This window comes from Triticum dicoccoides, chromosome 1A (assembly GCF_002162155.2).
Source record: "Triticum dicoccoides isolate Atlit2015 ecotype Zavitan chromosome 1A, WEW_v2.0, whole genome shotgun sequence".
In the NCBI taxonomy this organism is placed as follows: domain Eukaryota; kingdom Viridiplantae; phylum Streptophyta; class Magnoliopsida; order Poales; family Poaceae; genus Triticum; species Triticum dicoccoides.
Window position 1 is genome coordinate 587,261,701 of NC_041380.1, and position 60,954 is coordinate 587,322,654.

At 45.0% G+C, this 60,954-nt stretch overlaps 3 protein-coding genes, 1 non-coding gene and 1 pseudogene across 4 annotated transcripts; 2 read left to right on the forward strand and 3 right to left on the reverse strand.

Moving 5' to 3' along the window:
• Nucleotides 1–28,833: 28,833 nt before the first annotated feature.
• Nucleotides 28,834–31,048, forward strand: LOC119293014 (nuclear transcription factor Y subunit B-4-like). The gene is made up of 6 exons (XM_037571630.1): nt 28,834–29,011; nt 29,114–29,309; nt 29,404–29,533; nt 30,317–30,322; nt 30,417–30,494; nt 30,654–31,048. Exons 2-6 carry the CDS (start codon nt 29,128–29,130, stop codon nt 30,666–30,668), a joined length of 411 nt encoding a protein of 136 aa, XP_037427527.1. The 5' UTR covers nt 28,834–29,011; nt 29,114–29,127; the 3' UTR covers nt 30,669–31,048.
• A 3,243-nt stretch (nt 31,049–34,291) lies between these two features.
• Nucleotides 34,292–34,430, forward strand: LOC119296197 (annotated as a pseudogene).
• Nucleotides 34,431–39,966: 5,536 nt separating this feature from the next.
• On the reverse strand, nt 39,967–40,038 carry TRNAP-AGG. Its single transcript has one exon. It is a non-coding gene; the product is annotated as a tRNA-Pro (tRNA).
• A 4,613-nt stretch (nt 40,039–44,651) lies between these two features.
• Nucleotides 44,652–48,084, reverse strand: LOC119293025 (ketol-acid reductoisomerase, chloroplastic). Its single transcript, XM_037571637.1, has 10 exons — nt 47,742–48,084; nt 47,543–47,635; nt 47,248–47,313; nt 46,813–46,953; nt 46,331–46,558; nt 46,116–46,233; nt 45,901–46,040; nt 45,660–45,827; nt 45,373–45,528; nt 44,652–45,193 (listed from the first exon to the last, which is right to left on the reverse strand). The coding sequence occupies exons 1-10, from the start codon at nt 48,015–48,017 to the stop codon at nt 44,828–44,830; spliced, it is 1,752 nt and encodes a 583-aa protein (XP_037427534.1). The 5' UTR covers nt 48,018–48,084; the 3' UTR covers nt 44,652–44,827.
• Nucleotides 48,085–53,265: 5,181 nt separating this feature from the next.
• LOC119356328 (phospholipase A1-II 6-like) lies at nt 53,266–55,082 on the reverse strand. Its single transcript, XM_037623278.1, has 2 exons — nt 54,195–55,082; nt 53,266–54,105 (listed from the first exon to the last, which is right to left on the reverse strand). Exons 1-2 carry the CDS (start codon nt 55,080–55,082, stop codon nt 53,467–53,469), a joined length of 1,527 nt encoding a protein of 508 aa, XP_037479175.1. The 3' UTR covers nt 53,266–53,466.
• Nucleotides 55,083–60,954: the final 5,872 nt, after the last annotated feature.

Genomic DNA, 60,954 nt, shown 5'->3' on the forward strand with positions numbered 1-60,954 from the left:
GGAGGAGAACGAAGCGCCGGAATGCAAAACGGACAACGGGGAAAATGCTCAGATGCATGAGATGAACACGTATGCAAATGCAATGCACATGATGACATGATATGAGATGCATGACAACGATAACAACACACGGAGACAAAAACCCGAACCCGAGAAAATAAAATAACTTAACGCCGGAAACGGCAAGAGTTGGACTACATATTGGGAAAATCATATCCGGGGTGTTACACCAACTCTGGCTGGCACCGGGGCGAACAGTGATGCAACTATAATGAAATGCGTAGATAGTTCCCCGAGCATCGCTCGGGTTTATCCATGCTTGCGTAGTGCAAAAATATGTGGGTGAAGAGCTCACATTGATTTTTGTGTAGTCGCGGTCGTCGAAGACAGCCGGCGTGGCTCGGCACTTGCGGAGTGCGTCGGCGCACCCGCTGGGTGTATCCTTCGAGCCCCCGGGTGCTCGAAGGGGGGGGTCCCGGCCGGTCAGGCTCGACCCGCCAGGCGGTGAGGCGGCTTGCAGCGCCCTTTTTTTCTTTTTCTCTTCTATCTGCTGCTGGCAGCTGGAAAAAACTCTTCTCTTGTCTGCAATCTTCGCGGGGGCGCGCCAGCGCACCCGCTGGGTGTAGCCCCCGAGATTCAGGCCGACTGCTGAGCAGTCGGGCCGGATCTCCCGGTGACTACTTTATCTTCTTCTTCGCGGGGGCGCGTCAGCGCACCCGCTGGGTGTAGCCCCCGAGATTCAGGCCTACTGCTGAGCAGTCGGGCCGGATCTCCCGATGACTACTTTGTCTTCCTCTTTTTCTTCTTCAGCCGGCTGGGCACTTCTTTTTGTGTCCGACTCCACGCGAGCAGTCGGATGCACAGTTTTTTTCAGCCGGCCCTGGACTTTTCTCTACCAACCGGCAGTAATTTTGCCCCGCGGGCAACCAACCAATTTCTTTCTTTTTCAGTTCTCTAGCTAGCCATCCAGTTCTCTCTGCTCCTTTCGCGTGGGGAGGCGGCAGCGGCCAGCCGGCGTGGGGAAATCGGCCAATGCGGGGCGGCGACCCGACGGGCGCGCGGGGGCCGACAAGGGCTGGAGCAGAGCGGTCGGGCCAAGGGCGGAGGTGCCGGCGATCTGGTGGCCGGGTGCTGCAGGAGGCGGGGGCCGGGTCGCGGGGAAGCCGGACCAGGGTGCGGCAGAAGCCGGCTTGCCGGGTGCGGCAGAAGGCGGAGGCGGTGGCTGGGTTGCGGGGAAGCCGGCCACGGGCCAAGTCAGCGAGCAGCAGGCTAAAACCAGCAGGCGGACGGGCCGGGACGGGGAGCCGGTAGGCGGCTGGGTAGCGGGCGGAGCCGGCGGGGGTCGCTGGAGGAGCCGGACCGGCGTGGTAGGCGGAGCCGGACGGAGCCGCGGGCCGGCCGAGGACGGGGCGGAGCAGGCGCAGCCGGAGCCGGCTCGGTGCGAGGGGCCGGACAGAGGGAAAGAGCCGGCCGAGTCCGGGGCGGAGTGGGCGCAGCCGGAGCCGGCGTGGCCGGGATGCGGAGGCAGCCGAGGCCGAGGCAGAAGCCGGCCGCGGGCGGAGCAAGGACGAGGCATGGCTCGAAGGAAACCGGCATAGGCCGCGAGCCGGCAGGCGGGGCGGAGGAAACCAGCGTGCGCGGACGCGGGGCAGCCAGCACGGGGTGGATCCAGCCGCGGAGCAGCCGGCGACGAGCGGGCCAGGCGCGCGCTAAGAGGGACGGTCGGGCCGGCACCGCGGCTCTGTTAGAGGCCGAGCGAGGACCACGCGCGGAGGAGGGAGGCGACGCAGTGGTGCGGGCGTCATGCTGGCCAGGCACGAGAGGAGCGAGGCAGGCGCGGGGGCGCACGCGCGGCACCGGCGCTACTGGATTTTGCCACGGCTGCGGTGGCTTTAGGCGGAACACGCGGAGCAGAGCGAGCAGCGTGGAGATAGCAGCAGCAAACCAATGTCACTGTTTGGGTATGTACAGTGTTGCATGGGTAGTGTATAGGCAATATCTGGTTAATGGTTTGACCATTGTTTTGACTTGCTCTAGCTAGCTTGTATGGACAAAATATGGAGGAGCGAAAGCGCATTCCGGCCAGAGTAAGGCGCAGCGCAGAGAGGAGCAGACGCAAGCCGCGCGTGGATGGTCATGGCCGACCGAAACGAGGCCTCGCGCGCGGCACGCGCGCGGACAGATGGCTGGCGTTGCGATGGTGGTGACGAAGAGGCTGATGGCGAGGACGGCCACCCCTCGCGACCGCTCCGGGGGCCGGTCGATGTCGAGCCCCCGAGTGCTACCGGAGAGACGGCATGACACCGCGGCGGAGGCGATGAAGAAAAAAGGGTCCTGCCCGGACAATGAAACCAGCAGCAGCGCGGTAGCATAGTACCGCACCACGGTGGGCGCCAACTGTCATGGTATTCTCACGGGGGGCTTGCGAGTCGACAGATGCCACAAGGGCTTAGTGTGAGGGTAAGACTGCTGCTGATAGGACCGAGAGCGAGTATGCGAGTAGCACGCGCTAGTTTACCCAGGTTCGGGGCTCTTCGGAGAGATAACACCCCTACTCCTGCATGTCTGAGTATATATCTAGGGTGTACATCGGGCAGTACAAAGTGCTCCTGGAGCTGTATCTGGGATCAGTGTCATGGGCATCTGACTCTGTATATGTGTGCGTCCGGAGTGAGCATGCATGCTCTAGTGGCCAAGCATGGCCATGGGGAGTGTGTGGCCGTGGGAGTCCATCCCCTGGATGGATGGATGTGTGTCCCTTTATATAGGAGAGGGTAGCTTAGGATGTAATCTTGTTAGTGGGCATGGGTAAGGCATGGTGCATGTCATGCTTGTCCCCTGGGTCATTTCATAAATAGTGCCAGGGGACAAGTGACACTGTACATGATGGCGTCGCGGTACGGTTGTCTTGTCCGCGGTATGGCCGTCTCGTCGGGGTCTTGTCGGTGTCGGGTCGAACTGCGGTCGGCAGCCGGCTGGTCGGCGCAGTCGGCAGCCGGCCGGGCAGAGCAGTCGGACGGGGAGCCGGCAGGAGCAGCCGGTCAGTCGGACTGAGGGGCTTTGCTAGCCCCGATGTCTTGAAATATTGTCTTGCCGTCTTCGGGGTACCCGTGGTCAATTACTCCGTCAATAGGCATAAGTATTGTGACATAATGTGTAATAACAGCCCATAATGCAATAAATATCGATATAAAAGCATGATGCAAAATGGACGTATCAACTCCCCCAAGCTTAGACCTCGCTTGTCCTCAAGCGAAAGCCGAAATCGAAAAATATGTCCACATGTTTGGAGATAGAAGTGTCGATAAAAGTAAAATACAGACATGAGGGCATCATGATCATTCTTAGAACCGCAACTTACATAATTCTTCTCATATGATTTCTTATGCTAGAGTATTAATTCAATCACAATTTCAAGTATGAATCGTAAACTTCATTGAAAACTAACAAACTATAATCTCAGTCATTAGAGCAATTGCAATTTATCATAACATAGGAAAGAGTCAATATATAAGAGCTTTTCAGCAAGTCCACATACTCAACTATCATATAATCTTTCGTAATTGCTCACACTCACGCAATACTTAGTTCATGAAAACTCACATCCAATTAGCCATATATACCAGGATCTTTCCAACATATTGTGCTTGCCATGACTCTTATGCAAGGTAGGAGATAAAAGTAAAAGATAGGCCCTTCGCAGAGGGAAGCAGAGGTTGTCATGCGCTTTTATGGTTGGATGCACAAAATCTTAATGTGAAAGAACGTCACTTTATATTGCCACTTGTGATATGGACCTTTATTATGCAGTCTATCGCTTTTATTTCTTCCATATCACACGATTGTATAAAGCTTATTTTCTCCCACACTAATAAGTCATACATATTTAGAGGATCTTACTCAATACATAGGTAGGTATGGTGGACTCTCATGGCAAAACTGGTTTAAGGGTATTTGGAAGCACAAGTAGTATCTCTACTTGGTGCGATGAATTTGGCTAGCATGAGGGGGAAAGGCAGGCTCGACCATGTTGGATGATCCATGACAATATAATTTATCTCAGATGTAAGAAAACATAACCCATTACATTGTCTTCCTTGTCCAACGTCAACTCTTTAGCATGTCATATTTTAATGAGTGCTCACAATCATAAAAGATGTCCAAGATAGTATATTTATATGTGAAGACCTCTCTTTCTTTATTACTTCCTATTAATTGCAACGATGACCAAAACTATGCTTGTCAACTCTCAACAACTTTTATTCATCATACTTTTTCTATGTGAGCTCATTACTCTCCATAAGATCCATATGATCTCTTTGTTTCCTTTTTATTCTTTCTCTTTTCTTTTATTCACTTAGGATCATGGCAAAATAATCAAGCCCTTGACTCAACACTAATCTTTATTATATATAGCTCACGGACTCGATTACATAGAGGGATCACAAAGCAAAACTCAAAACTACATCATGCCATAAACTTTATTCTACTAGATCAAGATATTATCAAAAGGATCAAACTACGAAAAAGGTAAAGATAAAAGTGATGGTGATACGATATCGGGGCACTCCCCCAAGCTTGGCAGTTGCCAAGGGGAGTGCCCATACTAGATACTCAATTCTTCTTTGTTGGTGAAGAAGGTGATGGTTTTGTTGATGGCGTAGGCTTCTTCCTTAATTTGTGCTTGAGGACAAAATTTTGGTCCCTTAGGTCCTCGATCTCCTGTTCCAGGCTCAGTATCTTTTTGCATAGTTCCAGCTTGTTTTCTTGCAAAAGGTGAAAAGGGATAAACTCGATCTTAGGTTTCTTTACTCTATCCGGGAGGCTTGACTTTTTGAACTCAACATGCATGTCCCCAGGTTGAGGTAGTGGGACTTCATCTTCATCTGAGCTCGTATCCTCCTTTCCCTTGGGTTCATAGTCCTCTTCTTCTTCCGTAGTCCAACCACAATGCTCCACATCCACATAGACCTTAGGATCTGCAAGGTAATCAGCCACATAGCTTTCTCCTTCCGAATCCTGGAACGACATGTTGCTCTATCTGCAGCGGGACAGCTCAAAACAAAGACAAGAGATATTTGCGTGATATGGGAGTCAAAACCTCTGGGAGATTATATAATGAATTTTTACCGACTAGAATACGAGTCGTGTACAAAAACGGAGTCCGGAGGGCGCACGAGGTGCCCACGGGGTAGGGGGCGCGCCCAGGAGGGTAGGGCGCGCCTTCCACCCTCGTGGAGGCCTCGTGTCCTTCCCGGACTGCTTCTTATTTTTCTATTTTTCTAAATATTCCAAAACGGAGAGATATTGCCTTAAAAACTGTTTTGGAGTTGGTTTACTTACCGTACCACATACCTATTCCTTTTCGGAGTCTGAAACGTCCCTGAAGGTGACCCTTATGTATTCCTCCGGGGTTACGGTTTCAATAACATTGGTTTCAACATTTGTGGGATTACCTGAGATATAATGTTTGATTCTTTGACCGTTCACCACCTTCGGATTTGTGCCTTCAAAGTTGTTGACTTTTGTTGCACCGGAACGATAGACCTCCTTGATAACGTAAGGACCTTCCCATTTAGAGAGAAGTTTTCCTGCGAAAAATCTTAAACGAGAGTTGTATAGCAATACATAATCACCTACATTAAACTCACGCTTTTGTATCCTTTTATCATGCCATCTTTTAACTTTTTCTTTAAACAACTTGGCATTTTTGTAGGCTTGGGTTCTCCATTCATCGAGTGAGCTAATATCAAATAACCTCTTCTCACCGACAAGTTTAAAATCATAATTGAGCTCTTTAATAGCCCAATATGACTTGTGTTCTAGTTCGAGAGGTAAGTGACATGCTTTTCCATAAACCATTTTATACGGAGACATACCCATAGGATTTTTATATGCAGTTCTATAGGCCCATAATGCATCATCAAGTTTCTTGGACCAATTCTTTCTAGACCTATTGACAGTCTTTTGCAAAATTAATTTGAGCTCTCTATTGCTCAATTCTACTTGACCACTAGACTGAGGGTGATAAGGGGATGCAATTATATGATTAACATCATACTTAGCAAGCATTTTAAGGAAAGCACCATGAATAAAATGTGAACCACCATCAGTCATTAAATATCTAGGGACTCCAAATCTTGGAAAAATAACTTCTTTAAGCATTTTAATAGAAGTGTTATGATCAACACTACTAGTTGGAATAGCTTCTACCCACTTAGTAACATAATCAACAACAACTGAAATATGTGTATATCCATTAGAGGCAGGAAAAGGTCCCATATAGTCAAAGCCCCAAACATCAAATGGTTCAATAACGAGTGAATAGTTCATAGGCATTTCTTGACATCTACTAATATTACCTATTCTTTGGCATTCATCACAAGATAAGACAAACTTACGGGCATCCTTGAAGAGAGTAGGCCAATAAAAACCAGATTGCAATACCTTATGTGCAGTCCTATCTCCAGCATGGCGTCCTCCATAAGCTTTGGAGTGACACTTGCGTAGGATCTGTTCCTGTTCATGCTCAGGTACACAACGTCTAATAACACCATCTACTCCTTATTTCTAAAGATGTGGGTCATCCCAAAAGTAATGCCTCAAATCATAGAAGAACTTTTTCTTTTGCTGGTATGTGAAACTAGGTGGTATAAACTTAGCAACAATGTAATTAGCATAATCAGCATACCATGGAGCAGTATGAGAAGCATTTATGACATTTAATTGCTCATCAGGAAAGCTATCATCAATAGGTAGTGGGTCATCAAGCACATTTTCTAACCTAGACAAGTTGTCTGCAATGGGGTTCTCAGCTCCCTTTCTATCAACAATATGTAAGTCAAATTCTTGTAGCAAGAGAACCCATCTAATAAGTCTAGGTTTAGCATCTTTCTTTTCCATAAGATATTTAATAGCAGCATGATCAGTGTGAATAGTTACTTTAGAATCAACAATATAAGGTCTGAACTTATCACAAGCAAATACAACTGCTAAGAATTATTTTTCAGTAGTAGCATAATTTCTTTGAGCATTGTCTAGGGTTTTACTAGCATATTGAATAACGTTTAATTTCTTATCAACTCTTTGCCCTAGAACAACACCTACAGCATAATCACTAGCATCACACATAATTTCAAAGGGTAAATTCCAATTAGGTGGCTGAACAATAGGTGCAGAGATCAATGCTTTCTTAAGTATTTCAAATGCTTCTACACAATCATCATCAAAGACAAATGGTATATCTTTTTGTAATAAATTAGTCACAGGCCGAGAAATTTTTGAGAAGTCCTTAATGAACCTCCTATAAAATCCGACGTGACCAAGGAAACTTCTTATACCTTTGATGTCCTTGGGGCATGGCATCTTTTCAATAGCATCAACCTTGGCTTTATCAACTTCAATACCTCTTTCAGAAACTTTATGCCCCATGACAATACCTTCATTAACCATAAAGTGGCACTTTTCCCAATTCAAGACAAGATTAGTTTCTTCATATCTCTGCAAAACTCGATCAAGGTTGCTCAAGCAATCATCTAAAGAAGATCCATAGACGGAGAAATCATCCATGAAAACCTCACAAATCTTTTCACAAAAGTCAGAGAATATAGCCATCATGCATCTTTGAAAGGCAGCAGGTGCATTACATAAACCAAAAAGGCATACGTCTATAAGCAAAAGTACCAAAAGGGCAAGTAAAAGTAGTCTTTGATTGATTCTTGGCTGACATAGGTATTTGAGAGAAACCATAATAACCATCTAGAAAGCAAAACTGTGTATGTTTGGATAATCTTTCTAGCATTTGATCAATAAAAGGTAAGGGGTAATGATCCTTTTTAGTGGCCTTATTTAATTTGCGAAAATCAATTACCATCCTATAACCTGTAATAATTCTTTGAGGAATCAATTCATCTTTATCATTAGGAACGACATTAATACCTCCCTTCTTAGGGACACAATGGACAGAACTTACCCACTGACTATCAGCAACGAGATAAATTATACCTGCCTCAAGGAGCTTTAGTATTTCCTTTCTTACCACTTCTTTCATTTTAGGATTCACCCGTCATTGATGATCACGAACTGGTTTAGCATCTTCTTCCAAATTTATTTTATGTTGACATGGAGTGGGACTAATGCCCTTAAGATCATCAAGAGTATACCCAATAGTAGCACGGTGCTTCTTCAGAGTTTTCAATAATCTCTCTTCCTCATGCTTTGAAAGGTTAGCACTAATAATAACATGATATATCTTTTTCTCATCAATATAAGCATATTTAATAGTATCAAGCAACGGTTTAAGCTTAAACACGGGATCACCCTTGGGTGGAGGAGGATCCCCTAGGATTTCAACAGGCAAATTGTGTTTCAGAATAGGTTCCTGTTTAAAGAATACTTCATCTATTTCTCTTCTTTCATTCATAAACATATCATTTTCATGGTCTAGCAAATACTGTTCTAAAGGATCACTAGGAGGTACACAATAGAAGCAAGACCAATAATTTCATCCTTACTAGGTAATTCTTCTTCACGGTGTTGTCTACTAAATTTAGAGAAATTAAATTAATGAGACATATCATCTAAACCGATAGTAACAACATCCTTTTTGCAATCTATCTTAGCATTAACAGTGTTCAAGAAGGGTCTACCAAACATAATTGGACAAAAGCTATCTTGTAGGGAACCAAGAATAAGAAAATCAGCAGGATATTTAGTTTTCCCACACAAGACTTCAACATCTCTAACAATTCCCATTGGTGAAATAGTATCTCTATTGGCAAGATTAATTGTGACATCAATATCTTCTATCTCAGCAGGTGCAATATCATGCATAATTTCTTTGTATAAGTTGTAAGGTATTGCACTAGCACTAGCACCCATATCACATAAGCCATGATAACAACAATCTCCTATTTTAACAGAAATAACAAGCATGCCTACCATAGGTTTGTTTTATCTTTAGCACAGGGTTTAGCAATTCTAGCAGTCTCATCAAGGAAATGAATAACACGCCCATCAATATTATCAGACAAGAGATCTTTAACAACAGCAATATCAGGTTCCGCTTTAATTTGCTCAGGAGGTGTACAATTTTTAATATTGCTTTTACGAACCACAGTTGAAGCTTTAGCATGATCCTTTATCCTAACAGGGAAAGGTGGTTTCTCAACATAAGAAGTAGGAACAATAGGATCATTATAAGTGATAGTCTTTTCTTCAACTTTAATAGGTGCAGCTACTTTTACTTCTATGGGAGGAATATATTTAAACCACTTCTCCTTGGGGAGATCAACATAAGTAGCAAAAGATTCATAGAAAGAAGCTACTATCTCAGAGTCAAGTCCATATTTAGTGCTAAATTTACGGAAAACACCGGTATCCATAAAAGATTTAACACAATCAAACTTAGGTGTCATACCTGACTTCTTAACTTCGTCGAGGTCCCAATCTTCAGAGTTGCGTTTAATTATTTCCAATAAATCCCATTTGAATTCAATAGTCTTCGTCATAAAAGAGCTAGCACAAGAAGTATCGAGCATGGTGCGATTGTTATCAGAAAGCCGAGCATATAAATTTTGAATAATCATCTCTCTTGAGATCTCATGATTGGGGCATGAATATAACATTGATTCAAGCCTCCCCCAAGCTTGAGCGATGCTTTCTCCTTCGCGAGGCCAAAAATTATATATATAATTGCGATCACGATGAACAAGATGCATAGGATAAAACTTCTCATGGAATTCCAATTTCAATCGTTTGTAGTTCCATGACCCCGTATCATCACATAGCCTATACCATGTTAATGCATCTTCCTTCAAAGATAAAGGGAAGACCTTCTTCTTAACAACATCTCCGGGTACACCTGCAAGCTTAAATAATCCACAAACTTCATCCACATATATTAGGTGCTCATCAGGATGCTTTGTTCTATCTCCTGCAAAAGGATTATCTAGCAGTTTTTCTATCATACCCGAAGGAATTTCAAAGAAAACATTTTCATTTTCAGTAGGTTCAGTAGGTTGAGGAGCAACTCTTTGCTCTACTGGTCAGGGTGAAGATACCCCGAACAAGCCCCTCAGAGGATTACTTTCCATAGTAACAAGTGACAGTAAATTTCAGCACACTATATAATTTTTTCTTACCAAATTCCACCTACCAAAGGCGCTTCACTCCCCGGCAACGGCGCCAGAAAAGAGTCTTGATGACCCACAAGTATAGGGGATCTATCTAGTCCTTTCGATAAGTAAGAGTGTTGAACCCAACGAGGAGCATAAGGAAATGATAAGCGGTTTCCAGCAAGGTATTCTCTGCAAGTACTGAAATAAGTGGTAACAGATGGTTTTGTGATAGGATAATTTGTAACGATCAACAAGTAACAAAATTAAATAAAGTGCAGCAAGGTGGCCCAATCCTTTTTGTAGCAAAGGACAAGCCTGGACAAACTCTTATATAGAGAAAAGCGCTCCCGAGGACACATGGGAATATCGTCAAGCTAGTTTTCATCACGTTCATATGATTCGCGTTCGGTACTTTGATAATTTGGTATGTGGGTGGACCGGTGCTTGGGTACTGTCCTTACTTGGACAAGCACCCCACTTATGATTAACCTCTATTGCAAGCATCCGCAACTACAACAAAAGTATTAAGGTAAACCTAACCATAGCATGAAACATATGGATCCAAATCATCCCCTTACGAAGCAACACATAAACTAGGGTTTAAGCTTCTGTCACTCTAGCAACCCATCATCTGCTTATTACTTCCCAATGCCTTCCTCTAGGCCCAAATAATGGTGAAGTGTCATGTAGTCGACCTTCACATAACTCCACTAGAGAAGAGACAACATATGTCTCATCAAAATATCGAACGAATACCAAATTCACATGACTACTAATAGCAAGACTTCTCCCATGTCCTCAGGAACAAACGTAACTACTCACAAAGCATATTCATGTTCATAATAAGAGGGGTATTAATATGCATATAGGATCTGAACATATGATATTCCACCAAATAAACCAACTAGCATCAACTACAAGGAGTAATTAACACTACTAGCAACCTACTAGTACCAATCCCAGACTTGGAGACAAGAATTGGATACAAGATATGAACTAGGGTTTTGAGAGGAGATAGTGCTGATGAAGATGTTGATGGAGATTGCCCTCTCCTGATGAGAGGAGCATTGGTGATGACGATGGCGATGATTTCCCCCTCCCGGAGGGAAGTTTCCCCGGCAGAACAGCTCTGCCGGAGCCCTAGATTGGATCCGCCAAGGTTCCGCCTCGTGGCAGCGGAGTTTCATCCGAGGAGATGGCTTATCATTTTTTTCCTCATCGAAAGACTCCATATAGCAGAAGATGGCCATCAGAGGGCCACCAGGGGGCCCACGAGGTAGGGGGCACACCCAAGGGGGTAGGGCGCGCCCCCCACCCTCGTGGGCAGGGTGCAGCCCCTCCCTGGTGAACTTCTCGCGCCCAGTATTTTTTATATATTCCGAAAATGTCTTCCGTGAAGTTTCAAGACTTTTGGAGCTGTGCATAATAGGTCTCTAATATTTTCTCCTTTTCCAGCCCAGAATCCCGCCTGCCGGCATTCTCCCTCTTTATGTAAACCTTGTAAAATAAGAGAGAATAGGCATAAGTATTTTGACATAATGTGTAATAACAGCCCATAATGCAATAAATATCGATATAAAAGCATGATGCAAAATGGACGTATCAGGCATCCTCCTCCTCTCTACCCAGTGGCTGGAAATCAATTGTTGTCCAATCAATTCCGGTTAAAGCTTGGAACACGGCTTCTTCACTTATAAGGGGGGAAGGATCAATGTCAGGGGCATAGGTGTGCTTACGAATTGGTGGAACAAGATCCTCTACATCATGTACCGGCGCGGGATATCTCTTCTGATCAACATCATAAACCGACTGATAATGAGACATATCCGTTTCATCCGCCAATTTGTTCGCTATGGGTCGCATTTCCCTTGTGAGTCTTCGGAGATCATCATTGGTGAATTTTGAACCGTCTTCCTTTACGCTGGGGTAGCCTTGGCCAATTTCTGCTGGTTCAAGATCTGGAATCCATGCCTTGTCCCGGATTAGCGCAGTAGCAGCGCCTGACCTTGCAGCTGATTTCTTCAGTTTGTCCAACCGGGCAGGCAGCATTGACAACTTCTCGATAGTTTCTTTTATCAACGTTGGAGGAGGCATGTTGTAAGCAGCAGCGCAAATAGCCCGTTGGGATCCGGAATATAGCTGCTCTATCAGTGTATAGGCAGCCTTCAGCTTCATCCGCATATTAGAGCCCAGATGGGTAATGCGGGTCCCTGTGACATGCTACCTCTTGAGCACTTGCGTTGGTTTTCCCTTGAAGAGGAAAGGGTGGTGTAGCAAAGTAGCGTAAGTATTTCCCTCGGTTTTTGAGAACCAAGGTATCAATCCAGTAGGAGGCTACGTGCCAGTCCCTCGCACCTACACAAAACAAATAAATCCTCGCAACCAACGCGATAAGGGGTTGTCAATCCCTACACGGTCACTTACAAGAGTGAGATCTGATAGATATGATAAGATAATATTTTTGGTATTTTTATGATAAAGATGCAAAGTAAAATAAAAGCAAAGTAAAAAAGCAAAGGAAATAACTAAGTGTTGGAAGATTAATATGATGAAGATAGACCCGGGGGCCATAGGTTTCACTAGTGGCTTCTCTCAAGAGCATAAGTATTTTATGGTGGGTGAACAAATTACTGTTGAGCAATTGACAGAATTGAGCATAGTTATGAGAATATCTAGGTATGATCATGTATATAGGCATCACGTCCAAGACAAGTAGACCGACTCCTGCCTGCATCTACTACTATTACTCCACTCATCGACCGCTATCTAGCATGCATCTAGAGTATTAAGTTCAAGAGAACAGAGTAACGCTTTAAGCAAGATGACATGATGTAGAGGGATAAACTCATGCAATATGATGAAAACCCCATCTTGTTATCCTCGATGGCAACAATACAATACATGCCTTGCTTCCCCTACTGTCACTGGGAAAGGACACCGCAAGATCGAACCCAAAGCTAAGCACTTCTCCCATTGCAAAAAAGATCAATCTAGTAGGCCAAACCAAACTGATAATTCGAAGAGACTTGCAAAGATAACCAATCATACATAAAAGAATTCAAAGAAGATTCAAATATTGTTCATAGATAAACTTGATCATAAACCCACAATTCATCGATCTCAACAAACACACCGCAAAAGAAGATTACATCAAATAGATCTCCACAAGAGAGGGGGAGAACTTTGTATTGAGATCCAAAAAGAGAGAAGAAGCCATCTAGCTAATAACTACGAACCCGAAGGTCTGAGGTAAACTACTTACAATTCATCGGAAGGGCTATGGTGTTGATGTAGAAGCCCTCCATGATCGATGCCCCCTCCGGCGGAGCTCCGAAACAGGCCCCAAGATGGGATATCGTGGATACAGAAAGTTACAGTGGTGGAATTAGGGTTTTGGCTCCGTATCTGATCGTTTGGGGGTACGTAGGTATATATAGGAGGAAGAAGTACGTCGGTGGAGCAACAGGGGGCCCACGAGGGTGGAGGGCGCGCCTGGGGGGGTAGGCGCGCCCCCTACCTCGTGGCTTCCCTGTTGGTTGCTTGACATAGGGTCCAAGTCTCCTGGATCTTGTTCGTTCCAAAAATCACGTTCCTGAAGGTTTCATTCTGTTTGGACTCCATTTGATATTCCTTTTCTTCGAAACCCTAAAATAGGCAAAAAAAAAGTAATTCTGGGCTGGGCCTCCGGTTAGTAGGTTAGTCCCAAAAATAATATAAACGTGTATAATAAAGCCTAGTAATGTCCAAAACAGAAGATAATATAGCATGGAGCAATCAAAAATTATAGATACGTTGGAGACGTATCATGACATTGCAAGCATCAGTAAACCGGAAGCTGATAAGGAAAAGGTGACCTGGAAAAATGTCAGATGAGGACGCTTACCAAACATAGCAGAAGTCATAGCATTTATTTGCTGCTTTAAACCGGTGAGTTCCTCAACCACCGGTTTCAGGGCCGCTTCTGCGTCTTCGGCCTTCTTTGCTAAAGCAGCCTTCTCTGTGTCCCAATCTGCACGCTCCTTCTTAAAGCTTTCCTTCAGTTTCTCCATGGCTGCTAAAGCATTAGTCAATTCTTCCTTGGCTTTGGATGCCTCCGCTTGCTGAGATTTAATGTTCTCCTGAAGGTCGGCGGTTTGATCATCATTTTTACTCATCTCGGCCTACAAAGACAAGATATATCATCAATGGGTTATGTATATTTGAAGTACCAAGCACATAACAAGTTATGCACTTTGTACTTGGGGGCTAATGCCTATTTGCTCTGTTATCAGAAATTTTTGCAAGTCCTAAGTACGATGCAAGCATTATCCTTGACACTTGGGGGCTAATGTACATCTGTTTAAATTGAAGCACTGGTTAAAGACCCGGTTTACCTTGACAAGATAAACCGGCCCTTGGGGACAACACAGGCGAAAAGTACAGGAACACAATGATAAAGTACCGGTTTATCTTAAAGACTACTTGACATGTGAAAGATAAGCATGCAAGGGTTAAGATATTACAAAGTCCCGATTATGATTGCCATTATAAACCGGCCCTTGGGGGCTACTAGCATTGGTACTTACAAATTGGATTTAAGAAAGGAAAAGTGATGAAAATACCTCATAGCGCTCCATCAGATTCACTAAACTGGCTTCATAGTCACGGTTTGAGTGCAGACGGTTTAGAAAACCAGAGCGGAGTTCTTAAGCACTGAGGTGGGCATAGCATGATAAATCGGTGCTCCATTTGCCTTTTTCCATGGCAGCACGCTCTTCCTTGGCATTATGTTTTTCCAAAACAACATGATGGCTAGGAGAGGTGTGGCTAATACTAGTAATGATAACCTCATCTTCCTTGTCACCAGCAGCTTTTTTTGGAGTTGATGGAATATTAGCAGCCTTCACTGGACTAGAAGGTCCATCATCAGTCCGGACTGGACTTGCCGGTTTATCATCTTGCACAGCAGTATCAACTTATGCTTGTTCATCAATGTTATGATCTTGAGGGGGTGGTTCATCTAATGTGGCCTCAGTATTTGGACTTTCCAGTTCAGTAGTCAGCTCCGGTTCAGTCACCACATGGTCTTCAGACGGATTATTCACCCGAGCCTTCTTACTGGGTCTGGCTTTGGCTCTGAAAGGAACAGATGCAAAGGTTAGCATAGCATATAAAGTGTGAAACATCAAAAAGATTGAGTTGAAATACTTACCCAACAATGGTCTAAGAGGAGGGAATTGTGTGGCTGTTGATTTGCCGGATGATGAAGGAGGTGTCACCTGATAATTCAAATCGGACGGATTAAGAGGTTGTCGGAAATAGTCGGCCTTGGGATAAGAAGTGTCAAAAGTGGGGGAGACCTCAGGTCGGCATTTTCGAAGTGGGTGTTCGGTAAACCAGTCGAAGTGACCGTTTGGCCGTTGTGCTGGGTTGTGCGTCGAGCCTCGTGCTGCTGCTTCTTCAAAAGAAATTTTGGATCCAAGTGAGAAAGAGGGTGAGAAAATCTTACTTTCCGGACTGCTTGACGGATTTTTTGTGTCGGCAAAGGGTCTGAACTGGAGGAAAGGATAATTACCTCTGCATCGCCAGCTTGGCTGCCCTCAGTGTCCTCCTGATAAATATCATTGTCAGTGAGGTGCATGAAAAGTGAACCAAGTGAATCAAGTTCTACCTCTGCTTCCGGTTCATCAGGGTCATCATCAAGCTCTAAAACGATGGGTTCATGTGCCTTTCTCTTCGTGGTTTTCTTGACAACTTTTGTTTTAGGTCGAGAAGGCTTCACTGCTTTCTCATGAGGTTTCTTTTTCCAGAACGGATCATCACCCTGTTTAAAAATGGACAGAGGGTATTCAAAGTTGCACAGTTCAAGAATATCAGGTGTAAAGCGGAAGCAAAAAAACAATACTTACAGCAGGCGGTTTGTTCTGTTGTAAAGGGGGCTTAACCCGGTCTTGCTACAGATAGCTTCTGGTTCATTCAACATTTTCTTGACAGACTCAGTAACTTCCTCATCTGTTAGCTGAATGTCAATATGACATTGGGAGTCTTTTACGTCACTAGTGTACTCGCACATTAAACCGGCGCGGTGACTTAATGGCAGATACTCCAGGATATCCAGCAACGGACGAAGTCCACACCTGTTAAACCATTGGCCATAAAGGCTCTAAGCTTGGCGAGTTATGGTGCGTACGAGGCCCGTTCCTGGGCACTTAGTCATTGCGGAAGCGGATGAGTATTGGTGAGCAGGTGAGCACGGTAACCCGGCAGAGGGTTCTCATCTTTAGGAGAGGTGTCCTTACAGTAGAACCAAGTTTGATTCCACTCTTTTGGGTGACTGTGAAGTTTGGCGTGAGGAAAACTAACATCCTTCCTTTTCTGAATGGAGACGCCACCAAGTTTAGTATTGGGCCCATCTACGAATTCAGTGCGACGGTTTAAATGGAAGAAACCCCGGAACAGCTCGACAGTTGGTTCTTCTTGTAGATACGCTTCACAAAAAACCTGAAAGTTGCAAATATTGGATACCAAGTTGGGTCCAATATCTTGAGGGTGGATCTGAAAGATGGCAAGTACATCTCAGAAAAACTTAGATTCGGGCGGTTTAAAGCCACGACCTATATGATCAACAAACACCACTACTTCACCCTGTCTGGGGGTAGGAGGATTTTCCGACCTAGGAACTCGCCACCGGATTTCATTTTTCTTTGATAAGGTACCAATATTGACCATTCCGTTCAGTTGCTCCTCTGTAACCTGGGAAGGGACCCAATTACAGGAATAGAACTGTTTGGCATTGCAATTGAAGAGCTGGAAAGAAAATAATGCCGGTTTATGATTCATTAATGACAAAGCGTATGGCACAATAGGTTGAGGAGAAAGGAATTTAAGCAGATAATATGGTTAAATTAGAGGCTGATGCATTTATAAATGGTAAAGCAATAAGCAGAAGCAGAGGTATATGCACATTGTTAACCAGAGTTTAGCGATGGAAGAAGTGACAGAATAAATGAATCGGCGGTTTAGGAGGGGACTAATGGTATATGCCAGATTATCATGCTTCCAAAGAGTTAAACCGCCTATATTGGTATGACGAGTACAAATCTACAAATGCCTAAGTGAAGGAAAACAAGTTTCACAAGAGTTATATGATGATTTCAGATCTGTGATCTGACAGAAAACAAGAATATATTCAAGACCTAAATTACAGATACCAGTTCATCAGGTTCAGATGAGTTTTTCCCTATATGAAGGGGATGATCAGATAAATAAAGGTGAGATTATGGCTACAGTCGCACAAAGAGCTAGCAGATCTAACTAGTTTTTGATGCTACTAGGAAGGAAAGAGAAGAACAGCACCGGAGCTTCGACGAACTCCGATGAACACTGAAACCCTAAGTGGACCTACGAAGGAAAGGGGGAAGACTTACCGAAGCTGTGGAAGTAGCGGAGGTGTGCCGCATCTCTCTGGAGCATTCAGGTCGATGCAGCGGCCAGGGATGAGGCAGAGACGAAGCTCGACGGCGGCGGCAGCGCTCAGGTGCAGAGGTGTCGCGAGGAGGAAGAAGAGAGGAAAGGGCAACAGAAGGAAAAGGAAGGGGTCCTCCTCCCTATTTATAAGGACAAAGAGATAAGTGACAGACGCAGGAATCGAGGAGCCCAAAAAATGGATAGATAATGAGATTGTTGCCTCGATTGTCGGATGCTTATTAATAGAAGGGGTATCTTCAGCTTTAAATAAGAAGGTGATGTCATGGCGGTTTACTGCAAATCTGGAGGATGACGTCAGGGCGGTTTACAAGATTTATGCGAAGATGCAAGGGCAGGGATTTTTCTAAGTATTGAGGATTGACATGGACAAGTTCAAATCAATCTGGGGCCTAATGTTGGGGATATTACTACTGGACGTAAACCGGCCAGGAGTGGCCGGATTAACTCTATGAAGATCAGAAGCCCAGGAAGACAAAGGATGTTGGCGCTTTATGAAGACCCAAGGCCCAAAGGCGAGTTAAGGCATGTAGACATAAACCGACATTATCATGTAAACTTGTATTGTAAGATAGGAGGAATAGAGACCGAGTTGGACACGTTGATAATCCGGCCTCGGGACTCTGTAAACCGACAGGCGTCGACCTATGTATATAAAGGGACGACCCGGTGGCAGTTTAGGGACAACACACAACAACTCGAGAGCTAGGCAAAGCGGATTCGCTCCCTGGTCATCGAAACCCTAGCAATTCCATCACAACTGGAGTAGGCTTTTACCTTCATCGTAAGGGGCTGAACCAGTATAAACTCTCGCGTCCCTTGTCCGTTTTAACCCCTTTAAGCTAACCCGTAGCGATGGCTCCACGACTAAGTCCTTTCACAAGGACATGTGATGTGACAAAACCACGACAGGTATGACTATGGTTGGATCTCTTTTACCATGAATTACAATGTCTAGTCAGTCCTTGATCTTTAAAGGTGCTCTGCATTTATGTTTTGCGGTCTCAGAAAGGGCTAGCGAGATACCATCTTGTTATATCATATTATGATTGTTTTGAGAAAGTGTTGTCATCCGAGATTTATTACTATTGCTCGCTAGTTGATTATGCCATTGATATGAGTAAACATGAGACCTAAGAGTTATTGTGAATATGGTTAGTTCATAATCTTTGCTGAAAACTTGAATGTTGGCTTTACATATTTACAACAACAAGAGCAAACAGAGTTTGTAAAAGTTTTTCTTTATCACTTTCAGTTTATCAACTGAATTTCTTGAGGACAAGCAAAGGTTTAAGCTTGGGGGAGTTGATACGTCTCCGTCGTATATATTTTTCCAAACACTTTTGCCCTTGTTTTGGACTCTAACTTGCATGATTTGAATGGAACTAACCCGGACTGACGCTGTTTCAAGCAGAATTGCCATGGTGTTATTTATGTGCAGAAACAAAAGTTCTCTGAATGACCTGAAACTCCAGGGAGATTATTTTTGGAAATAATAAAAATATTGGCGAAAGAATCAAGGCCAGGGGGGCCACACCCTAGCCATGAGGGTGGGGGCGCGCCCCCTGCCTCGTGGGCCCCCTGGTGCTCCACCGACCTCAACTCCAACTCCATATATTCGTGTCCGGGGAGAAAAAAATCAGGGAGAAGGATTCATCGCATTTTACGATACGGAGCCGCCACCAAGCCCTAAACTCTCTCGGGAGGGTTGATCTGGAGTCTGTTCGAGGCTCCGGAGAGGGGAATCCGTCGCCGTCGTCATCATCAACCATCCTCCATCACCAATTTCATGATGCTCACCGCCGTGCGTGAGTAATTCCATTGCAGGCTTGCTGGATGGTGATGGGTTCGATGATATTTATCATGTAATCGAGTTAGTTTTGTTAGGGTTTGATCCCTAGTATCCACTATGTTCTGAGATTGATGTTGCTATCACTTTGCTATGCTTAATGCTTGTCATTGGGGCCCGAGTGCCATGATTTCAGATCTGAACCTATTATGTTTTCATGAATATATGTGAGTTCTTGATCCTATCTTGCAAGTCTATAGTCACCTACTATGTGTTATGATCCGGCAACTCCGAAGTGACAATAATCGGGACCACTCCCGGTGATGACCATAGTTTGAGGAGTTCATGTATTCACCATGTGTTAATGCTTTGGTCTGTACTCTATTAAAAGGAGGCCTTCATATCCCTTAGTTTCCGCTAGGACCCCGCTGCCACGGGAGGGTAGGACAAAAGATGGCATGCAAGTTCTTTTCCATAAGCACGTATGACTATATTCGGAATACATGCCTACATTACATTGATGAATTGGAGCTAGTTCTGTGTCACCCTATGTTATGATTGTTACATGATGAACCGCATCCGGCATAATTCTCCATCACCGATCCAATGCCTACGAGCTTTTCACATATTGTTCTTCATTTATTTACTTTTTTGTTGCTATTGTTACAATCACTATAAAACACCAAAAATGTTACTTTTGCTACTGTTACCTTTTGCCACCGTTACCACTAGTATTATATTACTTTGCTACTAAATACCTTGATGCAGATATTAAGTTATCCAGGTGTGGTTGAATTGACAACTCAGCTGCTAATACTTGAGAATATTCTTTGGCTCCCCTTGTGTCGAATCAATAAATTTGGGTTGAATACTCTACCCTCGAAAACTGTTGTGATCCCTTATACTTGTGGGCTATCAGTATGTTCCCGAGGTCTCATGCGCCCAAGCAAGAAAATCCTCACCTCCTCCCTGTCGGACTGGAATGTTCAATATAGCTTCGGCATCTAGTGCAATGAAGGTGTCTCGCACAAGGTCCCGATTTCAAGTCCAACTTTCTGTGTCTATCAAGTCACTGACTCTCTGAACATGTGTATGAGCCGGTTTGTATATCGGTGCCATTGTTACTGTAGATGGTATCCATTTGTCCTCCCAAACTGAGATGGATGCTCCATCACCAACTCTTTTCACCAAGCCCACATTGAGTGCTTCGCGGCCTACAGTGATTGCTCTCCATGTGGCTGAAGCAGACTTTAGAATAGTAGCATGCATGAAGTCTGTATCATGAAAATATCTGCTTTTCAGAACTCTGGCGCACAAGGAGTTAGGATCTGTTAGCAATCTCCACCCATGCTTCCCCAGGAGCGCCAAGTTGAACTGTCTTAGGTCACGGAATCCCATCCCGCCCTTAATTTTTGGTGTAGCTAGCTTGTCCCAAGCAATCCAATGAAGAGACTTTCTATCCAGTGAGCTCCCCCACCAGAATTTGGACATGCTTGAGGTTAAGTTTTTGCACATTTTCTTTGTCAGGAGGAAGAAGCTCATACTAAAAGCCCGAATGGCTTGCACAATAGACTTTAGAAGAGTTTCTCGACCTGCACATGCAAATAGTCTCTCTGACCATCCACTCATATGACCTCTGGCTCTTTCCCCAGTGTGATCGAAGGTGCCGCTAGTAATCTGACCAACAGCTGTGGGGAGGCCAAGATAACGCTCTGAAAATGCTTCAACATGCACATCTATAAGCTGTTTCAGATGTTTCCTGAGTGTCGCAGGTGTGTTAGGCGAAAAATATATGGAACTTTTGCTTTTGTTCACACACTGGCCTGAGGCCTCGCCATAGATCCGAAGAATTTCATTCAATCTACTAGCACTATCTGTATTCGCACTGATGAAAATGAGGCTGTCATCGGCAAAAAGAAGATGATTCACCCATGGGGCTCTGAAGTTAGCACAAACTCCACGATTAACATTGCCATAATACTTCAAGAGAGAAGAAAAACATTCGGCACATAATAGAAAAAGGTAGGGTGACACTGGATCACCTTGCCAAAAGCCTCTAGAAGGGGTGAAATATGGAAGCAACTCTCCATTCACTCGAATAGAGTAGCGAACAGAAGTTACACACTTCATAATTAGTCTGACCAAGGTAGCACCGAAACCTAGTTTCAGCAACATAGCCTCCAAGAAATGCCATTCTACCCGATCATATGCTTTCATCATGTCCAACTTGATTGCACAAGAGAAATTATTTCCTTTCTTCCTTCTTTTCATCGTGTGAACACTTTCGAAAGCAACTAATACGTTATCTGTGATCAAACGACCCGAAACAAAGGCACTCTGTTCCTCACTGATTATAGCATCCATGCAAGGTCTCAAACGATTTGTAAAAGCCTTGACAGCAAGTTTATAAAGCACCTGACATAGTGCAATAGGATGATATCGTGTGATATTTTGTGGATGGCGTACCTTGGAAATAAGAGTTATCAAAGTGTCGTTTAGTCCCTCTAGTAGCTTGCCACCATTCAGAAATTCAAGCACCGCCAGAACGACCTCATGTTGAAGTAGCTTCCAGTGGCGCTGAAAAAATCCTGCTGTAAACCCGTCGACTCCCGGCGCTTTAGAAGGTGCCATTTGAAATAAGGCCTTGTGGATCTCAGCAGCCTCAAACGGCATCTCTAGGAGCTGACTCATCTCTGGAGTAACCCGGACTGTTACATGCCATAACAGCTCCTCCATGTTGTTGTGACCTTGGGAAGTATAAAGGGCTTGGTAAAACGCCTGTACCTCGTCTTTGTCCTCATAACCATTTGCACAAGTGGAACCATCAGATCTTTGTAGATTAGCAATTATGTTGATGCTTTTCCGTTGCTTTGCTTGTGCTTGGAAATAGGCCGTATTGCGATCCCCTTCCCTTAGCCAGGGAACGCGAGATTGTTGCTTCATCGATATCTCTTCCAGTAGGAGTGCCTCTCGAAGTTTATCCACAGTTCTTTTCTCTTCCTCAGACAGACCCCGACCAATGGACTGCTCCCTCAGCCTAGATAGACGTTTCCTCAACTGTCTAACTGTCCTAGAAAGGCAGCCAAATTCCCTTGCCCCCTAAGGCGTAAGTTGACGTTGTAACGCACTTACGGAGTCCAGTATACCATGCAAGCCTGGCGTCCGGGCTTGATTACACCAAGTATCCGTTACCAGCTGCTCGTAGTCGCTATGGGATTGCCATACATTCTCATAATGGAAGGGTTTTGGTACAGAAGAATTGTTCCCCAGTGCATGATGGCGAAATTCAGCAACCACAAAGCAATGATCAGACTCCGTCGCACAAACATGCCGCACTCTGGTGTACTCATACATTTGTCTGAATTCTTCATTGGCAAATGCTCGATCAATACGAGCTTTCACATTTGCATCTCCGGACTGTCGGTTATCCCAAGTGTAGGGGACGTCGGTCCAACCCAAGTCATGAAGAGCACAATCATCTGTGACTTCTCGAAATGCCCTCATCTGCCACTCCGGTCGTGCCGCCCGACTAAAGTGTTCCTCGGCATACAATGTTTCATTGAAGTCACCCATACAGAGCCAGGCTGAATGTGGTATATCATGTAGAGTCCAAAGAAAACGCCAATTGTGATGTCTTTCTTGTGCCCTGGATGCTCCATAAAAACCAGTAAATCTCCACTCCACCGAATTCGGGGAATCCTTCCGAACCACAACATCAATGTGGCCGGTATTGTAGTTTTTTAGTTCAACTACAACATCTTTGGACCAGAACAAGCCTATCCCACCGCTTAGGCCCACACTGTCTACCGCAAAGCTTCCAACAAAACCCAAGATTTCTTTCAACTTCTCAACACGTTTCCCTCCAATCTTCGTCTCGGTGACAAAGAGGAGAACAGGACCTTCTTGCTTCACAACACTGCGAAGCTCGCGAACTGCCTCGGGGTTCCCAAGCCCCCGGCAGTTCCAGCTTATGGCAATCATTGGGACGGGCAGGGCTGACCTGCAGCCGCTGCCGATGATTCAGAACTGGGTGGAGTTGGCTTCTTCTTCTTTGGTTCTCTTAGTGTACCATCATCCTCGTCCTCAATGGCCTTACCAGCAAGGGTAGTATCAGCCAACATGGCCCCATCCGAGCCATGAGCCTGGTTCGTTAGCATCGGTAGCTCAACCCTGCGGTACACTTGTACAGGAGGACCTCCCTTCCTTTTAGGTGCAGTGTTATGTTTCATTGGTGAGGTCACCTCTGCATCTCTTGCTGCCGCGCTAGAATTCTTCGTCTCTGTCTTGCTAGATTTGGTTTGTTGTGTCTTAGTGGAACTCTCGCTGGACGTCACCCGCTTCTTCTCTTCCGGTGGCCTCAGCCCCTTGCCAAAGGGTAGATCGCCATGCTCATCCCTGGTGTCGAGACACGGACAGTGAAGATCAGAGTGGCCCACATGGCCACAGGAAAGGCAAAAGTGGGGAATATTTTCACATTGGATGTCATACGGATCAGTGCTTCCCCTCCTTGCTGATTCAATAAGGATCCATCTCCTCAACGGCTTGGCCACATCCAGTGTGACTCTGGCGCGTAAATAGCCACCACCATGATCGAAGTGGATAGAAGTAACCTGTTTATCAATCTACTTGGCTATAGCCCTACTCCACTCCTTACCTCGTAGGTTGAATGGGAGATTTACTACCCGTGCCCAGACTTGCAGTTTATCAAATTTGAGCTCTGATGGGCACATACATTCGTCAAATTCAAACAGAATTACGGCGTGTTTATCCATTCCACACGCGATCTCGATCCCGCTGCGACGCAAACTCCGCAACGAAAGTGTTTTCTCCTACACTGTGGAAGCTCATCCCCTTAGGGTTTCCCCAAGCGGGCCGAAGGGCACTGGTGATGGTTTGGATGTGCAGAATATAGCGACTGAGAACATTCCCCACCACCATCCACTTCTTCGGCGCCCCTTCAACACGATCATCTAGAACCAGTGGCTGTCTGGTGCATGTAGTACCCACCTTGGGTCTATTGTATGCAACCTTTCCCTACATTTCCGCAAGAGGATATTTCCATGACTCATCCCGTGACCTCATGGGCACAAGGCAACAACTTTCCCAATGCGCCAAGGCTCCCCTTCAAAATAGAGGAAATAACAAAAATGAAAAGGGAAAATGAAAAGAAAAAAGGCCAAAAAGGAAAAGAGAAGGACCGAAACCCAACAAAACTGACAGGAAAAGAGAAAACCATAAAATACCATGGAGAACAACATCAAAAACAAAATCTATCGCCCGCTCAGATGTCTCCTCTCGATCCATATTGAGCCCGCCCACAACAGCGGTGCTGTAAGGGTGTGTTTAGTTTCCGGAACCAAGTGGAACGGCACAGGTCGGTTCCGTTCTGAAGGCCCATTCACATGTTTAGATCGACAGAGGAACCGGAATCAGTCAATTCCAGGGAACGACATATTCCCTGCATATGTCGTCCCGCGCGGTCTCTCGAAATCGAGCGGACCACACGGAACCAGCTGGCTCTTTCCTTTTTCCCCTTCTCTCGCGCTACCCCGCCTGCGCGCAAGCTCCGCCGCTGTCGCCTGCGTGAAACCTCCCGTTCTTTCCTTCCCTTCCCTCTTGACGGAGCGGCCCGGCCAACAGCTCGTCGGTGTGCGCCGCCGCTGCTCGTCTACGTGCGCCGCTGCCGGCCGCCTCGTCTCTGTGCGCCGTCGTGTCTGCGTGTGCCGCCGCCGCTCGTATGCGTGCAGCGCTCCCGCCTCGACTGCGCGTGTTGCCGTGTCTGCATGTGTCGCCGCTGCAGCTCGTCTGCGTGCACCGTTGTGGCCTAGACTGCATTCTTCGTCGCGTCTGCGTGCGCCGTCGCCGCCTCATCTACATCTCCTCCCCTCGTTCCTTCCTTCACTGTGTCACCATGCTTGGGAGTCGAAGGCACCACGCTGGCGGATGGGGAGGCGAGGTGGCATGCCGTTCCTCTCCTAAGAACCATTCCATCCTACGTCGTTTCGTTCTAGCCGAACACCAAGATGGAATCATTCCATTCCTTTGAAATTGAACGGTTCCATGACATTCCACTTGGTTCTAGTAGAACCAAACACACCCGAAGGCTAGCTCGATGTAGGACTTGCAGTAGGCTAGTTTTAGGGCTTCTTTGATTCAAAGGAATTTTATAGAATTTATGGAGGATTGAAATCTTTAGGATTTTTTCCTATGTTGATCCTTTAATTTATAGGATTGGATCCCATAGGAATTTTTCCTATGGAATCTTTTGTACTACATTTCATAGGAAATTTAACATCCACTCCAACCTCTTTTTACAATTCCTTTGTTTTTCCCGTGGCATCAAACAATCATTGCTAATTCTATAGGATTCAAATGGGCATGCCACTCCAACCCTACACTTTTCCTATTCCTACGTTTTCAAAATCCTACGAATCAAAGAGGCCCTTAGCATTTGTGGGGCTATAGTAAGCGTGTGATGGACTAGTTCCGATGCCTGCTTGTTCGCCAGTCAGCCCATTGACTAAACCCAAAGTTTTAGGCCTAGGCAGAAATGTGAGCTCTTTTGTTCAGATCATACAAAAATTTAAAAGACACGAATATTCCTTTTCCAAATTAGGCTTTCACCCTACTTTATAGATAAAACACCACCAAATACATACAAAAATTTATCTAAGTACAAAGAAGATGCAAAATAAACCTGCTAGGGCAACAACACAAACTTGCCCAACAACAATGACAACTGAAAAAGATAGAAGAGGGGTGTCATCTGCTAAGGTGCGCAAAAAGGTGACGATCGATCATCTAAAGACCATCCAACATGTCACGTAGTCGTAAAAAATAAATCCTAAAACCATCCCAAAAAATTCTGCAAAATAACATATCCATTGAAAAAACAATACTATACCAGAATAATAAATTAGAACGATCTAGATCAACAACTACTGGACCAATAAAACACTATAATACATCTTCCCCTCTGAACGGGCTCTAATCTCGGTCTAATTGGTCTACGTGAATTAGACTCCTAATTAGACAAGAAGAGCCGCTAGGCTTTCTTGATCTCTAATTTTCTCGCAATTCTTCTTCCTGGACGTCGAAGCTTTGTCGGAGTACTACCATGGAACGCGTGGATACTTCGGAGGGGTCGTCTACTTCGACTCTCGACTCGGTGAACTCTTCTCACGGCTGGGAGGTGTAACCTAGCTGCGGGAATCGATGGGATTGTTAAGCTGCACTGACTCGTCACTGCTTTCGCTACTCTGCACCGCCGGTGAGTTTGATTGTTACCGCCATCTTCATAGCGATCCTGGGTGTAATTGTGTAACATATTTTTTTTGCTGCGTAGCTCGCTTCCCAGTGGGGGTGGGGGCAGGTATGCGGAAATTTAATCCCTGGTCATGTAAATGGGGATGGGCATGGGGCAATGGGGAATGGACGGGATGGGTTTGATCCGTGGTCCCCATAGGCATTGTCGATATCCCAAGGAGTAGTTGATGAGAAGGAGCCGTTAGTGAATAGTTTGGTGATTTTAAGGTTATTAGTCAAATGGTTTAAGGGGAAAAGGATATAGGCACGGAGTAGAAGATAATTTTCCTTTAAAAAATGGATCCACCAGGTCAGAGAGCATTCACGACTTCCTAAAAAATGCAACTCTATGATCTAAATGATAGGGTATGTATTTCCCCATCTTACTTGCAATCCTCCATTGTTCTTTAAATTTCACATGTTGTTTCAAAGAAGCCCTTATTGTTTGTTTTAATTCAATCATATGGCTTTTAACTCTTACACTGCTTTTGTCGAGCTTCCTTGGTCTGTAGGTTGAAAACCATAGGAAATTTTGAGAGTGAACTACTTTGCATGTAATTCTCAAAGAAAAAATTCTACTGATTTCGCACTCATTGCTTTTCTTTTGTCTCTATGCCATGTTTGATAAATAGCCCACCTCTCAGATTTGTGTGTGTGTGTATTTATGTTTTTTTTCTTCTGTTTTTTGTGCTTTTAAAATGATGCGAACTAAGCATGCATCGAGACCAAGGAAATCTTCAAGTGTCATGACAACCCGGAGCTTCACTTTTTCTGTCAAGCACACTAATATACCCATGTTTGGCACATAAAGTCACCACTTCATCTCCATTCTTGTGGAGAGGGTTAATTTTAAGGGAAACAAATGAGAAGCACAAGGATGCAACCAAGGTCATTTCATGAGAGCCCCGTCGACTTTGATGTTCTTCTCGGTGTCGAGAGGGGGGAGGACAACATATCCTCACCTGCTCATTGGATAGTTTGGTCTCCATTCGTTGGTTTTGTTGTTGCTCATTGCTTCGTTTTTGACGATGTTGACGATGATGGTATGTAATGTCAGTAGCACGCATCAAAGGTGTGGTCTCGTGGATCTGAAGCTATAGATCTCACGAGACTGTTTGCAGATGTAGATCTTTTGCTGAACCCCCATCAAGCTAGCCATCTTACTGCAATCATTTGAACTATCGGTTGCTTGGTTTGTCGGCTATGTGATGACTACGACATTGAGTCGCTTCAAAACGGTCGAAGAAGAAGGCCTCACTCAAGCCTCCATTTCATTCCACTTGTTTATTTAATGTTCTTCTCAATTATTTACCAACAAGTTTTTTCTTGAGGGGTCATATTTACCAACAATGAAACAAGTTTGTTGCGAGTATAGGATGGAATTTCCTTTTAAGAAACAAAGCTAGGGTTTCTCTACCTCCTGTCGGGGTAGCCGTTGATCCGCCTCGCCTCCGGTGACTTTAGGGCCATGGGAGCGGAGTGGGTCCCGACCTTTGCTGGTGGGAGGGCTCCGTTTTTACACATCTTTTCGAGTTTTGTTAGGGTTTGTGCCCTGCTTAGGAAGGTGAGATGGCGGCGGCTCCTTGAAGATGGAATAAGATTCTCCCTGCCTAGCCCCCGTTTCGGTGGTGCATCTAGTATCGTTGGTGGGCGTGGGGAGATGTATCTTCGGCGGATCTGTCTTTGATGTATTTGCTCGGATTTGGTCGTCATTCATGTACGTTCAACTATCTTCAGATTGGATCCTTTTGATCTACGCTACTCGACAGCTGTTATTGTTTTGTTGTGTTGGTCCTATGAGGCCTTAGCACGATGACTTTCCGACTGTCTACTACAACAAGTTTTGCCCGGCTCCGGTAAGGGACAGGCAATGACAGTGGCGTACCTTCGGCTCGCTTAAGTCTTTGTAGTCGTCGCTAGGTGATCTACGGATTTAGATGTAATTTTTATTATTTGTAGTGTTCGTTGTGCTATCATGATCGAAGTTGAATAGATTGGAAGTTTTCTTGTAAAAAAACAAAGATATTGCTTTTCAATTCAAAGATACTATGGTTACCAACCTTGTTTAATCAAAGATTCTAGAAAGCCACAACAAACAAATGCGATTTGTTTAAAGCTAAGAAAGAAATCGGACGGTTAGCGACAGGCCCTTGTTGGTAGATCAGACGACAAGGCTCCGGAGCCTTCCCCTCCTCTGTTCCCGTCTCGCGCGGAGCACAACGCCCGCCCTCCACCAACTTCAGCTCCAGATCCGGCGGCCGGCCGCGCCCTCCTCCCGCACCAACCAACGGCGCTGATCCCCTCCGCCATCTCCGTCCATCTCCCTCCTAATTAGGTAAGCGCCGCTGCTTCTCTTCTCCCCCCGAAACACAAAAGCTTTCCCTTTTCGCCACCTCGCCGCCGGCCTCTCACTCCCTACCATGGCGCCGCCGTGCAGGCGCAGGCCTAGCGATGTCGGAGGCGGTGGGCACGCCGGAGAGCAGCGGGGCGAAGGAGCAGGAGCGGTTCCTGCCGATCGCCAACATCGGGCGCATCATGCGGCGCGGCGTGCCGGAGAACGGCAAGATCGCCAAGGACGCTAAGGAGTCCATCCAGGAGTGCGTCTCCGAGTTCATCAGCTTCATCACCAGCGAGTCAGTCTCCGCCCCTCGCCTCCCTCTCTCCCCCTCTGATCCGCTCCAGCTTTCTTAGTACGAGCTCACTCATCTGTGATCCCGGGCGCCGCAGGGCGAGCGACAAGTGCATGAAGGAGAAGCGCAAGACCATCAACGGCGACGACCTGATCTGGTCCATGGGCACGCTCGGCTTCGAGGACTACGTCGAGCCCCTCAAGCTCTATCTCAAGCTCTACCGGGAGGTGATATTCATTCATTCATTCCCCTCTTGTTGTGCTGCTTGTGCTACGAGGAATTCTGAATTGGTGTGATTGGAAGGTTGGGTGGGTACAGTATTGTTGTTGGGAATTCTGAATTTCTTCAAGGGGCCCTGTATTTGCCATGTTTAGCTGCAGTGATATGGTTCCTAGACTCATGATAGGCAGGCAAGAGGATGCCCCTGAATCGCGTCTGCTGTCGCTGTGCTCATCAAGGCATTGACTTTAGTTAGGATGTCACTCACATGGGTTTGCTCCTCGCCGTGTCGATGAATGCCTGAAGGAGTTGTCAACAGCAGGGTAGTTGAAGATTTTCTGCAAACTAAACGTCCTAAGAGTACGAAGTACGCATCATTTGGGTGGAATTTCCCCTTTACTTATTATTAATGATGAATAAGACGAACCAACTTCATAGAAATTTTCCTAATTTTGTGACTGAAAGGATGATGATTGTCCCTCAGTTTTGCCTTCATTAAGCTATCAGTCTCTGACGGTTAATGTCAAATCATTATTGTTAGATTTACCAACAAAATGTGTTACAAGCTTATTCAACTGAAAAGGAATGTGCAGCCAGAACTGCGTACGCACGATGTTACCTTTTTAGTTTTATATTTAGACCAAACTCAGGATTTTTTTCTCTAGTATACATGGTTCTGCAAACTCCTCCTTACCAATAGAATTACAGTATTATATTTTACACGAAATAACTTTTGTGCTGATGAGTTTTTTTTACTCTTTCATGAATGATGATGACCCTTGGCTCTGAAGATGGAGGTATATTCATTGCCTTACTGGTCTTCCATGTTTCGGCGATCTATTATCTTAGGTTCAAGTTTCCTGAATCTACTCTTCATTGATTGTCTTCTAGGGTGACACGTCAAAGGGTTCGAAATCTGAGCAGGCTGCAAAGAAAGTGGGTGCACTGAATGGGCAGCCTGGATCATCGGTAATATGCACTTCCTTCTCTCAAGTTGATATCAAAATGTATTCCATTACTGCATGCCTGACTCCAGCTATTAGGCTTTTTGCTTTGCGTAATCTGGCTATGCTTATGCTCATGGGCATAACGATGGAAATCTCACTGTAATATTTATGTTTTCGACAGTTCAACGGCATGTAGGGTGGAGGATGATACTGATCGGCGTATGACAAACATACACATACAATTCGTTGGCAGTGTGATCCTAGCAGTACTGCGCCTTTGTGGCCGGGGAAAGTCCCCAGCACTCTGCTTAGTTCTGTGCATGCGGGATACTTGAAATACCATGCTATGTCTTCTGTAGATGTTAGCTGTTCTTTCCCTCTCTCTAGTTCAGTCCGTGTGTTGTATGGGTCTGTCTAACCTTATGGTAAATTCAGAGATACGCCTTTTCCACGTCAACTTTTAGGGGTTAGTGACTGTAATAAGATGATGAACAGGTTTGAAAAACCGCAGTCTTTCGCTCGTGTAAGGTATTGACTGAAGAAGATAATGCAGCTGCTGATGTATGCTTTTGACCACGATAACTTGTCATCGTATTGTTTAGACTGTGGTAACTTGTCATATATTGCCTTGACTGAGACAACATGTTGTTTCTCCACCAAAGCACCACACGTGCGGGTGTAGCGGCTGTCTTGTTATGTGTTGTCGTGCAGAGGAAACTGAAGGAAATGCTATCACCGATGGGGTTGCGGGGCAGAGCTAGTAGCTTGAGTTTCCCAGCTGCTCCCTATGACTGATTCAGACTTGGTATTCATCACAGCACCGCAGGTCATTGCCATTACATGCACGATTTACTTCCCAACATTTGTGGTTCCAGTGAAATTTGACACGTTCTGTTGATTTACATTTTGACCGTCAGTTTTCTTCTGATAGAAACTTGCGTTTTTATAGACATATTACTTGACTATATAAAACAAGTAATAATACCATTTTGTGATGTACTCTCTCTTTCCCATAATGTATGTCACACTTAGCTTTGTACCCAATGTACGATACCTGTATTGTCATATTTGCCGTGCAAAATAATTTGATTTGCTTATATTTTGGGAAAGAGGGAGTAGCTGCTGGTAATAGTCTTTTCATATGATCAGTCAAACTGTAAAATGTTTGACTCACCCGATTATACTACTAATATTTTATACTGAGATAGTATATGGTTCTACTATCTAAGAGCATCTTCAATAGCTTGTCTATATTGGATGTCTATACTAGTTTTTCACGACGTGAGCCCAAAACAGGCGTCCAACAGCTTGTCTATATGGTCGTCCAAATATATAAATTCTCTAAATCGACCTCGACAATGTCCATGCTTGGACAATGTGAAGGCGTCGTCTAAACTCTGCTGCAGCCACGATTTTTTGCTCTCCTCAGCGACGGTCCACCTGTCATGGTCCCTGTATATAAACGTTCTGATGCAAAACTGAACGTGTATATGAGAAAGTCTTTTTAGACCATTGTCTATATGAATATCATCCAAATATACACATGCTATTAGAGATGCTCTAAGAGCCCAAAAGAAGGAAGGGGTCCATGATCGTGTTGCCTCTTCAAAGCCATTACCGCCTGCCGGGCCATTTGAAGATCACACGTCTCCCTCGTCTTCTTGACCGAGCACGGTCAAATTCCTGCCAGTGACGGCTCGTCGGCTACTTATCCCCCTCCCAGTTGTACTCTTCTTCTACCTCTGGACCTGTACGTCCATTCTCTTCAGCTAACCTTAGGTGACTTGGCCGATGTCGACGAGGGAGGAGCAGCAGGGCGCGAATAAGCCGCCGGCGACGGTGAGGATCATCGAGACGCTGTACGTCGAGGCCGGCACGGCCGCCGACTTCAAGTCCGTCGTGCAGCGGCTCACCGGCAGGGACTCCGGCGCCTCAGCCCTACCAGAGCAAGACCGGACGACTCCGCAGGGTGCTGACCGGAGGGCTGGGGCGGCGAGAGGGGGTGGCGCCTCCGACGCAAAGCGGGGCAGCTGAGATCGACGCTGCGTGGATAAAATGATCATTGGCTCAGCCTGCAGTAACTGTAAGCGATAGCTTTCGTTTTCATCTCTGCCCTGTTGCTTCGATCTTTCTCTGTTGGGTTCTTTTGTTGTAACAGGGAGTTGTTAATCAGACTCATACATGCATTCATCTTCTTCTTTTGTTTAATGTGTCTATCAGTTCCTTAATTAACTCCTTCGTTAATGTAAGAAATCTCTCTCAAAGAACCATGAAATCCACAAGCATCAAATTTTCCAATGTTTAGCACAATAATATACTTGCAAGAGAAGTTTATACGACACACAACAATAGATACCCCAACATAATCATCGTCATATCAAAGAACGATGTATGTCATATGTCTACAATGTCAACAAAATCAAACTATACCAAACTTGAGCAATGGGTACAAATATAAGGCAAAAACTTGAGCAGCAACAATTAGGACAAGAGGAACACCAAGTGGAAACCCCTTGCAGGGAAAAACCACGGACGACGGCGAACAATCTTCCACTATAAAGATGAATCAGGTACAAGGTGGAAGCCAACAAAGGAGACTTCAAATCCTGAATTTTATCACTCATATTTGGATAGATTTGTGGATCCAATAACCTCTCTTCTCTTCCTACTCTAAAACTCTCTCAAAGAAGAGAAAAGCTCAACTGTCTGTTTTATAGAAAGCCACCCTCGCCCAGCTTGCTAATTATCTCAAACAGTCACTATTCAAGCCTACAGCATGCCCATGGGTGGAGCTAGTTAAGTTCATGGGTGTATAGATGTACATCCATTTTTTTTGGAACAACAGCTTAAAACCAATACTAATCTTATAACAAGTTAGTAGAGAACACTAAATTTTAATCTATGTACACCCAACTAAGAAATCTTGGTTCCGCCAATGAACACTCCTAAGTGATGTTTGGTATGTTTAAATGGCAAAAATGGTTTCCAAATGGTGAAATAAGATAAGCACCTTATCTCATTTACAAAGTTCTATAGTGCATCCCCAAAGCTCTTCAAAGATTCAACAGATATATGTGTTAAGTTATAGGCTTAAGTTGTAACGTGACAATATGTGTGCGTGCTTGTACGTTGAGTTTGTTGTATCTAGGCAGGTTGTTAGGATAGATAGATCCTCTCTTGTATAGCCTTGGAGTATGGATCAAGTCTACAAACAACCTAGCCGTATCATGTAATCTATTGCCTATATAAACACGTACGCGTCCCTGCTGAGAGCACACGCTTCCAATCCTAGTTCTTTCATGGTAATCAGAGCCATCCTCGAACGCATCCATAGCAGCGTCGTCTTCAAACTCCTTCCCGTCCTCGCCATTCGTACACGCCGCCACCGAGAAGCTGACGAAGGGCAACCAAGCCCTATGGCGCGCGACGGTGCCCTCGGCCATCCGTGGAGCGCAGATGGCCAAGTACCTTGCCGTCGAGCAGTCGCCACCTCCCATGCAGATCGATGTGACCTCCTCCGATGGCAAGACGACGGCAAAAGCGCTGAACCCTGATTTCCAAACCTGGTATGCACAAGATCAACAAGTCTTCTCCTATCTCCTGACGACTCTTCCTCGCGAGATAGCTATCCAGGTCGCCTCATGTCACACCTCTGCTGAGCTCTGGAACACGATGGAAGGGATGCTTGCATCCCACACTCGTTCCCAGACCACCAATGTTCGGATCGCCCTCGCAAACTTGCAGAAGGGCAACTCCTCCATCACCGACTACGTCGGGAAGATCAAGTCCCTCTGCGATGAGCTGATCGCTACAGGGAAGAGGGTGGACGACGACGACATCGTCTCCCACATCCTGGCCGGGCTAGATGAAGATTTTGACCCGGTGGTGTCGGCCATGTGTTCCGGGGTGGAGCCAGTGACCGTGGCTGAGCTGTTCTCGCAGCTGCTGAGCTTCGAGACGAGGCTCAACCTTCGCGGCGGGGATTCTCAATCCTCTGCCAACGCCGCTACCCGAGGCCGTAGGAACGGTGGTGGCGGTGGTGATCGCGGCCGCAGACAAGGCGGCAATGGTGGTTACCCCGGCGGGTGCGGCAGCTACTCCAAGTCTGGAGGACGCGGTGGCGGACACGGCGGCAACAACGGCGGTGGGGGCAACTACAACAACAACCATGCCCCCGCCCCCAGGGTCCAGTGCCAGATCTGTGGCAAGATGGGCCACCCAGCCTGGAAGTGCTGGAAGCGCTACGACGAATCCTATCAAGGCGTGGAGGAGAAGTCGACCAACCTCGCTGCACCGCAGTACGGGGTGGACACGAACTGGTACCTGGACAGTGGTGCCACTGATCACATCACAGGAGACTTGGAGAAGCTGACAGTACGTGATCGCTACGGTGGAAACGAGCAGATTCATACTACCAGTGGTTCAGGTATGGTTATCAAGCACATTGGTCATTCAGCTATTCATACTCCTGATCGAGATCTCCTAAACAACATTCTTCATGTACCTCAAGCCAACAAAAGTCTAATCTCCGCTAGCCGCCTTGCTGTTGATAATGATATTTTTGTTGAAATTCATCCCTATTCTTTTCTTGTTAAGGAACGGGGAATGAAGAAGGTGCTCCTTCGCGGCAGGGGTAGAAGAGGACTCTACCCGGTTAGGCACACGGGATCCGACGCCAAGAAGCACATGCTCAGTGTCACCAAACTATCCTCGGATAGGTGGCACCGGCGTCTAGGCCATCCATCTCCTCTTATTGTTAGCAAGATCATTAGCAAGAATAATCTCCCGTGTGCAACCTTTTTCAATAAAGATTATGTTTGTGACGCATGTCAAAAAGGCAAAAGTCACCAGCTGCCTTATCCAAAGTCAATAAGTGAATCAAAATTTCCTTTAGAACTTGTGTTTTCTGATGTTTGGGGTCCTGCTGTTGAAACAGTAGGAAGAAAGAAATACTATGTGAGTTTCATTGATGATTTCAGTAAATTCACATGGATATACTTGATCAAACACAAGTCCGAAGTATTTCAGAAGTTTCATGACTTTCAAAACCTAGTAGAGCGTCAATTTGATAGTAAGATTCTCGCTCTACAAACAGATTGGGGAGGGGAGTATGAAAAGTTGAACTCCTTCTTCACCAAGATAGGCATATCTCACCACGTTTCGTGTCCTCACGCTCACCAACAGAACGGGTCAGCTGAGAGGAAACATCGACACATTGTCGAAGTTGGTTTATCCCTTCTTACTCAAGCCTCTATGCCCTTAAAATTCTGGGATGAGGCCTTCATTGCGGCAACCTACTTGATCAACCGAATTCCTAGCAAAATCATCAAGTTTGAGACACCCTTTGAAAAACTCTTCCATGAAAAACCCAATTATTCCATTCTTAGAATCTTTGGGTGTGCTTGCGGGCCGAACCTAAGACCCTACAATAATCATAAACTTCAATTCCTCTTTAAGCAATGTGCTTTTCTTGGGTACAGCAATCTTCACAAAGGGTTTAAATGTCTTGACATATCCACTGGACGAGTTTATATTTCCAGAGATGTTATCTTTGATGAAAATATTTTTCCTTTTGCTAGTCTTCATCCCAACGCCGGCACCCGTCTTCATGCCGAAATTCTATTACTTTCTCCGAAGTTATTAAATCCGTCTGATCATGGGGGTGAATGTACTGATGATCATGTGTTTAATAACCTTAATACTGCCACTAACGGAGGCTGTGCTGATGAAAATAGTGAAAAAACAGCACTCAGAAACGTCATTTTATGCAGCAGATGAGTCCAAACAGGTCCGACACCAGACCTGAGGCGGATCCCACTGCTGCACCGGATCCCGAGAGATCTGGTGGCAGCGCAGACCCTGGCGCAGAACCTGATGTAGGCGCTCCTCCGACACCACCAGGCGCTGGGCCAACAGGCAGCCCGCCAACGCGCGACACGCAGCGCCGGTCTCCCGTGCGGGGCGGCAGCCTCAATGCAGCGGGGCCCTCCTCCGACAACTGGCGACAATCGGTTGGGTCCGGGTCGTTTTCCACCGCGGGTCCCTCCACCACGGGCAATGATGGTGCGCCCCCGACACGCTTGTCGCCTGCGCTGCGGGATTCGCTGGACCCATCTCCTGGCGCGCGGGTGCGTGATCCCACGCTGGATTCGGTGGACCCAGCCTTTGGCGCACGGGCACGCGATCCCATGCCCGACCGCGCGACAGCCGAGGAGGATTCTCTGCTGGTACGAGGTGGCGGATCCTCTACGCCAACCGCCGGATCTCCTGTGGCTACACGCCCGAACACACGGGCTAAAAAAGGTATATTTAAGCCCAAAGTTCCTAGTGATGGAACTGTCAGGTATGACAAAAATTTCAAAGTTGCAAATTTTGCTGCCACTCAAGAACCTTGTAATCCAGTAGAAGCTTTGCAAGATAAAAACTGGAAAAATGCTATGGAAGTAGAATATGATGCACTCATGAAAAATAGAACCTGGCATCTAGTTCCACCTAGACTAGGTAGAAATATTATAGACTGTAAATGGGTGTATAAAATCAAAAGAAAATCTGATGGCACTATAGATAGATATAAGGCTAGACTAGTGGCTGAAGGCTTTAAGCAACGCTATGGTATTGATTATGAGGATACTTTTAGTCCGGTTGTTAAAGTAGCTACTATCAGATTGGTTTTGTCTATTGCTGTGTCTAGGGGGTGGAGCCTTCGCCAATTGGATGTTCAGAATGCTTTCTTACATGGCGTTCTCGAGGAAGAGGTTTATATGAGACAACCACCTGGTTTTGTGGATAAAACCAAACCACAACATGTGTGTAGGTTGGACAAGGCCTTATATGGATTGAAACAGGCACCCAGGGTGTGGTATTCAAGGTTGAACTCAAAGCTTCAACAACTTGGTTTTCGGCCCTCCAAGGGAGACACTTCCTTGTTCTATTTCAGGAAAGGGAAGGTGATCATTTTTATGCTCATTTATGTAGATGACATAATTGTTGCTAGTTCCTCTCAAAAGGCTACCTTAGCTTTGCTTAAGAATTTGAAAAATGAGTTTGCCTTAAAGGACTTGGGCGAGTTGCACTATTTCCTAGGCATCGAAGTAAAAAAGATACATGATGGTATTCTGCTAACCCAAGAAAAATATGCAACTGGGATACTTAAACGTGTAGGGATGAAGGATTGTAAACCCTCCAGTACACCTCTGTCTACTACTGAACAGTTGTCATTGCATGAAGGAGAATTGCTAAGTCCAGAGGAAGGAACAAAATACAGAAGTGTAGTTGGGGCACTACAGTACTTAACATTGACAAGACCTGATATAGCTTTTTCTGTTAATAAGGTTTGTCAGTTTTTGCATTCTCCTACATCTCTGCATTGGACAGCTGTTAAGAGGATACTCAGATATATCCAAGGAAGTGCTGGAACTGGTCTTAAAATATGTAAGTCACCTTCAACAACAGTGAGTGCCTTCTCTGATGCAGATTGGGCAGGATGTCATGATGACAGGAGGTCTACTGGTGGATTTGCTGTCTTCTTTGGCTCTAACCTTGTATCTTGGAATGCAAAGAAGCAAGCTACAGTTTCACGTTCCAGCACTGAAGCAGAATACAAATCACTAGCAAACGCAACAGCTGAGGTAATGTGGGTGGAAACCTTGCTTGATGAATTGGGAATTGCAAGGCCACGTGTCTCCTGTTTGTGGTGTGATAATTTGGGTGCAACTTACCTCTCTGCGAATCCTGTGTTCCATGCAAGAACAAAGCATATTGAAATTGATTTTCACTTTGTTCGTGAAAGAGTTGCTAAGAAGCTCTTGGACATCAGGTTCATTCCAACAGGAGATCAAGTTGCCGATGGCTTCACGAAGCCTCTTCAAGCTCGACAACTTCAAGCCTTCAAGAACAATCTCAACCTTGACGTGTTTAGATTGAGGGAGGATGTTAAGTTATAGGCTTAAGTTGTAACGTGACAATATGTGTGCGTGTTTGTACGTTGAGTTTGTTGTATCTAGGCAGGTTGTTAGGATAGATAGATCCTCTCTTGTATAGCCTTGGAGTATGGATCAAGTCTACAAACAACCTAGCCGTATCATGTAATCTATTGCCTATATAAACACGTACGCGTCCCTGCTGAGAGCACACGCTTCCAATCCTAGTTCTTTCAATATGTAGTGCGTCACTAGAAGTTCTTCGACCAAGGCAAAGGGATCAGAGATCTAGGCATCAATTGGACCCACCAAACATCACATCAACTTTTTCATCTAGTTTACTTAACTTATAAGCATGATGAGCGGGTGTATTTGCACTCCATATGCAATGCGCTGCACACAAAAAAACATTGAAAGTGCATCTCTTGGGTACTCCTATTGGGTTTTGATGATTAATGGCAAAATCAATTGAGAGGACTGACTGTTTACCAAGTTTATTTGAGAGAAATTTGATCTGAAACTTACGAGCCCCCCTCAGTTGCTTCAACACAAGAGTCTCAGTATAGGTACTCCCAAGCAAATATTTTTGGAACATCTGAGCTATGACTTCAGCATTTCTGCGATTTTTCACTCAGAAATGCTTTGTCATCCTCTAGAACTTCTGAGACTTCGGTTTTCTCCAGTACTTCCGAGGTAGTTCAATCTTCATAGAAAGGAGCCACCTTTTTGGTTTGATATCTCCGTGTTTTTTCCAGGTTGATGATGTTACGGCCCAGGGGTACCTCATCATGTCAGAAGCCGGCCCAAGTAGGACGACCCGTGGCCCCCTAGATCGGTTTATGCCCTGGGCCAACCTCATGGTCTAAGGGCCCAATAAAGAAAAGGACCCGGAAGACTTGGAGTACACGACAAGGAAGTCAACGTCTAGGAGGACTCCCCCACCGATACTAACCGAATAGGATCTTGTAAACCCTAGGTCCTGATATCCTATAAAATTTGGGGTCAGGAGCAGGAGGTCACTTCCAAGGGTTCAGAAAAGAAATCCGGCTGTGTTACTCTCAAGCAGCTGTAGAAGAAAGGCAAACTTCATGAAATTAGAAAATACCAAAAGAAAGAGGTGTTCCGAGAATTCACGAAATTATTATAATTTTTCTGTTTATTGTACCGTTTGCATGTGTTGATGACAGTCTGCAGTCAAATTACAACAGCATGCAGATAGAACCGGAAAATTCTTCAGTTGAACCACAGCCACAAAACAGAAGAGGAATGGCCTTATGGCCATGCATAGTGAGGCTATGGACCTCATCAAACCTGTGGTCCAAAACCTTATCCTCGGAGCACCAAAAGCACAAAATGGCATTGCATTGCATGTGTTGATGACAGTCTGCAGTCAAATTACAACAGCATGCAGATAGAACCGGAAAATTCTTCAGTTGAACCACAGCCACAAAACAGAAGAGGAATGGCCTTATGGCCATGCATAGTGAGGCTATGGACCTCATCAAACCTGTGGTCCAAAACCTTATCCTCGGAGCACCAAAAGCACAAAATGGCATTGCAAAAGGGTTTTCAACATGGGGATTCCGAGAATTGAACTCGGGACCTTTTGCTCCCTAAGCAAATATCCTACCACTAGACTAAATCCCCATCTATGCTGTACCACTGCATCACCTTCAACTGAAGAGTTTCAGGCAAGAACAACTAGCTGCCAAATTTACAGGATCTCACTATCTGCTTTCAGGTTACAGCGTGCTGAATGCTCAACCTGTCTGTAGTCAATGGATGACTTCGTCATAGTGCTCATGTATCAAAAGTGCATATTTAATTGCCAACAGATCATGCATATTTAATTGTCATGTTTGTTCTTATTTCAGGATGCAGAGTCCTCGATCGTCGTGGTTGTGGCATCGTACCAAGTTTATAGAATTTCAATCCTCTGATGCTCTATTGCGGAATATATCAGCATTATTAGACTTTATTTATAAGAGGAAGTGTTAGAAGACAAGTACAATATAGTTCTAGCTAACTATAGCTCGAAAGCATAACTTACATCTCTCAAGTATTAACAGCAGTTTAGAACTCAGGTAGCATTACAGGTGACTGGAGCACTATTCACTGGGGAAGAGGCAGCTTTAAGACATACAGTAGTATTGCTAGCTCTGAACAAATACTGAAAAATGGCGCAAGCACCAGTGTTTTATACGTACAAGTCCAATGTGATTCATGCTCCCCTGTCCACCACCAGGATACTTAGCTGCTATTTCTGGTTCAAGATTTCACTCACACATCACTGTGATCATAATGAATACACATTGCAGGATGTGTCCTTATAAGATGACGTATACAAAGGCATTAAAATGACTAAACTAACAAAAGTATAGTCCCCAACATGGGCACAAACCACTAAGGAAATAACTCATGTCAGCTCAGTCAACATTTTTTTTCTTCATTTGTCAGTAGACAAGACGATGTGGAAAACAATATGAACGAATAGGTGTGACATTACATACTATGTGCATTGACTAAGGTAAAGCTGCCAAATTTTGTCGTAACATGCAGCAAGGCGCCCTCGCGGCACCTTGCAATTGCCGCTTTAGGCGCTTAGGCGTCCTGGCAATTGGTGTTCGCCTTAGGTCGTCTTACCGGCTTGCAAAAAATGATATCATGGGGGTGCCAGATAACTCCATGTTGACTCTTTGCATTAATTTTAAAGTATAGCCCACATTTGGTCGTTTTCTTTTAAATGCCAGGTTAAACAAGAATTTGAAGTATCATCACATCGCACACCAGTTAACAGCGAAAAATCCAAAAAACTTTCAAGTTAAACCAGATTCAAATGAGGACAACTGTTGTAGAATCTGGTGTGATGTGGAGAATTAGAAAAAATGGTTCAACATGTTATTAGTGCATGGATATTAAAGATCAACCCATCCACCGTGGTTTCCGTCACCCACATAAGGGAGTTCTTCATGCTGTGGATGCTTCTACTTGATTTCCACCTTGATGAGCATGCCGAAGACGACATTGTGTGGAGGCACACTACGGATGGGCACTACTCGGTGGCTTCCGCCTACAAGGCACAATTCTTGGGAATGACTCTCTCCCCCATGGACCAAATGATTTGGAAAGTTTGGATCCCGCCCAAGGTCAAGTTCTTCGCATGGTTAGCCATTCAAAACCGGATTTGGACCGCCGATAGATTGGCCAAACGAGGGTGGCCAAATTATGGCCTTTGCCCTCTATGCAAGAGGGAGCAAAAAAGGGGAGTGCATCTCTTCTTCAAGTGTCGTTCACAATTAGGCTATGGAATTTGGTAATCGAGAAGCTTGGTCTACACTATATGGACATCTCTTCATGGCACTTGGAGGACTCCGTCAAGTCTTGTTGGGATCATAGGACCGGGTTGACCGTACCCAACTGGAAGGTCGTGGCCTCCCTCACCATGCTTGTTTCTTGGACAATTTGGAATGAAAGAAACTCCCATGTCTTCCATAACAAAAGTGCACCGCTGCTGATTCTACTCAACACTCTAGGAGAGGCCAAGCTTTGGAGCATTGCGGGAGCTAAGAAACTAGGGGCACTTGTAGCATGAGAGTAATCACCATGTGGGGTTTTATGGGTCGGTTGTAATTCAAACAAACTCTATTTTCTCTTCTTAATTAATGGATGAGGCAAATCGTTTGCCGCCGTTTAAAAGAAATATTACTTCCATGGTACTAATCCATAATGCCGTTTACCAACATGTATTTGAAAACCGAGGCAGTATACATTGAAGATCACAAGTGAATTCCCAGAGTTTCCACCAGAATGACTACTCCCCATGTTCTGTGCATTTCACAATATATGCCCATATTTGTGGAAAGACATGCATGTCGATTTTTTTTTGCGGGGTAAGTCAAATTAGAAAACCACCAGTGTAGTTATTGTAACATCTCCAGCGCACTTGGTATCCATGAACTTGCAAATCGTCAATCAATAAAAAAAAACTCATCATATGTACTCACTTTGGTCCAAATATCAACCAAACGAGGCCAAACAATTTTGAACATGTGAGGCGGTGAGTCGTTTTGGAATTCACAGGAAAAATTAAATCTTGATTATGAATTTTCATTAAAGTGAATTCTTCTTCTTCAGAGATGCTAAAAACAAAACTGCTCTCTACCAAGAGATTTTTTCTTGTCAGTTAGAAGGTCTACCTCTAAAATATCTGGGTATGCCTCTGTCCAATGTTAGAATTAGGAATAAACATTGGAAAGGGGTTGAGGATAAAACTGAGACGAGGTGTGGATGTTGGCAAGGAAAATTGATAGGAACTATTGTTGGTAGAGTTACTCAGGTGCAGGCTTATCTCACTAATATACCTTTGTTTATGATGTCCTTTTACCCTATTCCTATTGTAAGAAAAGGGTTGCTTTCTTTAGAGCTAGCATGGTTTGGCAAGGTGATGAAGATATCTTGTTAATTGGAATACCTGTTGTAAACCCAAAGATCGGGGTGGTTTGGGAATTTTAAATCTGGAGCTTATGAATAAGGCCTTGCTGGCCAAGTGGTTCTGGAAGTTGGAAACTGAGTCTGGTTTATGGAAAAGCGTGTTGTCAAACAAATATGCCCTTAACAAATGCCTATCTAGGGTCGAGTCCAAAGTGGGAGATTCTCAATTTTGGACAAGCCTCTTGAAAGTTGAAGACTTTTATATCAAATATTGTAAGAAAAGCCTACTCAAACATGCTTTACCCTAGATTTTATGACCTTAGTTTTGATCATAATATCACTATAGTTGATGCTTTGGTGCAAGGCTGGAATGGATTTGCCTTTAGGAAAACTCTTTATGGGGAGTCTCTGGAATTGTGTGAGAGTTTGAAACAGAGATGTGAAGAAGTTAAAATGGGAAAGGGTAAAGACAAAATTGAATGAATGCTTACTGCAGATAGAAAGTTCATTGTGAGATCTCTTTATAAGAAATTGGTGGAACCTGAATGAAATTTCCCTAAGAAATTCTGTGAAAAAATGAAATACCTGCTAAGATTAAAGTGTTTCTTTGGCTAATGGTGAAAAAGAGCATTCTTACTGAAGATAATCTCCTTAGAAGGGGATGGCTTGGTAACAAAATGTGTGTGTTATTGTGGGGAATATGAAAGCATTGATCACCTTTTCTTTCGATGCTCTGTTGCTGGACTCATTTGGAGTTTGTTGAGATGTGCTTTTGATGTAAGTTCCACTCATAATAACCTAAATGAATGTTTTCGAAGTTGGATTAAAAGCTTTCCAAAGCATGATAAGAAAAAGTTGGTGCGAGTTGGGATTTCTGCTATTTTTTTGGACTCAGTCGGGTTGCAGGAATGATGTTATCTTTGAGAAGAAAATTATTAGTGATCCTATGGTCTTAGTGAGGCTGATATGCTTTTGAATTTCTGGCTGGTCTATATTGCAGATAAATGAGAGAAATCGAAAGGCGGCGCCATTGAGCAAGTAGCAAATGAGGTGTACCGCTCCTCACAAGGTTGGCGACCACCGACCAGGCGTCCTTGGGATTGGTGGTTGATCCTTCAGTTGCTCCCCCCTGAAAGTCTTCATGAATTAGCTACTCGTGATCTTCTCTGACATGCTTCAGTTCGTTTCTTGCTTTTCCTTCGCTTAGCTGGTATAGTTGATATAGTTGGATGCAAGTTGGAGTCTCTTCTTAGCCCTGCTTCAGTTCCTTTCTTGTTTTTCCTTTTATTTGCTTAGCTGGTACTCCCTCTGTAAAGTAATATAAGAGCGTTTAGATCACTATTATTTTAGTAATCTAAACACTTATATAATAGTTTGCAGAGGGATTGGTTATCTATGGTTGGATATTCTTAGTCTTGGTTCGTTGTGTTTTTTTGCTGCTTGCGCTTCGGGCAGGTTTGTGCTTTGCGCGCTGTGATCCTTCGCCATCCGGGTTGTATAAAGTGTTACGAGTCTGGATTTAGCTAAAACCATATTTTTAGTTTGTTCTAGGGTTGAACCATATGGTTCCCATACTTAATATCAAACCTCCTTTGTTTTCTGGGTTGTTTTGACCGGTTTTCAGTTACCACGTCACACAGACATCAGCATGTTACTGTTGATAGGAGAGGGCCATCTTTCAATTACAAAAAACGCCATAACAGTCCATAAACCATAAGCTAGGCCGGGGCAGCGTCTGCTGTTACTGCCACCGACGACGCGGTTGAGCTCTACCACTGGTACGTGAATTTCGAGAGAGATGCGGCAAAAGCTACACCAACAGCAACATCTATCCCGACGAACCAACTTTTATTATTCTGGAAACGAAGACGACTCACTCAGTCCACCACCAACAGGGGTCTCTCTCTACCTGACAGCAGTTCACAACTTCAAACAGCTAGTCGCACGCATACATTACAGTCCATGAATTGTCCACCCATCAAAAAACAACTCTTCGGCCCCAAACCTAGGCAGACTGCCGGAGCTCTGGGCGCACAAAGTCCGCGTCGGCCGTCACCGAGATGTCGACGGTGGGCCTCAGCTCGGCGCAGACCTCAATGGCGCCATGGACAGGGTCTGACATGAAGTTGCTGATGAGGTCCTGGTTGACGGGCTCGTCCTTGTCCACCGTCACAAACGCCTGCTGGGTCAGGATGTAGTCGAAACGGGGCGCCCACTTCCTCGACCCCAGCCGTGCCGTCGTCGAGCAGTTGTCCACCATGAAGGCCACCCCTCGCGCGTGCATGAACGGGTTCAGCGAGTCCACCGACTCGATCACGCTCTCGTTGATGATCTCAGAGTAGGAGTGCCCCTTCTTCCTCAGCACCTCAATCTGCAGTTTAGAAAGGGAAACAGGAAAGATCAGTAATTGCTTTCGTTTCATGTAGAGTAATCAATCATTCAGGAAGTGTAATCTACAGCTTACACATCATCATCGACTTGAATAAGATGTCAAGCCATCGTATTCTAGTGTACTGGTATAATATGTAACTGAGTGGAGAGGAGCCTGACCTGGGCCATCATAAGTGCAACATAAACTCCAGCCGTGAAGGGGTGGAGAGGGCCAAGGTCACCATCTGGCCGGGTCGAGCGCACCTTTTCGCCGACCTTCCACATCCGAGTTTGGTCGATTTTGCCCATAGGGAAAGCAGGAAGGCCTTCCTTGTCCTGTGCAAGCATAAAGAAAATGAGATGGTGTGAATCAATAATCACCCTGTCTTATTTGGTGTCCACACCCCAAACTAATCATGAACAGAATCGGATCGGAAGGTTGCAGTTTTAACAGCAGAAGAACTTACATAGAACCTCCGACCAGCCAACACAACACTCCGGATTTCACTTCCAGAGGCAACATCTTCGTAGCATTCGTAGAGTATGTCCATGCAAGGGTAAAATGATGCACTGTATGCCTTGTTGAACTCCTTTTTGCCTTCCTCGCTCAAGGAGTTGTATACTTCAAGCATCCCCTGGTAAGAAGGGGCAAATTGGACTGATAAGCAAAGATTAAAGGTGGTTACAAAAAGTTCAATCAAGGCATACCTTCTTTGAGATGGTCTTGGAGATAATTCCAGTGATGCCCTCCACAGTGCTTTTGTATGCCAGCTCCTCGTCCATTCCTTGCTCTGTGTATCTCCTAAACAGAGCCTCCACGATGCCATGAACAGCACCCAGCAAAATTCCTGGACAAAAACTGGTCAGCAACAGCACAATCATAACAGGCAACATAAAGTCACAAAGAAGAAAAGGAGATTCACCTCGCTCCCCAAAGATATCACTCTTGTACTCCTGTTCTAGAGTGGTAGCAAAGGTGAACGGGGATCCTAGTGCAACCGACCACCCAAGAGCAACATCAGTGGCCCTTCCATCAACATCCTATACATCAAAAAGAGCAAACACACACGGGTGCTCAGTGCATAGCTGCATGCCTTCAGACCAAATTGATAGTTGAGAAGTCAGCAAAATACCATACCTGGTGAACAGCAAAGCTAGCGTTGATGCCAGCACCATTTACTTCCTTGCCCTGAACATACAGTCTCCGAACTGATGGACCCATTCCCTTGGGGCATACAGCAACCACGCTGATGTTCTTAGGGAAATCAAGGCCATGTGATTGCAGATGTCCAAGGAGAAACCCGTGAGATAAACCAAGAATGCTGTTTGGTTTCATGTGAGAGAAGATCTTCTCATAGTTGTCTGCCTGCAGAAAGTAAATGAGAACTTTAATTACAAGGATAGAATAAAGTGATGGTGGGATTCAGACAAATGTATCATGCAGTGAATGATAGATAGTACGTATGCTCCAGGCAGAACATGCAAGTTAAATTAATTAATTAATTAAACCAACAGGATGCAAAGAAACATCATCCTGAAGCTGAGCCTGATCTAAACAAACAATTAACAAAGGAAAGCTTAAAATCATGCAGAAAGCTATTGAGCGTAAGTGAAGCACACCTGGGCAGAATCTGAGATCAACAGCAGCACAAGATCACTGCCAGAGACCGTCTCCCATATGTCTCCCAAGGTTCCGTTCTCCTCGGTGAATCCAGCACCACGTGCTTCCTCAAAAGACTTGGAACCTTTCCTGAGGCCAATCTGAAAGCAAAAAAGACAGCTTATTGAACAACTGACATGGTAGCGCCAAAGTACGTACCAAATGAGACAGAATATAAGCTGGCACACAATTTGCATATTCCAAGTTGTATAACATCAAAGGTAAACGAGTGATAAATTACTAGAAAGCTAAAGAAAACAATAAGCATTAGCTGTGGGTTTTCTTTCCACTCAGGGCTGCAAGCCGAAGCTTCAGTCAGAGCTTTTCACTTAAACACATAGTGAAAACTCAATCCCATGTCTAAAGCTGGATACTTGTACATGAGAACAGCTAACCTTGACGACGATGTCAGACTTGGCTTCCACCAAGGAATCCCTCAGGTTCTGGGCCTGCGCCGGACCCTGCAAAAGCACCATAGAGAAAAATCTGTTAGAGCCAGCAGACAGACCTGCAAACTCTGAACCTACCAAGTGGCAGAACAGAGCAAATCTGTGAAATCAGCCACTCCGTTTGACCGCACCGACTGATGTGTACATCCAAGCAGTGTCTCGAGTAGACAGACATGTAAATCTCTCGAGTGAGGAAAGAAACTGCGCATAGAGGGGAGGAAAGCAGAGCTGGAGACTGGACCTGGGAGCCCCATCCGATGACCCCGATCTGCTTGACGCCCTTGAAGGCCTCCGGGAGCAGCGGGAAGAGGTTGCGCCCGCCCCTCACGATGTACTGCAGCCGCACACGGAACAAATCGTAAGAATCCAGAGCAAAAAAGCAAGCCCGGAGGTGGGAGTGAGGAGCGAGAGATGGAGTGGGGGCGGGGGCGCGTACGTACCTCCTCGTGGCCGGCGAGGGAGACCTTCTCCTTGTTGAAGACGGCGGTGTCGAAGTCGAGCGACGGCATGGCGGCGCCGACCTTGGCCGGGGCCGCGACCATGGCGGCGACCGCGCGGCGGCGGGCGCCCGAGACTGATAGGGCGCATGCGGGGTGGGAGGCGGCCGGAGAGAAGGCGACAGAGGATGAGCCTCCGGCGGCGGTGGCGGCGGCTAGGGTTTTGGGGTGGGAGAAGGGGGCGAGGGTGGATGCCGCGGAGGAGGTGGGCGCCGCCATCGTGTCCGTCTCTGGCCTCTGGGGGGAGCGAAGGGCGGCTCTCTCTTCTGCCGGTGGTTGGTGAGGGGTTTGGGGTCGGGGTGACCTGGATGGATTTATACGCCTCGCCCGGCCGTCCGATCCCATCGACGGCCGCGATGCGACCCGCCCACGGGGACGCACTCACGTGAACGGCCGCGCCGGTACAATATCATTCTGGGGGTGGCATGGAGATGCGCGCGCTCTCTTTGTCTTTGGCCTACGCACGCACGGCTCAACGGCACCTTTGGCCGCACGCGCGGCGCTCTCGGCCTCGTCGGAGGGCAGAGCGAGGCCGGCATCGGCGTGGTGCGCCCGCCGTGAACGCAGCGCACGGCAGATCCCGCGGTGGCTGGCCGTGTCGCTGCCAACGGTGGACAACTGGATGCCACAGCGCCGGCGGTGGGTCTGTGGGCGCACGGCGGGCGTCGGCATCACAGGTCGCCGTCCGGCGGCATCTCGGGCGTATCCTGTGGGACACACGGAGGATCCGCTCTGAAAACCACGCCCCGACGAAGTGCTTCTGTGGTCTAAAAATCGAGTAAATCATTGATACGGATGAGAGGGAGTAGCATTTCTTTCAGTTGAGCAAATCAAAATCATGCTTTACTATCTCGCACATAAAAAAGAGCATGGTTTACTACGCCTCACTTGCGCGCGGGACACATGAACACGCCCGCATCGGTTTTCCCTCTAGGCCTCCTTTAATTTACAGGAACTAGCAGCGTGGCCTGTGCATTTGCGCGGCTAGAATTTGTATATACTTTTCTTTTACATATATTGCAAAATCCTTGATAACAGAACTAACATTTCTAAGCACTCTCCCCCACTCTATTCATCATCCTTTCTATTTTCTCCATCCATGTGAATGTTATTCACATAAAACTATAATACTTAGAACGACATAAATGATCAATTACATAGTCAGCATTATCTTTATCTTCTATGTTTTTTTGCTATTGTAACAACGTGGTATTCATTTGTCATATGATACTCACTTGCACACATGACATATTTTTTTTCTTACTCATGCTCTATGCGTTATTTGTACATGCATATATTGCTTGCTTCTTCTCGGCCTCACTTAGTAGTTTGAACATCAGCTATGACAACATTTCATGAATACTTATGCTCGCCTCTATTCTAATCATGTGCACTCTTTGTTGTCCTATCAAAATGTTTTTACGTTGACACACATCAAGCTTGGGGTATACGATTTATCATGAGTAGATCCAGCCAAATGCATGACGATACCTTTGAGGACGCCGCGGTTTTGCTTCTCTCGCGAATATTCTTTGTCAAAGAAAGGAAATCCAAAAAATTGCATAATAGTTTTCAAGATTATGGTTATAGATGGATTTCATATATTATATACGAAAACAAATATTGATAATTTCCATGTATTTCTCATTTCGAATTTTGTGTATATAATATGAATTATTTCATCACCATATATATATATTGATATCAGCTACTTAATTATTTCACTTAAGATATGAAATAGAATACTGAGTTTAGTTTTATATAATATTTCATAAGTATAAAGAGTCATATTCTTTGTACAACTAATAAGAATATAAAAAGATATAGTTTATTCTGGACTTAGTTATCAAGGCTTTCAAACGGAGTTCATTTACAAACCTAAATTTTAACTTTAGCTATTCATGTACCCAATGCGGTGTTCGAATTAGAAGAAAAATTCTATTTTTAACAATTTATTATTGCAAAATGTATACATGTATTCATTCGCCGAAAGATTTTCTTCTTGAATTACATATTCGTCTGATAGCAATTTTAAGTTTAGTATATCAGGCGATTTTAGGCAAGCAAGAGTTACAAAAAATTTGATCAACAATATACGTAGGCACAAAACTTAAGTTATATAGATGTGGATAACGACCATGGTATGGAACTATCCCAAATAATTCAGAGAACAGTGAGAAATACTATAATTCCAAACTTTTTTGAATGTATTCAAACCTCGATTTCTCGCAAAAAAGAAGTATTCCAAACTTGATTTCTCACAAAAAAGAAGTATTTCAAACTTGATTTTTTTTTTTTTTTTGCATGCACAATCTCATGTATAGACACTCTGTCGATAATGTTCCTACCCCCTGATGAAGGTAGAAATGAACTTGTGGTATAAGGTGAAGCTTTAATTGTCATGATGTTGAGATCATGTTAAAAGTACTCCCTTCATCCCATGACAGGTTGAAACACTAACATCTTATTTAGGGCCCTCTCACGCATCCACACTTTATAGCCGTGAGATTGAGTCTCCAGATTGGTTTTTGGCCATTAATTGCTGCCTAATCACGTGTTTTCTTGCGAACGGGCTGGCTGTCCTAGAGGGCAGCTACTCCAGTAGAAAAATCTGAGTTTTCTGGTTGATTGGACCATATGCACCCGTCTAGCGTCGGGTAAGCCCAATCCATCTGGCCCTCCCTTCTCTCACACAATCGAGAGACCATGCTGCGGCGCCGCCCCACCAGACCACCACCGCCAGATCCCGTCGTTCACCCCCTCCCGCCACAGCACGGTCCGGTCACCGTCGCTCCCAATCCGGCGACGACTTCCATGTCTGGCGGCAGCCACCCACCATAGTGGTTCCTCGTCACTTTGCTCTTGGCCCAACCCCGTCCGTCCGCAATTCCGGCCAGGTATGAGTATATTCCTCTCCATGTTACTCCGCTTAAAATACATGGACGTTAAGATCCACTCCGGTTGCTCTGCTATCTTGATAGGAGTACTATTTATTAGAGTAATTAAGTTTAATTGGGTTTATGCATGTCCATTGCAGTTCAGGATGATGGGGACATCATCGACTTGGCAACTACAGTGGTGGATCATTGCCATCCGGATTCATGGAAACTCCGCTGAAGTGGCAGCAGTAGCAGAATAGCAGATCGTTAGTTTGAACCGTTGAGCAAACCATGCCAACGGAATCACAGCGACTGATCGGTTTAAAATGTGTCGCATTATGTTCTGTGGAGTTATGTCCGACTACATCTGTGATGACTCAGAGGGACCACCGTTTGATACGCTTCGAGACCTTCCAGAGGTGCTTATGTTAAAATCTTGTGCTCTAGATCATCTCTTGGTTGCAGATTACTAATTTCTAGTATTTGCCTGCACCTATGATGTATCTTTTTGCCGCAGGGCTAACAGTTTTGCTAGAACTCATCTAGATGAGATTTAATTTGGTCTCATTCATCTTTTATAGCCATTGAATGACGTGTGTTGTGCTGACGTGGGTTGTATCCGTTCTTGTTTTCCAGGTGAATGAGACCAAATTACGTCTCATCTAGATGAGTTCTAGGTACTCCCTATATTTAAAGTTGCCTTGGGATGTGGCTGTAAGGACCAGTGCCCTACCAAGGCAATGGAGATACTCGTGTCCTAAACTGATTAACGATGGAGATACTTTGTGTGGCCAGATCCCGTTGTTCATCCCCATCCCTTTCACCAATGGAATCCTGCCTCCTTCCACAAACTCGCTTCCCGCCACAGCCCTTTGCTTCGCGGCCCAATCCCCTGCACTGGCACGACATCGATCCTGGTCAACGCTTGCTGCGATGGCTGTGATAGCCAGCGCCGCCAGCCGGTGGTGGTATTCCCGTGGGTGACCAGCGACCTCCGCCGAGAGAGTAGTATCATCAATGTAGAAGAAGAGGGCTTTCTACTCTGTTTGTCCATGGAATTTCTTAAAAAAAAAAAGCTAAATCAGAAGGCCTGAACTCCATTCCGTAGGGTTGGTTCTCCCTTGCCGTAGATTCACCTTCCTACCTTTCTTCTTTCAACTAATTATTAATTCTAGGTTCTTGCTACTATTTTTTCTTCCTTGTCAACTTGGTGCACGGATTGATAACTGGTTTTGCTCGATTGGCTCCAGGAATCCTAGAGTTATCGATCTCCAATGGCTAACTGCCAGATAGTATTGGAAGCCAAATAAAATTGCCATGCAAGATCTTCGTATTTTTCTCTAATGGATTGGTGTCCAACAAAACTAGGCATAGTATTAGATCCTATGAATGTTTATGCCTCATAGGTGTGTCCTAAGATAGGCATATATAAAGCTGAATTGAAGTATTAGGTATGTTCTTAAATTATCTTCTAATGCATCATGTCGTATGGGGCTAGATCAAGTGCATCATGTCTGTATTTTCTATGCTCGGTGAAAATCAAGTGCATCAGACTGATCATAGTGGGTAGTAACTTAGGCTAGTGTCATATGCATGACACTAGCCTAAGTTACTACCTTCATAATGCAAAGTAACATAATACTAGTATCTTAGATGCCTTTATTTATTAGCTTGTGGACTCATCTTATCTTGAAAAGCGCTATGTTACAGTAACATATTATGTTACCACCTCTCATTAATTACTTGTCACATAAGCAAAAATTTCTTGGAATGCGCTATGTTACTAGCTAAGTTACTTCCACTATGACTAGCCTCAGTCTGCAGTTTTAATTTACATTAATGCCTATGTGTCATGATTAAGATTAACTAAAATATGTTTTGCGGGCTGTGGTTAATAGTCCAAACCAGAGATAAGTAAAAAATATAAGCGGCTAGGATCTATTTTGAACCCAATGTTTGATACTGCAATCATATACGTATATTGTGATTGTCTCATTTGTGTTCCTCATGTGCAGCCAAATGATCTTATCAATTAATTTCCAAATGTTTCTGGAGGCCTCGTGTACTCTTTTTTAGTCCAAGTAAATTTTAGAACATCTATGTAAATGGTCCCTGGCTCCCTGCCATGTTCACTTTTCGATAAATAGAATTGTTTGCATTGGTGAAACTTGCATTATAATTATCTTGCTGCTTTAGATTGTTGCACGACACGCAATGGTTGAAGAAGAGGCCGTCCACTGTCATCACTGCTTGAAGAATTTATGTTTTTCAAGCAGTTGGTCGTTTTTTGTTGATTGTAAATCAAATATTCTAGCTGAGCATATCCCGTAGCTTGGTCGAGATCTATAGATCGGTTAAAGTGACTACTAGAATACATTGAGGTTTAACTTGTGACCTTTATGGGTAAGTTATCGCCAAATGGCACGTATAATTACACTTTCCTATCATTCTATTGTCAAATTGACGGGTGCGGCAACGCGCACCACCAACGATCTAGTATTATGTGACCGAGGGAGTATTTGGAGAATGGAGAGGCTTTCATGCAAATAGGCTTGTATTTATGAATAATTAGCATCATATGTGCTCCTGGAAACATCATTTGGGATATAATCCCGCAATTAAAAGGTAGAATGTAGATGCAGTACTGCAGTTTACAAATCATTGGGACATTTGAAAACAACAACGTGAAATACTAGTCTAGATCATAGACCCTGAACGTGAACGAATTATTTGCACATGCATGCATGAGCATGACACGAACGTGAGATGGATTGATGGAGACGTCGGCTTCACTTGTTCACCGGCGGCACGGCGGCGTCCTCCCTGTCGTCCTCGTCCTCGCAGTCCACCAGCCTCCAGCGCCCGTCGCCCCCCTTCACCATGCCCCTGTTCCACGGCACCCACCACGCCGCCGGCACCCCATGCTCCTCCTTGAGTGCGTCGTACGACTTGTTCACCAGCGCCACGTCCCGCTCCACCACATGCTCGAAACCCTGTCCGGAGGCCGTCGGCGCGCCCGCCACCCCGTGCAGGTAGCATTCCAGGTTGTGCCACAGGTTCTCGTCGCCGGGCGCCTTCAGGTACGGCGACGCGCTGGTGTCGATGACCAGCTCGGCGCCCACGTCGTGGTACGGCAGCGCCGGGTACCCGGGCACGATGTCCCGGGCGTTGCGGACGCGCAGGACACGGAGGCCGGCGGCCGCCGCGGTGTCCAACCGCTTCTTGAAGCTTGCGCCGCCCACGCGCGGGCTGGCGAACGCGAACGCCGTGACCGGGAACGTCGCCGAGGCCGTGCAGTTGTAGCCGTTCTCGGCGATGTCGAACGCGCTTAGCGTGGCCAGGGCAGCCCCGAGGCTGTGCCCGGTCACCGTGATGCTCACCTCCTCGTCCTTGTACGTGTCCACCAGCTTCCGCACCTCAGCCAGCACCTGGCATTCATGGTTTCACGAGCATGAAGCTGCATGTGAGCTCTACACTGTACGTGACAATGCTGTCGTTTATATAGTCACAAGATTACCTGGCTTCTGGCGCTGTCCTTGTTGTGGGTGGAGGCCGGGTCGGTGGAGGTGTAGATGGAGAGCCAGCCGCGGTGCACCATGGCGTCGGCGCCGGTGGCGTCGCCAAGGATGCCACTGGGATGCGCCATGGCGAACTCGAGGTTGTTGGTCCACTCCAGCGCCTGGATGGTGCCGCGCCACGCGACGACCACGTCCCGGCGCCCGAGCACGGACTTCCCCGCGTCGGTGGCCACTGCGACGTACCCGATCCAGTTGGACTCCCTGCACCGGCTCCGCGGATGGCCGCCCTTCACGAACGCGACGGCCTTCGCGGCGTGGGCGGAGGACGTGGCGTACAGGAACCTGGTGACCCGGTACGCGGCGGCGTGGCCCGGCAGCATCACGCGCTCGAAGAAGCGCTTCCTGCCGAACCGCGAGAGTCCGGCGTGCGGCGAGTGCCTCTCGTGGTTGAACGCGTCGTACGTGGCCTGCGCCATCTCACCGTACCAGATCACCTTGCGCCGGAGCTCCAGGTCCAGCGGCCGCAGCAGCCCCTCCCACGACCGCTCGCCGTGGAGCTCCTTCCACCTCGCCGCCGCCGTGGCCGTGATCAGTCCAACGAGGCTCCATTGCTCGCCCAACACGGCCGTCGTCCACACCTGCACTACTACATGCAGCGGCTGGCTTGCCCATGCTCGACCTTTATACACGCGGCGGCAATGGCGGCTCCTGCTTTCCTGAGCTTGCTTGTGCGCTTGGCGCGATGACGAAGGGGAGGTGAAATTGGCGTGACATTGCGATATGGGGCACGACGACACAAACGCGTATTGATTCGTCCGCAATTGCATGCTCCAATCGGAGACGATCATCAGTGGGGTGGCAGTGGCATTCGCACTTTCGCAGGCCATAGGGAATTCGGTTACGAACATTTCGTGTGAGAACCCGGAATTAGCTTCCAAATTCTCCTGTATATATTTGTCAACCCTAGGATCATTGTTGACAATACAATGAAATGATATCATTGCACAATACATTAAAGTATTACAAGTAATATATATTGTCACAAGACATACCTAACGAAATGTCTCATGACATTTATTACATTCAGAAAAACTGCGGAAAATACAATGCGTAGCGACTCCATCTCAGCCACAGGCAGTCGATGTAGTCCACGTGACCTCACTTCTACAGATCGCCATAGTAGTCATAGTCATCATCTTCGTCTGCAGGTAACTCTGTTGTCAACAAAATTATTGCCATGAGTACATTATGTACTCAACATGCCTCCCACGGGGAAGAACCTAATAGCTACATGTGGCTTCAAAGGAAGGCTGTATGGCTCATTTGCATAAAGCTAATTTTGTTTGACAAATAAAGCAGTTGGATAAAAGCAGTTTTTGATGAGAATGTGTTTTATCTCCAGAATAACTTTCATCAAAGTGAGGATCCTCGATCAACTCACACTCTTCATAGGTTCCAAGAATAGGGGTAAAGAGGGAATAACCAAAACAGGTCCTGTATGTCAAGAAAGATTCATGTGCTGTCCTTGACCATGGACACGGCCATTCGAATAGTTTTACACTCTGCAGAGGTTGTACACTTTACCCACACGACACAATCTCGACTTGTTGCCACTAGCCGTCGCTAGCGTAGTACACCATCTAGTATACCGGCAGGGAGATTGTGACGAGGTTTTTGGACTAGATCCCTCAAAGATGTGACATGCCCACCGGGTCTGGCGCACAGAACTGAGAGTTTGTCCTCAAACCGGTCCCCCCATCTGTGCCGAGGATACTTCCCGCAGGGCAGCTATCCCATCTGCGGTACGGCGACATCGACACCTAAGGCTGACTAGCTTACTTGACCAAGCCAGTGCCCATATAGCATGTGGCTATACTGTTATCACAATCTTCAAATCCAAGACTTATTAGGCCTCATGCGACACGGACGACTGATTGCCCCCTTCAACATGTGAAGGGCAGCCAATCGCTCCTTCAATCCTTGATTCAGCTGTCGCCCGCGCCAGTATTCAGATGGTAAGTTTCACCCAGAGTAGAAGAGAGTAGAGGAGATCAACAAGGGCCAATCAGCCTAGCTCAGCGATAAGTTTCAAGTGTCAATGACTCAAAGGTCATTCAACAATGCACCTATAGGGTAATAAGCATGGGCAAGCATTTCTACTCTACCAGAATACTATAATTCTACTCGGGTGTCAATTGAATAGGCGACAAGCGGATCAAGGTAATGTGTCAATCGACATGCTAGCTACAAGAATTAAAATAGCATGCATATAGTAACCATAAAACAGAATACAATTTTGTAAACCATAGGATAAGTATGATCAAAGAAGGAGGCATGCCTTCGTTGTTGAGTCCTTCTTCGGTAACCTGTTTCTGTCCATGTCCAACATCGTCGTCACTCCCTACTCGTCGTAACGATAACAAAAGACAAACAATAAATACCAAAGCAATAGAAAATCCAAATAACATCCAAAACAAATTAAGAGTGGATGGATAGCAAGATATTGATCAGATGGAGATTCCAAAAGGAGATAGCACGATTGGAAGGTAAGTAGAGGACTCAATGAATTGACAGGGTTTAGGTTGACACAGCTAAGGAAGGCTTTGTGATCAAGACTAAAGTTCTAATATGAATTATGCGATTAAACACTAGTAGTGCCCACTACACATCTTGACAAACTATATAGGAAACTACTATGTAACAAACACAATGGCATCAACACACATGAAAAGGAACCATCCTATGCATTATAACTACATAATCACAACATGGCATGACGAAGGTAAAGTCAAGCACAAATAAATAATTAGACATAATCTAAATATTTATAATGGTCATCAATAGCATCCAAACCTATACATCATCTATTATATTCAAAAGCAAGTAGTCCATAAGATAATCAAATCAACATTGTAAACCATACTAGTTAAGCAATCAAATACCATTTAACAACATGGATTTAATTGATCTAGGTCTAGCCATAAAACATTATTAAAAGAAATAGGATCAAGTCTATTATATCAAACCAATTCATTTGTCAAACAATTAACAAGAAACTATACAAGACATGGAACAAAAGAGTGAACTACTATCCAGACATGATATGGTTAAGTTTAATAATCAACCAAAAGTAAATATTTGGATGTATCCAAATATTTATAATGGTTAACAATAAGCAAAGACTAAACATCAATCATAACAACTATTAGCAAGCATTTCTATAACAAAAGACAAACCAATGCTATCACAAAACTAATTGGACAATTAAATAATCAAACACATCACACAGGGCGCATGTGAGTACAGAATAGTGAAGAGGTCTTATATAATAACACAAGCATTACACATATGAGTGACCATGAGAAGATACTAAACTAGGACATTCTCTTTATAATAAAGGAAACAACTAATATCCAAATGATCTCTAGCAAAAAGATTACCACAACATGATTAACAACAAAGCAAACTATGTGCACTAAGCATATGAGAAAGGCACAACTCAACTATTGAAAGGTAAACTATCCTAATCATGTGATGAGCTAATGCAACATGTGCCAAACACTCATAATGCTATCATGAGATAAGTCAAACACATATAAGGAACACAAGGGTCTAAGTACTAAATTATAGCACATGAAACATAATAAGACATGAAATATAACTTACATTAATGATGTCTAGATATACAACAATGTAACAACTAGATACAAATGTATAATGCTAAGTATGAATGATCATCACACGATATGCCAAAGTATTATACCAATAGAATACAACTCACAACAATGAGATAACTTAGTTGATATCAACTAACATGAATATGAAGAATGGTAAGAGCACACAAGCTTACATACTTGTTATGTCATATAAGCATATGGACATACCATACTAGACATCTAGGCAAGTCAGAGAACCAGATCATGACATCAAGCAATGTACTATACTAGCATGAGTAACAAAATGACATGCAATTCTATTTGTTACAATCTATAGTAGCAAAGACATAATATACATAACTAGGCATGATCTAATATATGAATTGCTATAGACATGCTATACAACCTAGTTATACAATCACAACATTGTAGCATGGTATTGATCAACTAAACTAAGAAGGGATCCTTCTTAATTAAAATATATGAAATCATAAACTACTAACATGTATCTACTAAGCAAAGGCAAACCACATGTTGGAACACAAAGTACAAACTAGCAATGATATAACATGCAGTAGGCATACAACCAAATCATGCATTCTACTTTGAGTAATCACTAATATGGCATGGCAATCAACTAAGCATGCATATCTACTGTCCTAGGTAAACAAAACACCTAGAATAATTAACAAGAGGTAATAAACTAAGGTAAATAAACACACATGACAATTACCAAGATACAATGAACTAGGTTGTATGCATGAGAATAAACTCTATATAGCAATACATATATGAGCTAAGACATCATGCATCCAACCATGCAAATCTTGGATAATAAATATATACAAAATAGGATTAAAAACTTCTCAAAATTTCCTACTAAAATATCACACGAAACTTGTCATGCGACACCAAGTAGAGCTAGCACAAAATAATACAGTGGTCTTGAACAATGATGCAACAATGAGCAATTTGCCACAAGCAACTATGTCCTAAGTTAACACACGATTCACAACAACTATTATAAAGAACTAAACCACAAATACAACAAATTGATGAACAACCATCGAAGGCATGACATGATTTCAAATGCACAAAAAGAAACACATGATAAAAGGATGTAAAAGACTAGATAAAACATATCTAAGATATATTCATGCAAGATGAAAGATGAATATAATAATCAAAACATGAAATAATAATCATGCAAAGCTTAAGATAATCCTACGTAAACCCACACACGTAATAATACGCAAAAACTTATACTTAAGCATGTCATAAGACTACTATCGCACAAAAGAAAAATAACAGACGAAACAACATGTTCAACAATTTTCAAATAACTATAATCGGTAAGAAGATAAATCTATCAAGTCACTTGCCACATAAAAATTATAAGACAATTATCATGCGCTCCTAGCCATATCTTGAACTTATGAAATTAACATAAAAGTTCACCGATCAACTACTACTCATGATGATAATTCACAAGAACTAATATAAAAGCATATTACACTACTACATGATACAAGAAATTATCTAGATGAAAACATACAAGAGTATAGTTAATAATTTAAAACGTACATTCAAATCAGTCGATTAAACCACCTGATACTCCTATGATATAATACTAGATGACTCCTAGGCATACACAACACACGGAAAAATAAACAGCACCAAGAAACATGCATGTAGTGCAATTCCAATTTAACTCAACGAGCGCCTAATATGATAAAAAAAGATATATACCTCTATGATATATTAAAAGAAATCTAAAACAACGAGCGGGTTCCCATAGCCACTTAGAGCATTTTATCTATTGGGATCGAGATCAAACGATGAACAAACAAAATGGAAATAAACCAATGACCTACGGTCCATGCGACAGATAGCATCGACGCGCCCAACAACGAAAATAGGAGGTGCTATGATGTCTAGGAGATACTATGAGTGACATTTTGAAGGCCCACAAAAGGAATTGGATAGAAACTCACCGAGCACGACGAATCAATCCGACGAACTCGATGAACAGTGTAGACGAACATGCTGAATTCTTCGCGTGTGGTCTACGAGATGCGTTCGTTCTTCTCTGAATGGATTCGTGGTGTGGAGATGGACCTTGGGGTGCAAGGGTGCTGATGGAGATGGCCTATGTCACCGGAATTGAGCGCCGGCGTCCATGAAGCACCATTCCTTGGAGAGAGTTTCTGGAGAGATAGAGGAAGGGAGAGGGCAGAAGCTACGAGGGAAATGAGAGAGGAGGTTGGGGGGTCACGTCCTCATATCTCCAGTTCTGGAAACGGTAAGGGGCAAGTGGAGGAAGGATGTAACACCCCGGATATGTTTTACCTAATATGTAATCCAACTCTTGCCGTTTCCGGCGTTAAGTTATTTTATTTTCTCGGGTTCGGGTTTTTGTCTCCGTGTGTTGTTGTTGTTGTCATGCATCTCATATCATGTCATCATGTGCATTGCATTTGCATACGTGTTCGTCTCATGCATCCGAGCATTTTCCCCGTTGTCCGTTTTGCATTCCGGCGCTCCGTTCTCCTCCGATGGTCATTTCTACCTTTCTTTCGTGTGTGGGGGTTAAACATTTCCGGATTGGACCGAGACTTGCCAAGCGGCCTTGGTTTACTACCGGTAGACCGCCTGTCAAGTTTTGTACCATTTGGACTTTGTTTGATGCTCCAACGGTTAACCGAGGGACCGAAAAGGCCTCGTGTGTGTTGCAGCCCAACACCCCTCCATTTTGGCCCAAAACCCACCAAAACCCTCTCCATCATCTAGAGCGTTCGATCACGATCGTGTGGCCGAAAACCGCACCTCATTTAGACTCTCCTAGCACCTCCTATGCCTATTTAAAGACCCCCTCCGAAATTCTTGTTTTCCCCTCTCCCAAAACCCTAGATCCATCTCCACCCGCCGCCGCCGGACAAAATCTCGCAGGCCGGACAGGGTCCGACCCGCGCCGCCGCTGCCATGTGTCGTCCGCCCGTCGGCCCGCGCCGCCGCCCCACTTCGTCGCCGCCGCCGGCCCGGGAGGCCCAGGGCGGGCCCCCGAGGCCCATCTCCGCCGCCGCCTCACGCCCGCGCCTCGACG

Excerpts from the sequence above, each read along its gene's own strand:
- LOC119293014 (XM_037571630.1), top strand. The coding sequence starts at position 29,128 with ATGTCGGAGGCGGTGGGCACGCCGGAGAGCAGCGGGGCGAAGGAGCAG. Across the intron at positions 29,310-29,403 it reads ATCAGCTTCATCACCAGCGA|GGCGAGCGACAAGTGCATGA; the intron begins GTCAGTCTCCGC and ends CGGGCGCCGCAG.
- LOC119293025 (XM_037571637.1), bottom strand. The coding sequence starts at position 48,017 with ATGGCGGCGCCCACCTCCTCCGCGGCATCCACCCTCGCCCCCTTCTCC. Across the intron at positions 46,041-46,115 it reads TGATATCTTTGGGGAGCGAG|GAATTTTGCTGGGTGCTGTT; the intron begins GTGAATCTCCTT and ends GTTTTTGTCCAG. Across the intron at positions 45,529-45,659 it reads TGGCTGGTCGGAGGTTCTAT|GACAAGGAAGGCCTTCCTGC; the intron begins GTAAGTTCTTCT and ends ATGCTTGCACAG.
- LOC119356328 (XM_037623278.1), bottom strand. The coding sequence starts at position 55,082 with ATGGCCTGCGAAAGTGCGAATGCCACTGCCACCCCACTGATGATCGTC. Across the intron at positions 54,106-54,194 it reads AGGACAGCGCCAGAAGCCAG|GTGCTGGCTGAGGTGCGGAA; the intron begins GTAATCTTGTGA and ends CATGAATGCCAG.